The sequence below is a fragment of the Manduca sexta genome, chromosome 26 (assembly GCF_014839805.1).
Source record: "Manduca sexta isolate Smith_Timp_Sample1 chromosome 26, JHU_Msex_v1.0, whole genome shotgun sequence".
In the NCBI taxonomy this organism is placed as follows: Eukaryota; Metazoa; Arthropoda; class Insecta; order Lepidoptera; family Sphingidae; genus Manduca; species Manduca sexta.
Genome location: NC_051140.1, coordinates 14,363,406 through 14,435,494, shown reverse-complemented (window position 1 = coordinate 14,435,494; position 72,089 = coordinate 14,363,406). Strand labels below are relative to the sequence as shown.

At 33.9% G+C, this 72,089-nt stretch overlaps 2 protein-coding genes across 5 annotated transcripts; one reads left to right on the top strand and one right to left on the bottom strand.

Annotated features, from left to right (window-relative positions):
- Positions 1–16,264: 16,264 nt before the first annotated feature.
- On the top strand, positions 16,265–46,664 carry LOC115441072 (elongation of very long chain fatty acids protein). Of its 3 annotated transcripts, none has more exons than XM_030165665.2 (9): positions 16,265–16,463; positions 32,205–32,350; positions 32,551–32,658; positions 33,208–33,288; positions 35,600–35,656; positions 37,548–37,653; positions 43,114–43,250; positions 43,443–43,598; positions 43,742–46,664. In XM_030165665.2, exons 2-9 carry the CDS (start codon positions 32,210–32,212, stop codon positions 43,886–43,888), a joined length of 933 nt encoding a protein of 310 aa, XP_030021525.1. In that variant the 5' UTR covers positions 16,265–16,463; positions 32,205–32,209; the 3' UTR covers positions 43,889–46,664. The 3 variants fall into 3 exon arrangements, with proteins under 3 accessions (XP_030021525.1, XP_030021526.1, XP_030021524.1); XM_030165666.2 differs by lacking the exon at positions 16,265–16,463 and adding an exon at positions 27,967–27,984; XM_030165664.2 differs by lacking the exon at positions 16,265–16,463 and having other exon boundaries at positions 32,073–32,350.
- Positions 46,665–52,861: 6,197 nt separating this feature from the next.
- LOC115441115 (probable serine/threonine-protein kinase tsuA) lies at positions 52,862–63,030 on the bottom strand. 2 transcript variants are annotated; one of them, XM_030165729.2, is made up of 3 exons: positions 62,892–63,030; positions 56,509–56,763; positions 52,862–55,219 (listed from the first exon to the last, which is right to left on the bottom strand). In XM_030165729.2, the coding sequence occupies exons 1-3, from the start codon at positions 62,932–62,934 to the stop codon at positions 53,445–53,447; spliced, it is 2,073 nt and encodes a 690-aa protein (XP_030021589.2). In that variant the 5' UTR covers positions 62,935–63,030; the 3' UTR covers positions 52,862–53,444. The 2 variants fall into 2 exon arrangements, with proteins under 2 accessions (XP_030021589.2, XP_030021590.2); XM_030165730.2 differs by having other exon boundaries at positions 56,539–56,763.
- Positions 63,031–72,089: the final 9,059 nt, after the last annotated feature.

The window sequence follows — 72,089 nt, the reverse complement described above, 5'->3', positions numbered from 1 at the left end:
AATTTGATACAAAAAATTAGGTTATATTAATTACTGCTTATATCGCTTTAAGAAAAATGTACCGACGATAATTATTTCGTTTTTTTTTGCAGTTTAAAATACTAAACAGATTGTGGAAATTTTCTAAGTAATTTTGATACTTGTCTCTGTTATTACAACAGACATCAGTATAGTCCAAGTTGTCAATTTCTGCCACGGCGTACGTTAGGATCGCTTGATTATACTCCCAACATACACTTCGCACATAGTCAATAGTAAAGGTCATGATTTGAATATGCTGTCAGCGCGTACTTACAAGATATACGCGCAGTTTTAGTGCCCTGAGTCATAAGCTTTTTCATGGCAAAAACGCATAGTTTAGTTTTTCATGTTTTGTAATTTAGAATTACCAGTTATGCATTTACATGCAAAGAATTCTAATCGCCTTGAGGCGCAGCGTGTGCCAGTACCGAGAAGAGAATAATATATTACGTATATTTTGTATGCGTCAAACTTGATGCTGTCGAGTTGTTTTGTATTTCATAAATTTAAATGATATAATATGCAAAAATAAATAAATATATGCTCGTAATCTAGAAGTTATTATGTTTGTGATCAGCAATAATGAGAATAAGTTTAGATCTCGTTAAGTTTCCTACAAATATTTGGCTTCCGTGTCTATTAGTTTCTGATATTTGCAATGATGATGCGTATATGAATACTTATTGTTTTTTTTCTTATCATGTAAAAATCATTATTAAAACTAATTTTTAAGTGTTTAATGTCACCAAAACTGATACCCATTCGAAATTTGACGAATTTGTATGAAAGTGATGCTATGATAGGAAGACCTGCAATAGTCGTTGAAGCCATACAGTAGTGGAATATGATATCTGGAGAAGTTCCCATTGTGGATCTTCAACTGACCATCCTATAATGCAGCCTCAGCCTTACAGTAATAGCTAAATTATATCTACTATGCTTTCTCTACACTAACAATTATAATGTAAAGGGGATCAGTGTTATTTGGTTAGAGATTAGGGATGAGTTCATAATATAAGGTTACGAATTTAAGAATACAATCAGTATCTGCACGGAGCCTAAAATTGATTATGCTCGATATGGCTAAAGGCTCGCTTTTATCATGGGATGGAATAAACTTATGTATATGATGCGTTGGGATAAGAGCGTAGGCGGTGTAACGTCGTATAAATCAAATGACTTGCTATTGTGCTATAATTTTTGTTTTCTGACGACATTACCTACGAACAAATCTTGTTGTCTAGACTTTTTTGATTCACGTGAATGATTCCGACAAGTAAATTATGTTTACGGAGCTAACAAACAGAATGTCGTCGTTCCATGGAACGTTCCATTGAAGATCGGACTAATCCCTAAGAATTTGCATAATTGAGTGTTTACTATTTACAATTCATTTTCTAGCTAAATAGTTTCGTGAACCAAAAAAATCTTCAAGCTTGTTTATTTATATTTATCGAAACACGTCGATCCGATCTTTACGCATACAATTATTTGTGGTTAAAGAACGGATTAAAATCATTCGATCTTGCACTTTTAAAATATTGCAAATGTTTATTATAATATATACACGAAGACGTGGGAGTTCAGTCATTATGTCAATTTTATTGGCTCAGGTGAATAATTGATTCGGTTGTATTGTATTATATATATATTTATACTTGTACCTACTATTTTTTCGAATATTGTCAAAAATATCTACAGTGTCACTCGTGAGGGGTAAGATCAGATACATAAAAGGTATTGAAAAATATAGCTAAGTTAATGATTTATTACGATAATTTCTAAAGAATTCTTGTAAAAAAATCATTCGCGAACACTGTTTAACGTGCTGGAAAAGCGTCTTATTTTCCCACAACGCACGCTACGGTAAAAAGTGTAATAAAGAACACATACTGGCCTGCATCTCGTTAACCTTTTATAATTTCAATACAATGAAATCGATTAAAATAAAAATTACAACTAAGAAGGTTAGTTTACATATCAAAGACTTGGTAATTAATCCAATTATTATTTTAAAACGTTATTTTATTATCTGTCAGTCGTTATTTAAGTAAAGAAATGACGATAACATACTATAATGGATAGACGACCGCTCGTTATGGATATATAATTATTTATCATAAAAACAGTTCAAGCATCATTTTGACTACTGACTTATAAATATTTTGAAGACGTCAATATTATTCTATAATCTATGTACAATATTTTTTACACTTTTAGTTAATATCATTTTCTAGAATGTTATAAATGAAAATTCATCTCGAGGACCTAATTCGATTAAACCCAAATAATGAAATACATAGATGGTGAAATTAAAAAAAAACTCTTTGATACGAAATTTAAAAAAATAATATGCTTGGTTGCTTCTTGCTCGGGTGTAATTGTGGATACTAATTATCGATACTTTTCTCACCTCACTTTTTTAATCTATACTTACTTTTCACTAAATCATGTAGATGAGAACACTTATTTGAATTATATTGATTACAGCGTGTATGTGAAAAGATAAAGGTCAGGTGATATTGGCTGTTCGTAACAATGAAAATATTTCCACGAATCGAAGCTAACGCTGCAGTTGATCGACTGCAACAAATCTAAAACAAGCGAGTGGAACACGAACATGATTTTCACTGTCGAAGGATGAAAGTTGTGCTACTGCAGTCGTTGTAGGGCGACCAACTTTCAACTAGTTCGAAAACGAAACACTCTGACATCGTTATTCCATTTTATTAGAAAATAATTGTTTTCATCTATGAAACTACTAACATAGTCTTCACCCCTTTTTTTTTGCTAAATTGTGCCATAAATCATCGATGAATAACAAATATTTCCAAAAATTTCAATTTTACTCTTCCGATCTTTTTTTTATTATTTTATAGGTAAATGCTAATTTAGTGTGTGTGCGTAAGTATACTTCTGCTTCTAAGATTTCGCCGCAGCAACGAATTCTCTTAGAAACTTAGCAGTGCCATTAGAACGCGTAAAAATAAAATTATTTTTTATTAATACTCATTTTGTTAACTTACTTTTTACTTCATTGTACATCTATGGTTAAAGTAAGTTATTGTAAAGATTTATTTTCAAGAAGAAAAGTATGCGATTTCATTTAATAACGCAATGACAAATTGCCTTGTATTTATTACAGCTCACTTTAGGTAATTGCTACTGACCATGAACACCTAAAATTCTACGAAATAAAAAATATACTTATAGAGTAATAGAGGTTTATTAGTTATTTTTGCATACTTTGAAAATAATATCACTCATCCAATGAAACGCAATGTTAAAGCTGCCTGACTGACATTACTCGACGGTTTTTGTGCGACAATAATAGCACCCCGGTGGGGGTAATGACTGACGGTAATAACAATAATTTATATTCTACTCCCACAACATTTTCTTTTGCTTGGCTTTATAGTTAACAATCGGATTTATCAAAGAATCTTATTACTGTATAACATATTTTATAATTATTCACTCACCAGGATTTAGTGGCGAGGTCCTCTTAGTAGTGTTTTCTACTCACGTCAATTAACACAAATATCAAGACGTCTCAGGTTATACTGTAATATTTATTTAATAATAAAAAGAACACGTAAAAATTAAAATCTGAATTTAAATTTATTTTTGGACATATTATGTATACATATTGATCACGTATGTTAAGCGTTATTACATTTATTATGATTATACGAAATTGATCGCAGGTTATAATATACAAGGCCGATTTGTACATGAATCTTGAGTGATTGAATTTGTATAGCTGTTACATTTATATTACGTTATAAAAGTTAAACGCTTAAAATATTATGATTTGGTATTTAAAGCCTATTATATAAATAATTCAGCACTGATTTTAATATAATATTATTATATAATTTGCACGGAATAACGATCGAATGACTGAATACTAATACTGTCGTTTCAAATTATAATATTTACTCAGATGTGTGATCATGCTGACAAAGAATGTTGGCTTTAGCAATACATATATTTTATTAGTACCGTCTGTTATTTATAAACTTCCAAATAATTTGAAGAAAGACTGAGTAATTAACAGTAATGAGATTTCATTATTTAGTACCGTCTCTACTATTGGGATTCATTGATTTAAAATACACATTCCAAGAAACACGTTTAAATACGCGTAAAACCGTTGGTCCTGTGCCTGATCTCTCTCGGGTCATGTCCGGTTACCTGCTCACCGGAATGTGAGAGTGAAGGAACAGAGAATGCACCTGTGTATTGCTCACACTCTGTGCACTATAATATCTCTTTCGTACTTGGCTAACCGCCGTTAAGATTGGCCGTGGTGGCCGAAATTCGTTTAGGAAGGAATCAATTATCCCAACAAAATATTATGTTAGTGGGTAAAGTAACTCTCCATAGATTCTGAATCGGGTGACACATTTTTAGACGGTTAAGATAAGATCTACCCGGCAAACTCAACAAGTCATTACTTGTCCCGTCAATGACTTAGCTTTGTCTTATGTGGAATTCATATTTTCTTATCAGTTTTCCTTGACTTAAAAGCGATGATAACCCATATAATTTAAATAGTAGGTTGTAAGTACCTAAGTAAAGAAGAATACTATCTTTTTTATTTTACGTCGTTGTACGACGTTTGACGTCATCTCCCTACAGACGCTCAGTGCGCGGTTCGCTCCTGACTTGTTTAAGGAGTTTGTGACAGATGTTTAACACCTATACTCAGTAGTGATGTTAGTGTAGTCGTTAATGCTACAGAATGATGAGGATTCACGAAATTGTTAATCTTATTTGGTTAAAAACCGTAAATCTGACGAAGGTAGTCCTCAATTTGTTACAAAGTTGGCCCAGAAGATTGTATACTGAAAAACAGTGTGTCGGGGCCAGAGAGAGTATGTTTTACCATTTTTTTTCTAGTACCTATAACTAGGCATTTTTGCTTTTGTATGTTTTATTTCGATGTCAAGATGTTATAGAAGGGATTATGTAGGGCTTGTTTGTGGTTAGGTGTGTTCTGAATGGAGTTAATGACCATTTTGTGGCGCGTCACAATATTACCCCAAACCGGATGTCAGTTGATACTGTGCTTAAATTGTGATATAAAAAAAAACAGTTTTATTTAATATTATGCCCACCAGATACCGCTCCTGGTAACAGAGGACACGCACATGTGGTTCGTCTTCCCTTTGTGTCCAGCTGTTTCATTATTATTAATCACATTTTTAAAACTAATAACGGGAAATAATATAATAATATTTACTTATAAGGGATCAGAAGATTTATTATAGAACCAAAAATTGAATTTATTTATTTTAGGATTTTATCCCCCGCTATGAGGTGGTGAAGAAAACGATGTTAAGTATTTGAAATTTGTAGGCAATCATTAATCAGTCTATATTAGAGAGGTTAACAGATTGCCTTTTTTAAAAACCGTCATCCATAATAATACTACACTACCTTTTCAGCTATCCACAATATTATTTACTCCAGCCGCGTGAAAACTTTTTGGGATAAATATTTTCCCGGGATAATAAGCACTCGGGAGTAATGTAGCTTCTTATTAATTGAAAAAAAAAAACAAAATCTCTTTAGTAGTTCTCAAGATAGCGCGTTTAAACAAACAAACAAACTCGTCAGTTTTATATTTTAATATACATCATGCTTGTAGCACTTTTTTAACACAGTCACATAAAACTTTAATAAGAAAAGTTATTGTGGTCGAACGTCCGATAGCAACACAGAACCCTGAGAGCGCGTCGCTGAGCGGTGCGTAGAAACATGAAATCACGCGTATTTGGCGTGCCTATACAAAATATTGAAATAAGGCGGAATCTAAAATTAAGCCTCAAAATTATTCGCTAGATTTAATTAAAACGAAAACAAGTATGTGTCTAGCTAGATATATAGGCTATACGGTCATAACGTTTCAAGAGATTTCAGAGACCTAGTAAAGGTTTCAAAATATATAAATATATTTTTTTATTAAATAACATACTTTTAGACTGTGACCATTTAAGTGGTACAAGTTTCTTCAATATAGTTTTTTGAGCGGTGTTTTTATAAGAACAAGTCTAAAAAGAATTAGATATTTTTATTCAGATAGAATGATGAAGAGTTGTGTTCGGTGGTAATACCAACGATCTGTGCGATAAGTAAACTTTTAATAAGGCTCATAATGCTCCAGTACTGCACGGGTTTTTCTACTTCCTCTAATCAGAAAACAACCCTGCTTGCATACCTACTGTTCTAAGAAACAGAACCAAATAATAATGTAGTACTTAGGCGATTTGATATCGGCAATAACATAATAGGTAGAGTAATTATTAATAATATTTCAGAATATCATTGTTTTCACAGTAAAGATCGACGTAAAAGAAATAGAAAGCGGATGCCATTAAATATTCATAAAACCAGAAGCAAAATTTGAGTATCAACATTTTTCTAAGTTGTAGTGTTCAAATATACGCGATATTGTAATCGGCGGCCCTAGCCATTGCGAAAACTCGGGAGCAATAAAAAAGTCTCCGACTTCAAAAGGTTCGTAGGTAAGCTGTTTTATGCGCTAACAGGTTGGTTAACAAAAAAAGGTCCTCAACTGAGGCACCATGCGAGGTCGAGATCCCTTATGTAAGTGTAAGAAAAGCTCGCATGTATATGCGAAGACCGAGGTGGTAGTCCGGTTTGTTCCTCCTAAGGCCTCTACTGAACTTCGTTCTAAAACGAGTTTCAAGTAAACTTATCGCACTGGAGGTTTGGGGTGTTGTCCCAGAATGCTGATATATATGATTATGTTGTTTAGCTTATGTTTTATTATCGGTCAGTATATTATATTTCGTACCTTTATTGGAATTCTGATTGGCCTTGAGAGCAAACAGGCTGTAATATATTATATTGTAGAGACTCTCTTCGCTATTAAAGCTTTGAAGTTTGATAGGCGTTTGGATGTTCGTTATAAGGTAATATATAACCGGATAGATTTTGAAGATCATGCACACGGACTTAGTACTTTGAAACGCTTTGAAACTTGGGGTCTTTCAAGCGGAGCGTGAAAAAGCAATTATGTAGGCCGGCATGACTGTGCCGACCGTCCGAAGATCTTGTATCTTTTGCCGGTCGGCATTCTGGTCTTCACTTCGTTTAACATCAGGTGCAGTCAAGCCACTTTCCCGAGCCTAAATAAAAAAAACGGACAGTGCAAGTTTATTCTTTATTATAAGTTTATTTTTATTGGACACTTTTTGATCTCAAAGCTGGTTAACACCACCCTATGGGCTCTAACAAGTAAGTGTGGCGTCAATAGTGAATGAATTTATGTTAAATTACTGTCTTCTAATGTCATGATTTTTTACTATACAGCAGGTATTGAATTCGGCAACTTTTTGTAACGTTATGTAAATTGTTTGTTTGAGATCTAAGAGTTTTGTTGTGGTGATTATTCGGGATGTCATCGATCGTGGATAAAACCATTGGTACAACATATACATTTTCTTGCATCTAGATCCTTATTACTTCGTAAGTTTTTTCTTTTGCCTATTGTCGCGTTCAAGGCTAAGCATGTGTGTACCCGGTTTTAAATAGGCCGCCATAAGTATGTTGACTAGCCATGAATAATTACCTTTTTTTTTTTTTTTTTTTTTCGCGGAGAAAGTCCCTTATTACTACCGCCCAGCCTTCGTGGGGGGCGACTGAGCGGTTATGCTGGGGTAACCGTGCCTTACGGCCCGGCGTTGAGCCGCCCGGATTTGATGACGACCTTCGGGCGACCGCCGGGCCGAGTCCCTAACCCGAGTACAATTAACCTATGCACGGCCTACCAGCTAAAACTCCGCGGTGGCCCTCTTCGGCGCATTAGGGACGGCTGCGGGCTTCCTCTGACGGAAGTGTCTAAGTAATGAATAATTACCTGGATCTCGTTTAGTCGATACTAACTCTATCAGAATCGCACTCTACTTACCATCATGTGTAATGTGGTCGCTTTGTCGTCTACGAACAAAGAAAAAGTCAATTTGAACGGCGCTGAACAAAATCCATATTATTTTGTTTGAATAAAACTGTTAGCAGTAAATGAAACACGGACACTACCGCGAATAATATATTTTATTATTATCTTTAAAGTAAAAGGGATAGTTATAAATATAAACTTGGATTGCTTCAATCGCAATAACCTGTTCATTGTCATTGGATAAGGCACGCTGTGCCGGCCTAGTGCATTATATCGGATCATTTTGATTTTTGTCGTAAAATAAAAAAAAAAAAAAAAAAAAACTTAGTAAGTAATATGACTTTTACAATTCCACATTCATGTTCATGTTTCCGTTCGTGTCAGTCACAAATACTTTAGTTCCATATGATTCTGTTATCGGTGACCGTAAGGTGACATTTTTTTAAGAATTTTGTGTGACACCGGTAAGTTTATTTCATTGAAATTTGTGAAATTATTGATTATTAATTATAGAAAATCCCAAGGGCACACACCTCTGACTTTTCTAAAAAATCATGTGTGTATTCTTTGTGAATTTATCGTTCGCTTTAACGGTGAAGGAAAATATCGTGAGGAAACCTGCACATCTGAGAAGTTCTCTATAGGAATTTCGAAGGTGTGTGAGGTCTACCAATCCGCACTAGGCCAGCGTGGTGGACTAAGGCCTAATCCCTCTCAGTAGTAGAGGAGGCCCGTGCTCAGCAGTGGGCAAGTATATAATACAGGGCTGATATTATTATTATTATAATTATAGAAAAAAATATTAAAGCTAATTTGAGTACCAATAAAGCACATTTTAGAGAAATATTCAATCTTGTGCGTGTTCTCATTATGTTCACGAATGTGAGGCCGTGAATCTAATTGCGTACGTATGACGCAGTAAGGGAAGAAGTTTATTACTAAACTTACTAGACTGTAGATTAAATAATATGAGCCCTGTATTATATACTATCCCACTGTTGCACTGAGCACGGGCCTCCTCTACTACTGAGAGGGAATAGGCCTTAGTCCACCACACTGGCCTAGACCGTAGATTATTATAAAGTAATTACAATATTTTTTTTTAACTGTTTATAATATTTTTGAATAGGTTATATATTATGTTATGAATAATTTCAATTCAAGTACATAAATGTTTTTAATTTTGTCGTCATTATTTATATTTACATAATTTAGTAGAAATATACAACCTATTGTTTTTTAATAATCATAATGATTGTAACTCGTTTGCGTAGTTGTATTGCGAGCGCGGTACGATTTCTGGTCTGAAACCCATTTCCGAAACCCAAGTCGGGCAAAGTGATATTTGGCTTTTTCTGCGGTGGCCGAAAACTGTTTTATAATAGAATAAAATAGTTGACATTCCTAACTTCCTACTTTTTCTAAAAATCATTCGCAAAGTGCAAAATGCCCTAATACGAGTATAATGATATCTTATGTTTACGCGAATTTTAGACATTAAAATAAAACTATTTTGTGGATTTTATCTCGGTTTTTGTGTTATAATTTTCTCCCGACGTTTCGAAGACCGTTTGCAGCCTACGTGGTCACGGGTAATTAAAATATAATGGCAACTGCCGTTTTGATCACTCAAAACTAAAAAGCATTATAAGAATTACATTTTGCTCCTTTGCCTTAATTTTTAAATAACATCGGTGTGTAAAAAATACTGCATTTCATCAATCTAATAGCTGCAATATTTCAATGCAGCCGTTTTCAAATGAATGATTATACAATAGAAAAATTCAAATGTGAAAGCATCGTCTTTTTGTGAATGAAAACAAACTTATTCATGACAATAATTACCAAATACCTTCTTGTCATTTAGCTTTACAACAAAAAAGTCAAAGAGTTGTTCTAATAAACGAGGAAAGATTTCGGACACAATACATGAGGAACTATGGAGTCGAAAAAAAAATAGCAACCGTCTCGTCAGGTCTTTTACGACAGAAACACTAACCTGATCTAACTGTCCGTTCCTTAGACAAACTGGTTAGATCGCGCCTCTCAAACTCGTAGTCATATATGCATAGGTGTTGTTCAACCTGCAAAAATAAACTGAGTTTCTATACATAGACACAGGGGTGCGAATATTATTAGGTTCATAAATACCGTAATAACAAACTAGTTAAGAAGACGTATTACTTTGATCTTCGCCACCATGATTGCTTGCATTAATTTACATGCTACTTTTACGGGACGTTAACGATAGCCTTGGTACGATTGACGTATGAAATACTCCAACCACCAGTTTTATGTTGGTGTAATTCAGAGGTATTTGTTCCGGGTCTGGGTATAGTGAGACCCGGTAATGCGTTGTTCCTGATTTACATATAAAAATATATTAATAAAAATGTGTTCTGATATTTACACATACAATATTATTTATAATATAAAGTGGGTGCCTTGGTTGCGCCTTTACATACCCCTTCGGAAATAAATGCGTGATGTGTGTTTGTTTTATATACGATTTACCTAAACCTTTTTGTGTGACGCTCTGGGGCATTATTCGCGTTTACACTATCATACAGAATAAGGGCCCAGGGCCCTTATTCTGTATGATAGTGTAAACGCGTAACGCGGCCGTGTCATGTTATGTTCGAGAAATGTGCGTGGAATGGTATTCTGTAAGCCACATTTCTATAGTCCTAAACATGTTGCGTTGTGTTACGTGCTTGTTACGCACTGTTAAAATAACGTGCGGGATAGAGAATAAGGCCCTTGATAGCATATTGATTCTAAGTATTGATGAATAACTATACATAATATAAAAGAATGCTAAACAAAAAGTATTTGCTACACTTTTAAAACGTCTTTCTGAACAAAAGTATTTGTTTCACTTTTAAAAGGCAGTTTTGTGTGCGACATAATAATGAATGAATGTCATTTAAATTTATTTTTTTATACAACGATGTTATTAATATGCGATCCTGTTCACATAGCTGAGCTACTAGATAGTATAAAAATACCTCGTTATTCTAGTTTTTGATATCATGCGTATAAATACATATTTTTAAAAAGCAGGTTACAAGTAAATGAGAATTTTATGCAGTTATAATAAAATAATGTTTGCCTGTTTGTTCTTTGTTCGTGTTGAGATAAATACTGCTAAACAAATTTTGGTGCAGAGTTACTAGTACTTTAAGTCAAACAACATTCGAATCATATTATAAACAATACAAATCCATAAATTATGCAGATTTTTTTTTGAGTTTTTGTTAATGCAGTTAACATGTAAGAAACATTTGTTACGAGATGTCTTCGAGATGGTCAGTGAGCTATGGTGACGGAAGATGCTTAATCTTATCACCGCATTACATCAACAATAAATTTCTAACGCAATGAGTAATCTGCACTCGTCCTAGACAAAGTAATATGGAAATTATGCTGCGTGTCTGCACTAGGAAGGGTTTAGTTGTCTGCATTTAAACGAATATGAATTTAATTACGTCTACGCCGAGATTTGTATGCGGCTACGTCATGGAAATTGCTTTATTTCTTTCAATTTATTTGAAAAATGTTGCAAACACGGGGAAAAATTTGAGAACTTCCGTTGCGTGTGCTGCGTAAACGGTTAAAGTTATGCAACAATTATGTATGTATGACGGCAGTGTTTCCCTTAAAAAGATCTAAAATATATATTATAAAACAAAGTCCCCCAGCGCATCTGTCTGGCTGGCTGAAAGTGATAAACTCAAAATTACCCAACGGATGTCGATGAGATAGTTTGAAACCCTGGAAAGGACATTCGTTTCTTTTTATACCGAGAAAAGGATAGCAAGATTTTTATGACAGAAAACTCATTCACGCGGGCGAATCCGCGAGCAGACACTGGTATTATAATTAAATAGAAGCATCCGTTATGTCTGTACATTGAAAGAAAGTAAGTATCTACAACGAAAGGGGGTGACTAAAGAAGTAGCGATTTTTTTTTCACATCTTCCAAACCAGTGAACGGGATATTCATGTAGTTTTCACCGGTGTTTTATTAAAATCGGACATCGGAAAAAGTAATCGTCACTTTAAGATAGTTGCAATTTAAAAAAAAAATGATAGAATTATCCTAAGCGGACGGACTTTTACGGGTGACGCTGCAGGCAGTATGCTAATATAATGTATTTTAAAACAAAACTAAGAATTCTGTATATTATCAAGACAGAATTAAATCGTTTGTTTTACGCCGTGTTTATTATGCAAGGCATATTTTGTCATATTATTCCATTCCTATCGTGGGGCCGTTGAAGGCTACCAGGTTATTTTTTTCTTATTGAGTTCTTCTACATATTTGGAATTTTACCACTTTTACATACCTAATTTGTTCTTTTGGTACATTGGTACATTTTACCTACACATTATGTATTATTACACAATCAGTTAATATTGTAACACAAAGGTTTACCCTTTGTGCCAATTTTTGCATTTACATAACTGAATAACTTTTAAACCATTTTTTGCTTTGTTTAATGAATTTTACTTACAAAAATGTTTACGATTTCCTTATTATCTATAAAAACTTTTATATTGCACACATTTTACTATTACTCTTGTTTAAATCGTCTTACCATCTGCCTATAGTATTATAAACGTGAAACTTCGTAAAGATGTTTTGATGATTGTTAAATGTAATCATCATCATCAGCCGCAGGATGTCCACTGCTGAACATAGGCCTCCCCTAAAGATTGCTAGGTCGCCCTATTGGAAGCGGCCCGCATCCAGCGACATATGTAAAATATAAACATAAATGTGTAAAAACAAAAAAGGAATGAGTTTTTATTCATTCATGAAGAGAACAATAATGTTTGCAGAGCCACGAGCTAAACTTTGTCTAGTAACGAATGAAATAAAAAAAATATGTCACCGCACTAATATAGTAAAGTGTAGTTTTATAAAATACGATGTTGCATACGCTTGTATACTGAATAAGACATGAAAAGTGTGATATTATGGTATTAATACTCGACTTTATTTTCTTATATATTTTTTTTATTTTACATCTCCACTTAATCTTATAAGTACACGCTATAATTCACATGAATAGGTTCCTGAGTTCTGTAGTAGGGGAGACAGTGGTCACTGGTCAATTGGAACGGTGTCGGGAAAACCTGTTAGCGTGACGTCATTATTCATCATATCTGAACGAAAATGATCTCTATGTAAGGCTAGATCAGGCTATAAAACAGCAGCATTGATTTGGATTAGTCAATGCACCTAACTGCGGTTATAAGTTATTTAAAAAATGATAAAAATGCATCGTTTCGCCATACATCAGGGTCAGTAAAACCAGTATATTCAGTTGAAGTTTAGTCTTTAAGTTGTAGGTGCTAATAAAAGTGTTTAATGAGATGTTACAAATATGTTTCTTGTTAAAAAGGGTGTTTTTATGAAATTATTACTTTTATTTAAATATATCACAATATTTATTGATATTTTTATAAGCCTTTTCATTGAAATTAAACTATTTACTGAGAATGAGTCCGCCCCGTGACCGTAAAGGCTGCAAAATCTTCAAAACGTCGAAAGAAAATAATAATATAAATACCCGCGATAGAATCCGTCAATAGTTTTATTTCAATGTCTTACATTCGCGTAAACATAAGAAATCATTAAGCCCTTTCATATTCAATAGATCTCACATTCCGTAGTTCCTCAAGTTTTATAAATATATTATCTAAAACAAGAATTAGATAACTTGCGGAATTCGGAGGTAAAAACACGGGTTTCGTTTCACCCCGTTTCAGTTGTCCACACCCCACACCCTTGTTTTAGATATTTTATTAAATAATAAAAAAATATATGTTTCTAGTTGATATTTAGTTCACAATCTACTGGGATTTCCATATTAATGATAAGAATCAAATAACACGAAAAAACGATATATTTAGATCAATGCGAAACGACAACTTAGTCAAATTATTAACTTTACGTATCAAAATGCAATACGTCCTGATAAAAACGATAGAAGTATTCAGAATGGCATTTTGCTGTGGTCAACAGGTCCATACGCCTAAGATGCTCTTTTTCTCCCTTGAAACTTTAATATCACAAGCCGTTTACCAGACGTTCGAATTGTTTAAATATACCCGTGCTTTATATGACCGCTGTCTCCTCTACCCGGTTATTTAATACGTGCACGGCACTGCACCGTCTTTATTACCCCACTGCACCATCCACTGTATGTCTTTGATACTTATGTATTTGTATATGAGGCGATTCGGAAAAGAACGAGTAAGACTTAAGGCTCGACCGAGATCTCGGTCTCGGTCTCGGTCTCCGCATTCTCGGCTATATATCCAACCGAGAAACTTGTCTCCGATCTCGGCTAAAAACCGCCGAGATTCTCGGCTATGACCGAGATGTAACTTTGTACGGAACAGAAAGAGATTCAAACCAGCGCGCGGCCATTTTCGTCGCTCGGTGTGAGTGAATGAGTAGGCAGTCTGCGTTATAATTGGTTGGAGTCCCAGTTGGTGAACTGCGGCCGCCTTCGCGCCGTTCGTTCCCTGTTTATTTAGCCATTGTTGTTAAATAGAAATTAGTTTAATTTTTGTTGTTAATAAAAGTAAGTAACAAACCCACACTAGGCCAGCTTGGTGAATGCCCAAACTCTCTCAGTAGTACAGGAGAGATGTTCCCAGCATGTAGTTCTACATTTAATTAAATCGAAACCCAAAAGACCGGCTGCCACAATTCAAGACAATGTGAGCTCATTCTGGGTAGATGGGACCATCAACAGCAAAATTTTTTTAAAAGTTATATATTTGTAAAATGTAGGTAGATATTGTAACTCTGACTTTGTGGATGAACAACACCTCAGTCCCCCCCCCCCCCCCCGTGACCATGAAGGCTGCAAAGTCTTCGAAACGTCGGGAGAAAAGTAAAATATTAAAACCGCGATAAAATCCGTAAAATAATTTAATTTAAATGTCTAACATTCGCGTAAACATAAGAAATCATTATGCCGATTTTTTTTTTTATACTATATTATGTGATTTTACTTTGATTGTTAAAGCGGTTTTTTTTATAAAACAGTGCCTACAGTAGCAAACAGTTAACAACATTTTTATAGTTTATTCACGATTTGTCTATTCTCGGTCTCGGCCGAGATTTAATTTCGTTCTCGGTCTCGGCTCTCGGTCTCTCGGCCGAGATTTAATTTCATTCTCGGTCTCGGTCTCGGTCTCGGTCTCGGTCTCGGTCTCGGCTGAGATTGAAAAACCCGTCTCGGTCGAGCCTTAGTAAGACTTATTAAAACATATATTAGAAATTCAATTACCAATAAACTTTATACAAATTAAGGAAACTGTTTAAATAATAAATATATATTAGCTTGCAATATGTTTTGTGGTAATCTCGTGACGTCTAGTTTTATATCATATCCCAGTACATTATCAAGTGAATCACCTTATACATGATACATATGGCCCATGAACACATCCAGAATCACGAATAGGCTGCTAGGCGTAAAGGAATTGGGGAAATTAAAGTAAGGTGGTTACGACCTCCCGTAATCTCACGTATGTTACGTAACGCAACAAGGAGCTGTTTGTGCACGTTGCTTTTTTAGGAAGTAGTGGTTTTTGACACTGGATGAGCGAGCCTATACCGAATCTACAAAAACATGTTCACTGCGTATACTATTTTAACGCACGTTGTTTACATTTAAACAAAATATTAAAAAATTCAAGTAAAATATGTCATAAGGAAGTGTATTCATAAGTAGCGATATTTATTCTATATATAGCAAGAACAAGGGATAAAATTCGTATCTATTTTATTAAAAAGTATGACGTACTTTTCCATAAGTGCTGATGAACTACGTAGGTAAATAAATATCTATTTACATTTTTGATTTGCATTGTGTTACCTAAGAGTGGGCAATCAATCGCAAATACAGACTGTTTACACAGAAATTACTTAATAGTCGAGTTCTTTAAATATTATTCAGTATCTAAATTGTAGAGTGGCAGTAAAGTTGAATACATGCAAAATAATAAAAGACCAAAATTAACCTTCCTTTTCTATTCAAACGAGGAAAAAGTTTATCATTTTGACCAGAGAGAATATAAACATTTGATGTGACGGGCTAATCATTTGCCGAAAATTTTCATTGTGTGACTGAAATGGACAAATTTATTTAATGCTAAAATAAGAAGTACTTATCGAATTATATGATAACGAATTAAGATGAATGATTTGAGATAGAACACGTCTTATTATATGTATTGAATGGTGCGGAGCCCTTATCGTGCTGGTTGGGTGACGTCAAACGCAGCGGTGATATATACGAGAGCGTCGAGCGCGCGCGCGAACATTATTAGTGAACAAGTGACCCGCGATTTGCCCACGCGCCTTACAGTTCGCGTTGTAAGTCTTGACTGTTGCGGACGCTACTGTCTTTACACGCAGCGACAAACATAACATTTCATTGCGCCAGTGCCTTTAGTGAATTTGTGCAGGAGATAATCTTGGCCGGTAAGTTCTGATGCAATTCTGTTTAATTGAGTAACCACCGCGCTGCCAGTGGAAGCTTGAAGTACAAAAATTTAAACGATGTTGCATCAATATTAGTGCAATTTATTAATTACCTATTAAGGTAGATTGCTAACGTATTATGAGAAAAAAAAAAATAACTTGTTCAATACTTATATTTCGAGTAGACATTAATAGTTAGATACTTACATACGAATTTGAAACGGCAAATCATTTTAATAATAATTATTAAATTGGTCTATTTCTTTTCAATATCCGTTATGCTATTGATAACAAAATGATTTGAATTAATTTAGTACGTGCGTATGCGTTTGAATGTAATTGCTTCATGTTTCTTTTTAGCTTTTGTTAATGTAAAATTTTAATTATGTTAATGTAAGATTTTAAGCATTTCAATATTTTTTGATGCAACGAGATTGCTGAAATAATGTTCTCGACAGTAAATTAATTGCACATACATGTTATAATTTAAAAAAAACGTTAAGAAATTGTGATGAGACTGTGCAATCAAAAAATATTCTTAACAAAGCAAATTAAAAACTAATTCTATTGATGAACTTGACCAATAATGTAACTTTTTGCGTAATAGAAAATAGTTATTTCCTCGCATGTGTATAGCTCGTTTACGTACATTTCACAGACATGCAGATTTATATAGAAACTTATATTTTTAAATTTAGAATCATAAACAAATCAATAAACATATTTTTCCTACAATTTTGTGTTTTAAATGATGTTTTCATCACGACATGTGAACAGATTTAAATATTAATGTCTTCGTGTTGCGGAGTGCAGCGACAAATTTGATTTTATTGCGAATTTATAATTGCGTTAAGATTGAAATCTGCACAAAGTTCTTTAAATAAATATTTCGTATAACATTTATTGGTTTATACATATTCATAATAAAATTGTCGCAATCTTGCACAAAGAAGTCGTAACATATTAGTAGAAGCGAAGCACTTTGTTCCCATAAAAGCCTTGAGCTATTAAGCCACTGACCACAATGCACTTGACCATGAAATTCATGCCATGACAAATTCATAGATGTCCATGTAAAAGTATTCTTACTTGCAGCTTTAGTCACAATCCACTTTCATCAAATTACAGTGATCATCGGTTTAGGTAGGAGACGGCTCTCAGTTTACGCCGACCTTAAATATTCCTCGCGAACTCATGTCCATCGTAGAATCGTTCTGTCCTAGTGGCATTGCACCAAAGATTTACCTATTATGAATGCTAATATATTATACTATGTTAGTTTACTAATTTATGAAAAACTAGCTTTTGCTCGCGGCTTCGCCCGCGTGAAGGAGTTTTCCGGGATAAAAAACTCGCTATATATTTTCCCGGGATAGTCTTTAACGTAGCCAGGGTCTTAAAATATGTCCATACCAAATTCCATAAAAATCCGTTCTGTAGATTTCGAGAAAATCGATAACATACTGATAGAATAGGACACTTTGTTTATAATATGTATAGATTATAATAACTAAATATGTTTAGCTTTAATTGTATAAGTAGAATAGTACTATAAGTATCTCATAGTTTTTTATCTGATTAGCACACTCACTTTTATGAGATTTTTAAATATTATTTCTTTTTAATATTTTTTTTCATACAAACCTTCTCCTGATAACAGTGAACACATAAAAGAAAGATTTATCCAATTGGGTACAGTTGTTTTGAAGTTATACGCATACAAACATTTCGGCGATACATTTTTATTTATATATAAATTACTTAATTTCAATGCTTACTGTCGAATGACGTTAAATTCCGAATTTTCAACGTTTTAATTGTAAATTGTTGTGTTGTGATTTGATATAGCATTTTTTTTTAAATATAAGGCCACAGGGATTTGACTGATTACGGCATAAATATTATTTTCCTAAATAGTAAGTATAATTTATTTTTAAAATCAACATATGTTTACTTCATTTAAAAGTTTTAGACTTAACGGACATTCATATGGTAGATATACTAATTTCTTCAATAACTATGAAACTACTAGGTGTTTATATGTATTTTAGCACCTATGAAGGTACATACGTTCGTAGGCGCTATGTTCGTGCAATTTTTTTTATTCATGGCTGTGCATCAAGTTCTGCATGGCCTGGGTAATCTCCAAAACGAAGAAAATAGCTTGCTCTTAAATGTACTTATAAGTAATAATCCAATAACTAATGTGCTATTAAAAATATGCTTCTTTGTTTGCTGTCGTTACATTAATTTATAGACTTGTTTATTTGAATTAAATACTTCACTATCACAATGATTATAAGTATGCTTCCGTGTACCTTGTCTTAAATATACATCTATTATATTTTGCGCATATTATAAGGATGAAATAAATTCTGTTTTTGTATACAAATTAATGTTTATATACTACGACTAAACTAATAAAGCTAAGGTTTACATATTGGACAGTGATGTGAACTTTGCCTCCAATCATAGTTCAATGCCTCTCCGCTTCGTTCATAGTCGGATTAATAAATAGTTTAAAGAGAAAACGGATATACACGAATGGTTTCTGCATTATTTGATCAAGATTACTTCCACGATAATTTAAAAATATCGTATAATAAAATTATACATTTGAATATGTCTTTGATTATAAGGCCTCAGAGTACGTGGTCTAATTGACCTGCTTTGAACAAATCAGTGTTATTCAAGTTAATTCTGAAATAATTTGAATAAGACTAATTTACCTGCTTAAGAAATTATTATAAAATTAATTTTGTTATGAATAAATTGGTTCACAATTTAATCTTCAGAACACAAATTTCAGACATGCGAGCGTAAACTCTTCATCGTACAATCCTTGTTTGAAACGACCTTGAGACATCCCTGATATTATTCGGTTGTATGTGATTTATTAGTAAGAAACCATTAGCATAGTTTAAAATTTGTTATTTGTACTATAAAATAATTAAAAAGAAACCAACACACAAAACAACCAGACCATCTTACATAAATATTAAATTAAGAACTATTAAATTGAAGTTATTGTATCAATGATGATTATATCGAGTTAATTTATGGTAATGTCTTATTAAAAAAAGTTTAATGTTTAATATAAGTAATCTTTGCAGTTGTTAAATTAGCTTATATTATTTGTATTTGAACAATATAATTCGGTGATTTATTAAAATGCATATTCTCTGGTTTTAAATTTATAATTTTATAACTTTTATACATATAAAATTGATTCATTTAGTAAGTGAACGGGTTTAACCGGTTTAGAAAAAATAGGTATTTTATAATATTCACTACATATAGTTGATAAAACAGTAATGCATCTTATAAATATTACTTGAAATATGGCAGGCTTACCAAACACGTATACTTTAATATTTAAGGCATAATAATAAGTTCATTTAATAGCTAAAACTGTTTTAATGTAATAAGTATGTGTTTCATGACAATTAATATGATACCTTATAACAAGTTGGTTAACACCATCCGCGCGCGTTGAAGTCTTTCCCGGGAATGAAAGTCTTACAGTGCGTTTTTCCGGGATAACAATTAGGCTAATCAATTAATTCAGAACTCGTGCGTCATGTTTTCCTCAAAAGATTGCCACAATCGATTGGACCGTTAATTGTACCACCGCTGCCTACATTGTTATAATATTAAGTATCTACTATATATTTGTTATTTTTTGGTGTACAAAAAGAATGTAAATAAAATTAATAGTTAATATTTTATTACGCGATTATTAATATAACAACGTTTTAAGCTTTTAACATAATGTATTTTATATTAGATATATTTAATTCGTTCATTCCTGATTTTATTCATGCAATTTTCCTTAATCGCGTAATATTAACAGAATAATAGCAATCGTGAAGACATTGACCAAATACCTTATTCACGCGAAACATCTCTACCATTTAATGTCAATAGGCACAAGGTTGATTTTATCTTTATAAATTATTTATATTAATCAACAATATTGTATGGCTTATATGCTAAACGAAACGTTATGTGAAATATCTAGTAAATTATTCACTTATATATGTTAGAATTTCCATAAAATTGGTAATAATCAACTACAATATGTGATTTTTATAGCTCTACGTTGATACTATTTATAAGTCAATAGGTACGCAATGTAAAAATGCAATTTTCGGGAAACCAAATCAAGAAAGTGGCAAAATAATATTTATTGTACAATATACTTTGCATTGCAGCTGTGTAACTGTGAAGTATTGTTAATATTCCAGAAATTTTAAAGTAATAAATTTCAGTCTTTTGGTTAATATGTATTTTCTCTAAATAAAAATGACTTAACTTTTAGGCGGAAATGAAACGTCAATGCAAATAATAAAGGTTTATTGTTTTGTCTTTATTGTGTATATAATGATACCAATCTCAAAAAGTCTTCTGTTAGGCGAGTTTAAGTGTGTAGTAATCTTTTTTGCAATACAAGCAGAAAGTAGGTATTATCTGATTCACCTTTGCGGGAAAAGAATGCGGGCAAGCAATAGTAGCTATTTAATTCACTTGAAACTTGATACAAGCCACAAACGCTATAAATGTTTCTACATAACGTTCCGTGTGAATTGTGCATGTACCAGTGAGTAATACATATTGACATTGTTCTAAAAGTGTACATAATCTTGCTCAAATGATAAGGAAAAAATCATGTTGTGTTACAAAAAAAAATCATACTTGTTCAATTTAGTGTTTTACGTGGTCCAGGAAAATTGCTAACATGCTAAACAGTGCATCGTAGAGTATAAACATGAGAATAAATGAGCGGATCAGTGCGTACATACGTTAGAACGAGCGTAAATTACGTACATATCGTTCTCTCGGCCCCAAGATTGAACATAATGACATTACGCGCAATAATAATTAATGGAAATACTTAGGCGATTTACACACACGTCACAAGTAGACTTAAGGAAAATATTTTCTATCCTCCGAAGGTTATATTTGCATAACATTACAATTACATTGAACTTATGGTACTGAGTTACGCCACTCGCCCCATTATGTCATTAAATATGGTTATTTATATTATAAATTTTGATCTGACTGCCAATATCTCTCACTTAACGAGGCTGTGGGAATTTCCGCATCCTAATCTAAACGATTTATTACACAGGTGTTGTGTAGGTGGATAAATGTGGTAAAATCAACAAATTAGTCTTCCGGAACCAGTATCTATACTATTATATAAAGCTGAAGAGTTTGTTTGTTTGTTTGTTTGTTTGTTTGAACGCGCTAATCTCAGGAACTACCGGTCCAAACTGAAAAATTCTTTTTGCGTTGGATAGCCCTTTGTACGTGGAGTGCTATAGGCTATATATCATCACGCTATACCCAATAGGAGCGGAGCAGTAATGGCTGATCTCAGGAACTACCGGTCCAAACTGAAAAATTATTTTTGTGTTGGATAGCCCTTTGTTCGTGGAGTGCTATAGGCTATATATCATCACGCTATACCCAATAGGAGCGGAGCAGTAATGGCTAATCTCAGGAACTACCGGTCCAAACTTAAAAAATCTTTTTGTGTTGAATAGCACTTTGTTCGTGGAGTGCTCTTAGTTATATATCATCACGCTATGACCAATAGGAGCGGCAGTAATGAAACATGTTGCAAAACGGGGACAATTTATTAGTTTTGAGAGCTTCCGTTGCGTGCACTGCGTAAACGGTTAAAGTTATGCAACAATGATGTATGACGGGATTGTTCCTCTTAAAAAGTTCTAAAAAATATATTATAAAACAAAGTCCCCCGCTGCATCTGTCTGCCTGAACGTGTTGAACTCAAAAACTACCCAACGTATTAAGATAAAATTTGGTATGGAGACAGTTTGAGACCCCGGGAAGAACATAGGGTCCCGGGAACCTACTACTTTCATAACGGAAAACTTTAGCCTGAAAAACTTTATAACGCGGGCGGAGCCGCGGGAAAAGCTAGTGTTTTTATATAAAGACAGGAGTTTACTCGAAGGATAAGTGTTTGCGCATACGTCCGGCTCGGGTCACGGTCATGTTGTGGGCGGATAGTAGGTGTGGCATTGACACCGTGGAGTTCTGGACAAACCGGTGGAATGCCAGCTCAGCCAAATCAAGTGTCGCAGAGCTGGGTGTCGCAACTGGCAGCTAGTCCTGATGTCGTGCAATCGCTGAATTGCTATTAATGTTGCAACTGAACCGTTCGCACCTGTCACTCAATTATATTGTTCTGAATCGTGTGCACGTCGATTTTCATCTGTGACTCATGTTATAGTCATTATTTTTGCAAAGGCTGTGGGGAATTCCATAATTATGTCTAGCGGAAGAAACGAGCCAGTACAATTAACTGTAAAGTAATGGACAGTCCAAGTCATCGTCCTTGTAATGCTTAGCTTAACCTCTGGTATTGTTGACTTAGAATGCCTCTCGTCTTTCCTTAATTCTTAAAGCCGACGCCTAAATGATTTTAAAACTAATTCCACTTTTAAGCTTTGTAGTAGTAGGTTTGATATAACTGTTCCTGCAAACTTAAGTTATATGCTCTATTATGGCTATTCATTCACTGAGTGATAGTAGAGCATTATCTCCAGAAATTCGAAGGGCTCAATAATCATCAAAAATTTCAGAGTTCCGAACGACTACACGTATTAGCTTCAGTAATAATTTTTAAATCACATATAAATAAAATCGCTAACTAAAATAGTTCTTTTGCTGCTATGTTAAGAAAAAATAATATTATGACGCATTTTCCATTATCACGCAATACTATATCACTAGATGTCAATTCCTGTTTGATAAATTAGCATTTAGTACTTTTCCTACTTGGATGAATAAGATGGGAAAATTGCAGCAGACACAACATTAATTTACATAAATGGAGCTTTGTGTAAAGAACTGTAGTCGTCTATTTCATATTTAACATCTTTTAAATACAACCAAATATTTGTGAATATTTTAAAGACTTAAAGATTTTTGTCCTATCAAAATTAGTATAAGCATTACTTGTATATAATATGAAACAAAATAATTTCTTAATGCTTTATGTTTACGCAAAAGTTAGATATTTTATAAAATTCTCCCAACATTTTGAAAACCTCAGCCATCATGGTCACGGAGCGGACTGAGATCAATAGGTCATCCAAAAAATCAACGTTACTATTTACGTACATTTTATAAATAAACAATAAAAATATATAGGTATTTGCTAATGACGCGACAGCCTGATTTACATAGAATGACCTCACAGAATAAGTTATTTGACGTAGTTTCTGCAGGCACCTAATTGATTTTTAAAACTAATAATTCCATTTTATAAATATTAAAAACAAATTCGTTGTTACTTGTAATCAAAATAGCACAGCTATTACATGAGAGTGGGATTATCATATAATTATAAGCAATTTGTTTTTGCAACTATGTATATTTTAATTAGTTAAATGAAACATAGATACCGGATATATGTTTTTACTTCTACCTTATATATAATTAAGGTCTCACATTAAACATTCAACGCAGAATGTGCTTTGATGTTATTTACTTTTTGTTATTTCCGTAACCAACAATTAGCAGTCGTTACCTACATTAGAAGCAAAAAGTAAAAATAGAATCAAGATATTCTTTTTTTATTTGTTGAATATGAAATATCGAAGCCAATCGCTTACTGGAAAGCGTAAAACTTAACTTACTTTATGATGAGCAATTTAAAAAACCCAAAAAATATAATCAGTATCAGCCTTATCACTTTCTTTTTTACGGTAAACACTTTGAGAAGCAAAAAGAGAAAAACCTGATTAGCTTAAGCTCTGATTAAAGGCTCGAAATTGCGCTCTTTAAATGTGTTTGTATCTCATTTGTTCAACATACAATAACAAAGCCGCATCAAATATATGCGACGCGTGTTCTTTAAGCTGCCATAAAATCCCGACGAGCTATAATGCCTTCTTTGATTTCGGCCGCTCCACAACTCTTGAATTCATACTTACAGTTCAAGTGTACCATTCTATTTGCAAGAGTTTGAAAGTGATATAAACAAGGCTAATTCGCAAACGTTGAAACTATTTGTGTTTTTTTTTTTATTGTTCGTAACACAAAAGTAAAATTCTTATTATTGTACGTAACATATGTAAAATCTTCATTACATCTTTATTTACTCGCGTGATCTACAAGTTAATCGTGGATGTACGTTAATGATATTCATAGTATTGTAGTAGCAACGCGCCGTGATACTAATACATCAAGACCACCCACTTTACGCCACGGTCTATCAAACTTATAGAAGCGGCAAATTTATTATTGACTAACAAGGATAACCAATTGACTTCCAAATACGTCCTTAATTAACTGTATACTAGATATAAAACTCTGAGAAATAAAAAAAAATTAAATTACGTCTACGAACTCACTGGAAAACACCAGCAAATAATAACAAAGCAAATTATCTTTTACCACGAACACAGAGCTCGATAAAGTAATAAATGCAGGAATGAATGCAATGTCTCGTACGCTTGGCTAGAATCAGCATACAGTTAGTTATAATTGATGTGCAATTAAAAAAAAATGGACATCAATGACGCAAATGCACCTTATTAAGGCGACCGTCTGTTTAGATAAATACTGTAGTTATTCACGAGCACATATTACTGGTATAGGTTGGAAGCTTGTACATGCTACAAGGATGTAATGAATGGTAGATATCTTACTAATTATTCTGCGATGATTATAAATCCCAGGTTGCCGTTATTGTTTCGTAGTCTTTTGTTTTGTCATCGATGCAATTAGTCTGTGACGTGGCATGTCGACGGAAACAATAGTGATTTTCCTTGCTAACAGTGGAAATTACGATCATTTTTACGAGTGATAGTGAGTAATGTCACGGCCAGTACCACAATCAGAGCGCGGGGAGGCGAGCGGAGAGCCGCGCTCACGGTCGGACACAGGGCCGACTGCTGTGGGGTTGGCTACTAATCCAACGTGGTTTATAATTACTATAGTTTTCTAAATTTACGTTTGTTACGCCATTGTATCCAGTATACATTTTGCCATATACACTCAATACAATGGCGACTTTGATTTAATTTCATATTGAATGTTTTAATCTGATGAGAATTTTATTTCGTCGGTCACAATGTTGTGGAATCTCAACATTGTTTGGATTGTTGCGTACACAACACGTTGTATTTCATTGTACTGAGCTCATGCACCGTTAACATGCCAAAATGTATTTGAGAATTTTTAATTAATTTCGTGCGAATGGCGTTGCGTGTTAAATTTTGATATTCCATTCGTAGTGCGACCCCATACCAAGGTTTAGTATATCTGACAGCCCTAGTAAAACTAAAGCGGTAACGGCTCGTCAACGAAGTCGTGTGTATGCGGCGCTCGCATGGACGTTCTTGTCAATGCGCAATAAACTCGGTGCGTACCGGGGCCGATGGCGGCGTGTGCCGAACCGCGCTGGCGCTATTAGCCATTACCGACACCTACGTGCCACTCCGTGCTAACAAATCAACAGAGAACCTGCCAGACACTCTGACAGAATTAAAATTATGCCACCTCGCGAATGATGACAACGTCGTATAAATTTTATGAACAAAACAAACTGCGAATTAGGGCTGCTTTAGCAAAACTTGTAAGGCAAAACACGTTGAATAGACCTAAACAGTCGATCACAGTCTATCTGAAGGTTGCTATATTTTACATGTAGTAGAAGGACAGTGCAGTAAACGTATGGACGAATCGATCAATATGGATTGAAAAACATCGACATTGTGTAGTTAATATTGGAAAATTGAAGGTTTTGTTGAAACTTGGTATTTGGCTGCCCGGCTACAAAACTCCATTCTAGTATCAATTTAATGCAAGATCTGGTTTACAAGTAACAAAACATTGGAAAAAAAGACTTACATATTTATACGAGCAAAACTAAAAATAATATTATGTCTAATATTGTAGTACTTCAGTCAGAATGGTATTTAAAATTCCCATTCCAATCACTTTAGGCTTATATTTATAAAAAAAGTTTATGTTTACTACGCAATAAAAACAGTCGATTATTTAGTACCTACAATTTTGTAGGTAGTACTTACTACAAACTACGGGTTTTCGTAGACTTATAGCTACGAAAATGGTATGTAGCAAAAACTTTGTCCAAATAGTATGTTAATAAATGCATTGATCCTTATTGTATTTCAATATTATTGGTGTGTGCTTCTAAAATGAGCACTCGATTTAATGGTTATAAGAATCTAAAATTAAAATTCCTTTTAAGTTCTGTTAATGTATAGTATGTAGAGTATGTATATGTAGAGTATATGTAGAGTATTGAACGGTTCGTGTAGTTTTTTACACGTGCAATACGAGATTTGTATGTGAGTGCGGGCTCAGCTCTCACGATTATGTTATAATGCTTGAAATATCGGTATATTCATAATTTTCACTATTTATAAATATAAGGACGCTAACGTATGAATTGTTAAGCCGTGGAGACGATTTAAATAAATTTTGACGCAAAGTTGTAATATGATACGAGCTAATGGTTAGCCGTTTTAAAACTACCGATGACACCCAAGGACAAGCCCAGGTTGGTGCAGAACTTGTCGGGATGTATTCGTATTTGAACATTTTTATCGCATAAAATATATATGGTTAGACGAGTCGCACAGATGTGACATCGGTGTCTATCCGCCTTATTTTATCGTTTAATAATAATAATAATAATAATATCAGCCCTGTATTATATACTTGCCCACTGCTGAGCACGGGCCTCCTCTACTACTAAGAGGGATTAGGCTTTAGTCCACCACGCTGGCCTAGTGCGGATTGGTAGACTTCACACACCTTCGAAATTCCTATAGAGAACTTCTCAGATGTGCAGGTTTCCTCACGATGTTTTCCTTCACCGTTAAAGCGAACGATAAATTCACAAAGAATTCACACATGATTTTTTTAGAAAAGTCAGAGGTGTGTGCCCTTGGGATTTGAACCTGCGGACATTCGTCTCGGCAGTCCGTTCCACACCCAACTAAGCTATCGCCGCTTACGTACGATAAAATAAAATATTTTTTTAATTAAAAAAGTTTTTTTTTAATTAAAAATAAAATTTAAGGTCCGTATTTCTAAAGATTTATACTGCAATATAACAATATAATAAGTTTGTCAAGATAATCTACCAAAATAAATTTTACATACATTAGTCCGCAATATATTTACAAAATTTATAAAAGACTGCAACACAATATCTAAAGTGTGACTTCATTAAATAATGGTCGCCAACAAAGATTAAGCGCAGTTGAGTGGCCGGACTATAATTATTTAGTAACACACTAGTTATACCATAGACTTTATACCTACATAATGCGTTCAAAGTATTGCGCACTTGGATAACAACTGCATTTTAATTTAAAATAGCGTTATTGACGTCTATTCCTCTTTCGATGACAACGCGACTTCTCAAAATACCCGTTTAGTTATGTTGGTAGGCACTAACAAAGTGGTTGTTTACATTGCAATTGAAAATCTCAGCGAAACTCAGGTGAAACCTTTTCAGTTATTTATTTATTTAAATGCAGGGTTTTGGACACTTCTATACTACATGAATCGTTGTATACAGTGTACATGAGGACATGACAGGCGTTCAGAAAATTGATGAAAGTAATTTAAATTTATTAATACATTTTAAAAGGCGTGTTATTGTGATAAAAATTATAATAAGTATATATTGTAATAAAAGTATAGTAGTTGTTTTTAGACTTGCTAAAGATTTAGTCAGACATATAAGCATCGTAAATATTATAATGTGATAAGAACTTCGAAACGCAAATCTCCACATTAACGTATTTAAAGCTTATTTAAATTCAGTTAACAGACAAATTGTATATTTCTCGTTGTTGTTTGATTACGGAAATTTTCCTACCTAAAACTGCGCTGATATTACTATAATCACGCTATATGATCATGCAAAACACAGTTACGTCCGCGATGAGAATATTTATAACAGGATATTCGCCGAATTTTTAAGTAGATTGAAAATCTATAGCCACAGCTGTGTGTTATTAATCTATGTCTATTTTTTTTAGTTCACAAGTTCAATGTACGCCTTTAACTGTGTATATCATTTATCACAACAAAATAAGTAGAATACCTTCGCTTTGGGATCATAATTTCGACCTTTGGGGTTGGTTCCTAATTGATATTTTTAAATGAGATCTATTATAATTTACCAATGCGCGTGAAGGGTCACTGTAACGTTGCTTTAATATATGCGAATTACGTACTCGTCTTTAACTAAACTAACATTGTACCAAAAAATCACCCATGATTAACGATTATTTTCACCAGAAATCCTAATTTTACTTTTCTGATCTTTTTTACACTTTGTAATTTACAGCGAATATGACATGCGTGTGAGTGTATTTCTGACTGAGAGCGTTATGTTGCCGCTGGAACGAATTCTCTTATAGTAGTAATAGTCGTATTAAGGCATGTTAAATTAAAATAACTTATTATTTATATTTATTTTGTTCAAACTTACACCTACGGTCCAAGTAACGTATTGTAAAATGTTGTTTACAAAAATATAAGTATGTGGTTTCATTTAGTAACATAATGTCACAACGACCCCGTATAAAATACGTACAACTAATTATATATTACTATTTATCTGGTTTCTGTGACCAGTTATTTGATTTTTTACTTTTGTTATTGTGAACTGGTTGATTTTATACTCTGATGCGTAGATGTAAGTGCCATTTATAAATGAACGTGCTGTTAGGTATCTTCCATATAATATTTTTCATAGATTTGATTTCTAAACGACCTGTTTGAGATTCGATCTAATTATAATAATTTTAAAAGTACCCGAGTCCCCGCATTGGTGTAAAATAAAAGCATACAAAACATAAAAAGATACCGCTCGCCTAAATGTACCAGTATTTCTACTCATAAAATTTGATTGATGCCCGCACAAAAAAATTGGTTAGTAAGTTCGAGACACAAAAAAACATCCCATAGGCCTTATATTTTAATTAATGTTATAACATTACCCGCGCAATATGTATAATTATAATATGATTATAGATAATAAAAATATCAATCAATCACAAACTTCACTTATGTTTTTATCTTGTTTGTTAGGTGTTGAGAATACGAAAGGTTTTCAATCCAAAATGTCCAGATCTGAAACCAGTATTTACTTTATTAAACTAATTGTTCGTGTTCATTTAATAAAGTATTCTGAAACTGTCGGTAGCTTAATAAATTAGTATCGCAATATACTGTACTGTTATAAAACCATCAACTATATAATGCCCGAATGACAACAGGCCCGAATGATGTGACTGGAATAGTGTTGACTGTCGAAGGGTAATCATTTCTTGTTAGTCGACACTCTATTAGACCCCAAACCACTCATCATACCCAGTGCCTTACCTGCATCCAGTGGAATCACTTTACTTTGCCTATACAAAAAAAAAATATAGCAAATATTATAATAGTTTTTTGAAAGCAAAATATTGACAGATCGTTTCCGCTATATTGGTCACGGCATACGAACATTGGTTCCCTTTTTAAAATGGAAAATGACTATTGTTTATCGTAGTAGAAGCATACGCGAATTAATGGCATATTGTATAAAATCTCACGTACTAGCAATTAGCCTTGGATTGGATTGTGTGAACGGATTTTAAGATAAATCTATAATCTATTCTTTGTACATGAATTGCATCAGGTTTAGAAAATATGCGTTAATATTTATTTCGATACTTTTTACTAATGTGGAGGTCGGCCGACGACATTATTGTGGTCTACATTCCGCAATTTACGTTTATGTGAGCGCCGCGAAAGGAATGTAGGTATAAAGTTAATTGTATGTCTTGCGTGTAACTTCCTGAGTCGGAATTTTGTTGTTTATTGTTGTCGAGTCGCCAAAGCTTATCCACGATGTAGCTAGAAACTATATAAAATAATAGGACGAATTTAATAACGTGGACTTGGCAGATTTTGGAACGTAGACTACATTCAGTAATATTCGACTTAATATTTCAACATGTGTTTTGTAATAAGGTAACGGAACCATTGGAGGCCTGTTTAATTTTTAAAAATCTTCATATAATCTTTTAATGAAAAATATAAATGAAATCCCCTGACTACATTGCAATATATCACTAAACTAGCTGTAGTGTGCAGCTCAGCCCGCGCATAAAATATTTTTTGGAATAAATATTTTCTCGGGCTAAAAAGGATCTTACAGTATCCAATAGCAATGTAGTTGCCTATTATTTAAAAAAATCTATATCAGTTTAGTAGTTTCTGACATTAGCGCGACTAAACAAACAAACTCTTCAGCTTTATTATTTATAGTTATTACAAAATGTAATAATAATAGTGCTAACAAAACATTCTAATATGTTGCACCACAAAAAAACATCAATAATTTAGATGATGACCTTTGTTAGAAACGGATCTTTTTCGATCGCATATCCTTATAAATGATGATGATAATCCTTATAAAAAATGGATTTTTCCCAATATTTAGATTGAAATTATTTTGATTGCCTTGCCTTTAATTTAATGTTTATCAAAAATCTACACAAAGATACGTATTTCATAAAAAAAATACAGATTAAATAATCCGTATATTTTTCCTAATTTTTATGTTACTTGCGAATTGTATATGACAGGTATACATAATTATTCCAAGTTTTAATTCTATTTATATCTTTACGAACACATGTAAACTAGAAGTGACGACTTTCGTTGCGTCGCGGAGCGTACACAGGGAAGTATCGTTGGTGGCTTGCAATCCAACTGGATCGCCTTGATTTTTGGTATTGGCACGTAATTAACTGGTCGCTGATGAAAGGTATCAATTTGACGAAATGTTTGCCGATTTGGAGAATGCTGCCACACACACATATATTCGCACACACGTCAACCTAAACCAATTTATGAGAATATTCCAACGAATTTACATAGACGCATTCAATAACGTCAGATAATTGGCTAACCCGCGGTAATTTCACAAAGCGTGTTGGGAAATTAACCGAGACAACCATTTCACAACATTAAAAAGGCCGTGTAAAGTTTTCTCGTATATATGAAGGATACGTGGAACAGGGTGGAGATTCGCCGACGCGCGCTATAAACTATTGCAAAATTGTTAATATGTCCGCACCTAAAACGGCGATCGTGAACTCGCCATTCATCAATAGTATTGTAAAATGTGTAACTAACACGGGGTCATGTTATCTTATATTTTTAATTGATATTTATAATTGCCAAACGTAAATACGTAGGCAGGTATGTCGTGACACGAATTGACGGTAACAATTAATTTTCAATTAATAACAATCACATTGTCACAAAAATAAAGAATCTCCTAGATCATAGAATTGCGTATTGGGTCATTTATGGCCCCTAATGACGACTTTGGTTTAAAATGAAATGTTAATTAGGCTAATTATTATCATAATGTAATTTGTTTCGTTTTCGTACTAGTGCTCGTCGTGATCCATTCTTAAATGTAGAGTGGACGAGTCGACTATCGAATTGCAATTGCAGCCGGCTCACCCTGACATTCACGTTACCTGACGTGAGTGTGAGAGTTTAAAGTTACCGTACTCGAGAGCGGTCATTCGAACGCATTTGGTTCGTGCAATGCAGTGTGTTCACACATCCCAATTGATACATTCGTGGCAAGTCGTGCTAGAATATAGTGGACATGTCGCTTTAACGTAATTATAATGATTGTTGCAGTGAAAATGGAGGTGCTCAATAGGGTAGTGGCGGCGTACAACGACCTGATGGACAACAAGAGTGATCAAAGGGTCAAAGACTGGTTCCTCATGTCTTCACCCTTACCGACGCTTGCGATTTGTCTCACATATGTGTTCATAGTCAAAGTGAGTAATTCCTTAAGTTACTATTCTTTAAACAATAATGAATCTCATTTGAGTCACACATTAAACATGCAAATAATGTTTTCTCTAGGAAGTTGCCTATGCGTGAATTACTGATTTTTATTATCTTATTTAAATGTGTCTAGTTTGTAATCAAGATCAATAATATATTTTTTATGACACGGTAACTGGTATTTCCACAGGTGGCAGGACCGAAGTTTATGGAAAATAGGAAACCGTACGAATTAAAGTCTGTCCTTATCTGGTACAACCTCTTCCAAGTTATATTCAGCTGTTGGTTGTTTAATGAGGTGAGTTATATGAATGAAGAATGTGTGTTGATTACTTGTAGTATATCAAAATGTATTAACAAAAAAGAAATCTTTGACGAGCCTCTCTGGTCGTACTATCCGTTCTAGCTTGTTTTTTTTTTATATGAAATGCTTTAACGCATTTAATTCATGAAGTATTGAAATTGCCTATCTTTCACCTTTCCAAAATTATCCTGAAACACTATTTCTTCTTGAACATTTTACGAAATGGATTATAAAATGTTATCTATATGTCCGATCCTAATTACGGCATGTATTTCATTTTGAGCACTTTCATTTGCGATTTGGCCCGCTTAAATTTCTGATATGCAAGGAAGCTAGGTTGGAACATTCAACTTGACTTTCTATATGCGTTAACCTTCAGCTTTATATGTACATATATACTCGTTTATGTCAACACAATGCTGTAATTATTAAAAATATCAATTTAAATACTTTAGATAGTTGTCTTTTTTTAAGTTTGTTATCTAGTATCGGCTGTTAATGATGTGCTATTTTTTAAATTTATATGTTGTTTTATTTTTTTAGAGTATAGTAAGCGGTTGGTTCCATTCATACAGCTTCAGATGCCAGCCCGTTGACTACTCCGACAATCCTCTAGCATTGCGGGTAAGATTTAATACTGTAGTTTTATTTAGTTTAAAAGATTATAACTCTCCAATTTTAAAGAATAAAGAGCAAATGCAAGTCCTGAGTTTTAAAAGTGCAGACACTCACGTAAACGTAAAAAAAACTGCTAAATGCTTAAAATTATGGATTTACGAGATATTATTATTTTATTATATTTTGAGTCTGAAATTGTTGATGTTATCATGGGCTTACGAGTGACGATTCATAAGGTGTGAGACATAACAAAATTATATAATATGTCGTATGGACCTTCGGGCATATATCCCGAAAAAATTAACTGAGTGCAACAACAGTCATTACGAAACAAATTACCGTAAGATCGGGAACTTTATTTTTATTACTGAATATTGTCGTTTTGCAAATTTATAAACTAAAAATAATCTACGTAAGGCATAGTCCCTAAAATATATAAAAATGTGTTTAGTGTTTATGTGGTGGCGTCAATAAAATACTTTCATTCCGTGCAAATCAATGGTGTTATTCGAATCTAAAAAATAACATTGAATTGTCCAAAGTGAGAATCACGCTTGTGATTGAGGTAATACATTGGAGAGTTTTTCCAACATGAATTCCCTGACTCACATACCTAAAGCAGGTTGGCAGGCATCCGGTTCATAAAAACTAGGTGTAGTTTTTACAGTGGGTTTGAAATGTGTACCTACGATAATATCGCACCGTAACTCATTGGAGTAGAATCCAGACAAGCGGAAGATAACATATTATTATTATTAGAAAATATTACAATCTTCAACATTTTATTGCTGGTTTTTTTTAGATGATGCTATAACGTAATATATGTGGAGATATTTAAATTATTCATGTATTAAATTAATGAGCTGTGGGCGGAACCTGTCAATGTCAGTATCCACATCGGGCACAATAAAACGAGATTCTTTTGTTATAATTTTATTAGGAGCTAAGTATCCTATTATCCTTCATTTTATTTGGCAAATATACCACGTGCATGTCCTTATTAACGTATTTAGCCTCGTCTGAAAATAGTTCTTGATTATATATTTTTCGTGTACGTGATATGCGTAAGTATATTATTATTTTTTCCTTTCCGCTTTAATGCCGTTTTCAAACAATTAGTTACATTTTAAAGATTATATTATCCTCATGTTATTAGAATCGGTTCTATCATACTTTATAGTTAAATTTTCTAAAATAATAATAAACGCTAAATTTATAGCCTTAATTATATAAAAGTAGTGCTATTTCATTAGAATATGAAACAACTATTAATTTATTGGTAAATAATATTACAATGTATCTAATGCAGCACATGGTTGGGTTGTTTGCCTTCAAGTTCATTCGCATCGCCACGTAATTGCCTTATATATCTTATCTATTATGCGATCGTTTAATCCATGATTTTTATTGATTGCGCCTCTTTGGTGTAATGGAATAATAAATCGGATACGGACGGTGAGGTCCCACAAACGAATACTAGGCTAAAACTTTGTGTGGATTTTTTCTACCCCATATTGCTCGGTACTTGATCCTCCAGAGGACGGTGTTATTAGGTACATGGTTTATTGTAAAAACAACCAAATCCACTGTAAAATAAGCTTGAAAATTCTGCAAAGATAATATTACAATAAAATGCGGATAACATCTTTATAATGAAACCTATTGTTTGAAAACGTCACTGACGGAAAACGAAATGAAATAAATATGATACTTACCTGGGTACATAGATCATCATATAGACCAAAAAAATAATCAACAACTATTTTAACCAAGTCTAAATACGTGAATGTGCATCAATGAGTGCAATTTGTGTCTTATCTTAATTAAGTAAATTAGATCTAATGTTAGATTTAACCTTGCTTAGCGACCGGGAAAATATAAAAAATACAACCCAAAACAATTCGCAATAATGCTCAATTACTATTAATACTTTGAAAAATATCATACTAGTATGTTTAAAAATTTGTTAATTAAGAGTTGTTTGTGATTTACGTACAAAAATCTTACATCGCAGATTAAATCAAATATGTGGTTATAATTACTAAAAATATATCGGTGTGCTAGATGTTGTACAGTAATAATGTCTATATTTCATAAGAATACGATCAAAGGTGACGTAATATTGTCATTAGTGTGTGAAGTTCCCACACGTGTAACCCCGGTATCACACAGTAATATGCAAAAGTCTATCACAGGCAATGTTATGATATCTCGTAATCACATAATTATTGGCAGGTAGTAGTTTTCCGTGTCGGTGGTCGACACGTCGAGTCCGCTTGACCACTGCAACATTCTGACCTTTGTTTTTGCTTCGCAGACTGCACGAGGATGTTGGTGGTATTATTTCTCGAAGTTTACAGAGTTCTTCGACACGGTGAGCATCTTTTTTTTTTGCAATACATAACGCAATTGTTTTAATTGGATGTGTATATTAAAACAACGCAGTATTGAGTCATACTCATACTCAAGGGCTATATTTATTTAAGCGTATACAAAAAATACAGACACGGAACTATATGACGAAATATACTTATTTGAATAATATTATTTTTAAAACATAATTTTGGCGTCATTAGATTTTATACACGAGGTTTCAAACGAATAAGTGGGGCAAAATCGGAAATTTATCGGACAACGGAATTACACAAAATACACGTGCCTGCTCCACTAAGGCCTTGTCCACCATAGCAGTTTTTTTCTTAAGTTATTCCTGCTTACTATTCATTGAACAAACACCCTAAACGCGGGGTAATACAACATTATGAATAAATGTAAATTACAAAATGCTTTGTCACATAATTAAATTTTTAAACGATAACGAATAAATGCTTTACCAAAATAATTTTGGTTATGTAACCCAAATTAAAAATGGAAATGTAACAAGGCTGAAATCATAACGAGTACTTACTGCACTTGAACCATGCAATTACGTGAGGCAAACATTTTTATTGGCGTTTTTAATAGGAACATACACATTACGTTCTAATGAGGTTATGATTAAGTGTTATAATAAAGCAACGTTGTTGGTTTTGGTTAAGTTGTTTATTCGCCGGTACTGGCACTTAACGTTGTGGTCTGCCTTCGCCCATTTGATGTGTTCGTGCTTTAACGCCAAGTATAAGTTTTCGCCTATTTACTCATGATCACTGTCAAGGCGACCGGCACTGAAGCCTGTTAGAGTCCTTATTATTTCCGTACAGAACATGGTCAACACGCTCTATTTGCATACATCCAAGTAATCTAATATAATTGTTTACTTCCTCGTTATAATGACCTACTACCATAAAAATATATCAATATTATAGAATGTTGTTTATGAATTTAAAAGAAACAAACAAATAATAACTTTGTCTTTTACATATATTTTTGTAGTAATAATACAGATTATAATATTAATAAGCCTCGAAGATCTTGCTCAAATATCATTTCAAAACAGAAAATAATTTGATTGTAAATTGTTTTAACATGTTTTTACGTGTTTAAGATTGCATTCTTAAATTGACTTCTTTCTTGAGAATATTGGATTGTTAGTTTAGAATTGCTATAGTGAAAAATAGGGGACATGACTTCGCTTAGGCAGTCATTTATAGATAACAAATAACAAGGACAGTAGGAAGTAAACATGATTACTTACTTTTGTTCGATATCGAGAAGAGAACTACTTTCTTACTCTCTGACTCTTGTAGTTCATATTGAAAATGTCTTATAAAGAAAGTAGAACAAATATTATAAGTCTTCTAATTTAAGGGATCGAGTGCCTAAAGCATTCACCCGAAAGTCCGGTGTGTTTGTAAAAGCCGGCCCTGCCAGGCTAACAAACGTATTGCCATTTCCAAAAAAAAAATTTAAAAAAAAATCTTATCTAGTCTCTATAATGTTGTTTGAAACTAATACTGTTGGTTTTATAATAAAAATTAAATTTTATATTCACTAATTTTATACTTTTCATAAAAATAGTTAAAAAAAAATCGTAAATATGGATGTCTTCAATAAAAATAAATCTCAATGTGCTTTAAAAAAACAATGCTGTATTCTTATTTAATATAGTAAAAGAACGTACAAAATTATTTTAAGGGGAACTTAAATGTTAAATTTCGCAAGTCTTGAGTCAGATATGGAAGTTATCAAACAATAATTCCAGACATTGCGTAAAACCAAAATATAACTTCATTAGAATTCATATTTTAGACATATTGATAAAATAAATTTTGAAAATAATTTTCATCTACACTTATTATGATTTTAATTAAGCTTATTGTTTCCAGTTCTTCTTCGTGTTACGCAAGAAGTTTGATCACGTGTCGAAACTGCACGTCATCCACCACGGCATCATGCCCATGTCCGTGTGGTTCGGAGTCAAGTTCACACCAGGTCAGTTGTTACACCATTTAATTGTATGTTTTGTATAGTGTTTACATTCGCTGTATTTATCCCGCGTATGCAGAATTTTTATTTCTTTACACGCGGCTATACCTTTTGTACATAGAAGATAAATGCGGCAAAAACAACCAGTGTGTACACGCGCTTACATTCCTATATTTAGAATGGTATGTTAAAACAAAACAATAATACGCCTTAAATATCATAATAAGATGTTTAAAAATAGTCCATCAGTTTGGAAAAATACAAATGGGTTTCTTTTATGCTAATTGTGTTCAATACCAGTTTTATATTCCTAATACGAAATTATTTTATCCCTTTATCATCGCAGGCAGGTGCGCAAATACCTTTGTTTGGACAACACTGTTAAATCATATGCAAAGTTGTGCAAAGGTTATGTTTATATCAATGATTCACGCGTAAACTCGAAGTTAGTCTAGTAAAAACGTTTTGCCTTTGTATGCATGAGTTTTTTATTTATATTTGTACATCTCAATGCTAGTTTATAAAGCGTTATGAGTGAGGACTGAGGACGCAAGTCAGCCATAGCAATTTAATGCCCGGTACACCTTCACAATTCAATATAACTAATCGGTATAAAGTGGTGACGATGCGTTTAGATACATATTTTACATAATAGAGAGGTATAAGTGTAAAGTATTTTCCTTATAGTCAAGTTGTAATGAAATATAAGGTTATTGAAATTGTATGCATTTTAATCCTTCTATCTAGCGTGATTCGTAGTATATTAACGAGATGAACAAATTCATCATATATTAATTAGTTTAAAAACAATGAATGGCATAGATACAGTTTTCCGATAATAAGATACGGTATAATAAAATCATTTTTTTTTAGTTGAAACCATAATGAGTATTGCGGTATAAAGCTATTGTTTTGGATAATAAACTTTAATTATACAAATAAAAGATCTATATTAATTAGAATAATATTCATAGCCTGGTAGCTTACGTGTATGCCGTGAAATCGACAATTTGGATTGGAACAAAAACCCAAGTTGAGTTTGCTTTTGTTTCGAAAACTTGCTCAAATGTTAGGGATCAGCTATATTTATTGGAAAAGTTATAAGTTCGATGACCAGTCAAAACCAGCATTGCACTTTACCTGCCTCCTTTTATATATATTACCTGTCTGCGACTGCGCTCGCGTGAATTTGTTCCAAATAAATAAATAAACAAAACAGATTTATTTATCGTGATTTTATAGTCGTTTTGAAACCGTAAATTTTAAATTCTGTATTGATAATAGAATTTAAAAAAAATACTAATGTAATAAAATAAAAAATATTTTTTATAAATATTAAAATGAATATTTAGGAATAATATTGAGAACTCGTGGTAATGGAATTAAATCTCACGTACTATTACGATCACTACGATCGGTGCCATTCATAACTATGCATTAATTGTCGCGACGTTACTATGATTATCAAACTCGAACGAGTAAAAAATACTATCAAAAATATATTCTTTTTTAATTATCTACGGTACTATAATTTTTTTTTGTCCTACAAATTGTTCATCAATCATTTTAGTTTCAAAACGAATATCAAAATCACGGTGTATATTATTATAGAGAAGACGAGTGTAAAAAATATTAAAAGATTAATAAAAAGATTTAATTTACTTTACGACGGTATGAGAATTACTTACAATTTGAAATATTGTAAGGAATTCTCATGCCATCATAGCCATAAAATTCGACTAACTAGATATTAACGTGGCAAAGATTGCATATTTGTGAATAGTTTTAACAATTCTTAAAGACGTAATATAAATAATTTGTTATTATTGTAAATTGGTGTCAACTTTGTAACATTGTGCGCCATGTCGTGACCTCTGCATATCTAGTGGTAGCGGGCATCCAACAAAAATACGTTATTATAGATGTCAATAGCCCCTATACTGCATTTTGCATTTAAATTGTAAAATCAGAGGTCGTGAGTTCGATGTCCCTATCATTATACCGGATCTATTATAAAGAACAGAGATATGTTTCTCGCCAGTCGCCAGAATTATGCCGGCCTATCGTATGGAATGTATAACCCGATTCGTATTATGTTCTTTGTAGTTACAGTTGTATAGGATAAAAACGAAGTTTATATTTAAAAATGATAATACTGGTATCAAAGTTCAAACAGGTCGCTCGTAAAAACTGACCACAAATCTTTATTGCGATCTGCATAAAGCGTTATATGCTAACCCTGGATACATGCAATAACAAGAGAATAAATAGGTATAAATAAATATAATATAGAAACACTAGCTTTTCTCGCGGCTTCGCGTACGTGAAATAGATTTCCCGGGATAAAAGTCCATCTACTTAATTTTCGTGATAAAAATTAGCCTATATCTTTTTTTTATTCAAGCTTAGTTCAATGTAAATTTCATCAATATTAATTCAGTGGTTTGGTCGCGAAAACGTTACAGAAAGACAGAGTTATTTTCGCATTAATATAATTATGTATATTCATACGGATTCTTATCTATGTAATACCGTCTCTGTATAACATATTGTCCCACTGCTAGTCATAGTACCTTCAAGCCTTTTACTGGGAAGATATTAATCTACTTCATTCGTTAAGTAAATATCTTAAGCTTCTGATTAAATTTGAGACTATTCGAAGATAAATAATGTGTCATACTTGATTTTATTTATTCTCATGAACGATAATCTACGCAGATAAAAGATATTAATGTCTTTATAGAATACAACGTTTATTTTTATTATGTTTGCATTTTAATAGTAAATTATGATTTGACGTAACTGTTTTGGATTTGATGGTGAATACAGTTCATTCCGAAGAATTATTATAATGATAGATATGTGTAACCTCTATATTCACCAAGATATTTTTTATTGCTTTGAATACGAAACGCGCTTGCCGTTCGTCTGATGATAAGCGATACGACCGCCTATAAACAATAGAAACACCATCCAAAACCTTGAATTAAAAAGTATTGTTTGGTATTCCACTGCGCTCGCCATCCTAAGATATGAGATGTTAAGTCTTATTATGTCCAGTAGTTACACTGGCTACACTAATGGTCATTTGACTGAAATATAACGATTAATTTTGAGGAACTCGCGTGGTTATAAAAAAAGTCGTGAATTGGAATTTACGCGGGAAAAACTTTGGGACACACTGATGTCCACGTGCGCGAAGCCGTGGCCACAACTATTAATATGATAAATATTAAGTACCTATTACCCACTAATAATATAATTGATAATATATATTCCACATTATCTCACGGATATTAATAACCTCCCTTATCCGTGAATTTATAAATTATAATAGTGGTGCGGGTCAAATTGTGCAATAAAGATATCAAATCACTTGACCGTTTTATTAGTGGGAAAATGCGGGGAAATACGCTGCAACTCATGTTTTGATAAATAAATAGGAGTAAGCACTAGGCAATTAATCGAGACATAGATTATACATTTCTGAAAAATACCCATAACGTTAGTACTTTAAACAGCAAGGAAAATATATTCCAAAAATATTAATAAATTATAGCATTTAAATATCCAAAATCGTTATATTAATATTATCTATCTCAGATTTAAGTCGTGTCATGGTTTCGAGATCATCACTTCAACTAAAAATTTATTTCTTTATTTCTGTGCCAGCGTGTCATAATTGATTACTTCTCATATTAATATTAAGACTACATTTTATGACCAACACTGTGACGATGACCATAACATACTCGACAGTGAGCTAAACACTGAGACAGATGTTCGAGCACAATTCACGACCCATTAAAGGTTGAACAGGCCTTTAACCTGGTACCTACCCTTTTACTGCCCTACTTGTTTTGCACAATTATTACCAGGCATCTCCAAGATAAATCATAAAGTGAAATTTTATAATACTCTACCATGACTGAATAATTATATGTAATACAAATATCGTGTTTGCCTTTACCATTCCAATACACGTAAACTGTGCATAGCTTTTAGAATATCTGCCTTATTAGGTTATGCGTGTAAATTGTTCTCGATCTACTTAAAAGATCTGATTCAATATTATAGTACGCAAATTGCGACGTTCGTGTATTTAATTTAATAAGTCAACAAGAAAACCAATGCTAAAATACATATTTGTTGATAGTAAGACGATGTGAATTATTTACGTACGTGTACAATGGTAATGTGCGAACATAATTTTCTTTCAAAAGGGCCTGTAATGTAACACCTACGTAATACAGTATAATATGATTATATTTCGTTGAATACTATCTCGGTTTTTCATATCACATACTACCAAAAATTCCTTTATAAAAATTTAGGAAAAGCTATCTAAAAAGCTGAGAAAATGGCGTCTCTACGTGCAATCATCGGTTTGGTCGCCTGACGTAATACACAACTGGCATAAAGAGAAATAAGCATTTGTGTAACTAATGTCTCATAGAGGGTCATCAACTTGCTTCCCAAAAACATGTCCATAATGCGTATTTGTGTATTTGCTTGAATAATAAATAGCCCGGCACCGCAATCAGAAATGTAGCTGTGCGCAAACACGTCAAGTACACGGCATTACTTAACATTTTTTTTGTGAGTAAACTCTTAGGCGTACTTGAAAATAACGAGGAATCTTAAAAACATAACCTACACTACACTCGATCATATGTAGAATTTTCTAGATGCATTACAACTGACGCTAGAACATTACTTGAAACAACACCGACTAACGTCAAATTAAGTTTGCTTTAGTCCGCGCGGCGCAAGTCCATCTCTTGAACAAACTGATTATTTAAACAATAAATCTACGTGTCATCTTCACTTGAATCGATTAGTATGAAACGGGAAATACGTTTAATAAACGAACTACTTGAGTGAACATACTTACAACTCGGAAATAGAGATGGTCATCTCTGCTTTATGTATAAATAATATGCTCGGCCTTCGGTAAATTTTTCGATTAATTGCATAGTTAGTAGTTACTTAGTTTCCGCTTTGTTTACTGTACTTCTTCCTTTTATATATAATTTATCAACGCGGAAGGTTGTGAACAATAAAATGCACTTAAGATTGCTTTTATATATGTACATCGTAGAGTCACCTGTTTTATATTCAAAGACTCGAAAAATGGACTTTAAAATTTAGACGCCTCCGGTATGATAAATTAATATTTGCTGTTAGATCATAGTTAGAATTAGAACATTTCAAAGCTGCATGATATTACACTTTTTGTCAGTATCCAAGATTATAATTAGAGCAATCTAACATTCTTGTAAAAGATTATGATGTTTGTTTATTAACGGCCACAAAAAGTAAAACTAACAGATTAGGTGAAAACTATTAGAATGGCCAATACACAAATGTCGCTAAAGTAAAAGGCCTAAGAGTTAACACAACACACACGTATTATAATAATATTGAACTAAAGAAAAGTATAACTAACAAATGACTTTGTTCCAGGCGGTCACTCTACGTTCTTTGGCATGCTAAACACTTTCGTCCACATTATAATGTACGCGTACTACATGCTCGCAGCCCTCGGCCCGCAAGTGCAGAAATTCCTTTGGTGGAAGAAATACCTCACTGCTCTGCAAATGGTATCTACTATTCGTATTTTATTTTATTGGCCAAATAATCTATTTAATAAGCACATTTCAGCACCCATTATGCGAAATTAAAAATATAAGATAACACGTTTGTCTTAACTCTTATGTACATGTTACTATACTGATTGTTTTTTTAAAGATAATTGCTATGTTCATTTGAATGATAGGCATTTTCTTTTTCAGATTCAATTCGTGTTGGTATTCTTACACGCGTTCCAGCTGCTATTCGTTGACTGTGACTACCCACGCGCGTTCGTTTGGTGGATCGGCATGCACGCCGTCCTCTTCTACTATCTCTTCTCTGACTTCTACAAACAGGCATACATTAAGAAATCAAAGGCAAGTCCATTGTGTTAACTGTTAAATAATAAGATACTTTGTCTCACATCATATTTTAGTAGTTACTGCGGATAGAAATAGAAATTTTTGATATTTTTAGTACTATTCAAAATTGACATTCACCCTAGCATATTCATTTACAGAAAGAGAAAGCCAAAGTGAAGGTGGAAGCTGATGGTATCAAAGCAGAAACAAAGGAAACGAAATTGTCACTGCTGAACGGGTTCAGCAACGGTTCGGCACTGAGCGACGTACGGCAAAGGATGGCGGGGGCGGTGGCCTCCCAGTGATCCCTCTTGCGACATAGTGAATTCGTAAGAATAGTGGACATCTAGTGACACTGTGTGTACCTAAGAGCATTCAATGACATCTCATAGAGTAAAGTACAAAACGGATAGCTCCGAGCTAGCGCCAGATCACATCCGCAGTTTTCAAGGAAACAAAGCTCAATTATGTTTAAGTAATTTAGTGAGGCACTTATTGATGCTTGTTGTAATTTATTGAATCATTGTGCCTTTTAGGTTTTTGTACCGGTTGATTTATATTTATGGTGGATATGGTAAGGCTATGGTTGAGCCGATGGTGGCCATCCATAAATGTAATAAGCTAATTTAGTCGATGAAAAAGCATAGGTATTTATGGTGTTTTTTTTCCAGTCCCACTTAAGTAGTAGGACGTAAGAAGAATTTAGTTTTAAGTTAGTTAATACATTGTGTTTGTGTGCGAATGTAAGTGTCATGAAATCGTAGTTTATATATTATAAACATAGCACATACACTACCTCATTAATCGGACGATTCAAAAATAATTAAAATCGTCTGTTATGATTGTCACAAACTTGCCCACCACAGTCGAAACAGGTTAAACATAATTCATAAAGACAAATAGTAACCAAAAACATGACATTGTTTTGTTAGAACGAATGAGTAATAATGCGCGCGTTAACAATATATTTTATAGCAGCGCAATATAGCGAACACTTAAAAGTGATCATAATCACATCTCGATATACTGATATTTATGATTAATATATCTCGAAGTATTTCATTTTGTTATTGAAATTGATATTAACTAAACCAACTTGATCTTTATTCCTTCGAATTGGATTATTTTATAGTTTTATTGCTTAGCCAGTCGTAATTATCAAGGACGAACTATAGCTTTATTTGTTGTACCTATCTCAAAACTTAATAATATACGCATACATTTGTAATATTATGTTTTTTGTAAGTAAGATGTTGATATTAAAGACGTCTATAATAACTCATGTGTCAAAGAAGTTTTTGAGCTCCTCGCACCAGAAATTATATAATTATAAATAAAGAATTCAACTGCATACTGTATTATGTCGGTCATGCAGACAAATCACTGAGGGGGGCTCTTAATACTAATGGTAATAAAATGCAAGATATTTAAATAAGAAATGAAATTAATGTATGGCAGAGTTCATGGAAGAGTGTTTATGTTACATAACGTCAATTATTTTTAGAAATATGTATTTGTGGCTAGGTATTTACAAATAAGTCTATAGCTCTACTTCGTGTTCGCCATCTTGAGAGTTGCAAACATCGTCCCGTCAATTCCAGATATAACGATTAGTAAGCATATTACCGCGCATCATATATATTTTGGGTAAGTTTTGAATAATATGACTAGACGAAATATATGGATGAAGTATTTTCAAAACATATTTATTATAAATTGTTGTGGTTTTAAATAGCTGTACAAAATATTTTGCATATATAGGGCCTTACTAATAACCGCCATATTAGTCTGTCTTGCTTCCTCTTACGGCTATTGTAATTCAAGTTAGCAAGACAAATGCTATTCAATATAATTATTACCGATTTGGAACAACGTTTATTAGTAAGGCGGTAAATGACTGAATAAATAAAATTTCTGCAACAATCCGTTATTTCTTTAAATCGCTTAATTACTTGCATGAGAAGTAAATAATACTCATGGAATAATAGCGAGTATACCCATCAACCTTTGTTTATTCGAACTATTTAGCAACATCATAATTATTTATTTTCATAATTTTTACACAATACAAATGTAGTACGGTTGGTTTTTTATGAGTTCATTCAGTTTTAGTTGCATAATACATATTACGTATGTTCTTTGTTGCCGGCCTTATTAAAATATTTGGTATGCAGCGAAAAACTTGTAATTCTTGTATTTTTATTGCACTCCATTTTAATATGACCACAATAATTATATATTGGTATCAATATTTACCGGCTATAATTATTACAACATAAGCAAATGAGTTCAAAATTTAGTAATTTGACCGGTCTCTATTCAAATTTCGCGATAAATGTATGTATACCAGAATAATGATAAATACTAAAATATTTCTATGGCGTGTAACATTATATAGAATTAGTATTAATAAATGGCTCCGATATAAATTTCCGGATTCGTGGAATATTCGATTAGCAAAATATTAAGGGTATAAGAAAATTGTTTCCTCGTCATATTTCTATATACTAGAAATTTGTGCCGTCATAAACTTATTTATAAAGAATGTAATCAACATTAAAACCCACATAATTATTTCAACACATTTTGTTTATTTAGTGCATTAAATCTGTATTTACTACTTAATAACCGAGAAGTAGTACTTACTTATAATTATTAAATAAATTATCTATTTTATTATCTTAAATGATGCAATTAGGTAATTATTATTAATAGCCGGTAAAACAATGTTATCTTGATATTTATAACCTACTCTGACCTTTGGAAGCAAGAAATATCTTTTTGGTACTGTATTTATATACATTGACTGTAATATATATATATATTAGCGCACTTATTCTCTAACTATTTTGGTTGATTTCGCATTGTAGCGATTTCAATGAACGTCGCCTAGTACCTAAATGAGTTCTAAGAAATAACATGTAGTGAGGTATTACGGTTAAGATCTACTTAAAAATGTCGCATTATGTGTTTGTGTGTTGTGTCCAATTTTTTATTTGTAAATATAACGACATAGGAATGTAATACGACATCCACATGATATTTTGTGATACTTATCTTAATAAAAAATATATAATTAGACTAATTCGTTTATTTTACCACTAACGCAAAAAATACTGTTACATAACAGTACACATTTACTAATATACAACCCTTTAATGTACCTTTCGTTAGCAGTTTATTACCTTTGCGTTGGACATGAGAGGAATTTTCGTTCGTCTACAGTTCTGATTTTGTTCACTCTTCCTTCGCTATCCAATCTATCCTTCTTTGGAACGCACTCCCGCTCGAAATCAGGTCGTCCCCAACACGGCTGGCTTTTAATATGAGGGTTCGTCGATTGTTCCTGGCAGAAGTAGCAGATTCCTCTCATTGACTTATTAGTATATTTATATATTTATTTATTTTTATATATGTGTATATATTTATATACGCCAGTATGTTGTTATTACATTTGTTTATTATTACTCTTTTTTTTTATACACCTGCCTCCGTCCTCTCTGCACCGCCCCAAGGTTGACTGGGAGAGAATCCCCATGGCATTAAGTCCGCCTCTATACCGTGTACAGAGTGTAAAATAAATAAAATAAGTGATTTACTTAGTAGAAAGGTTTTAATGACACCACATTATTCGCCATAGTGGCCTACCTAAGCGTGTCGCGTTCCGGGATCAGCCTGTGTAGGTATACCCGATATTCCAACAGGCCGGCATAAATAGATCGACTGGCGAGGGATAATGATCTCTCGTATCAAATCAAAATATTTGAAAAACCGTGCCTCGACGAGCCCATGCACCGGAGTTGTTAAGGGTAGGTGGAAGCAAGAAATAATCCAAATATCACGCACTTCAAAAACGATATTATTTACGTTCTTCTAACAATCACTTGTTAAATGGAGAGCTTATATACTTACATTTTGGAGAAGGTGTATACAACATTAAAACCCAGAAATGTAAGAGTTATTTAAGACCTGCTATCGCTCAGCCAGTCTGCATTATCGTATTCAGGTATAACTAGAAAACGTTTTTAGAAAAAGCATTGGCTCATAAAAATGCCTATCAGTGAATAAATTATTATGTTTACGCGAATGTAATTGACATTGAAATCAAACTATTTCAAATGCTCTGGGGCGACTTCCCCCATGTCCATGAGGGCTGCAGTCTTCGAAATGTCGAGAGAAAATTATAATATAAAACACTGCGATAAAATCTGGAAATTGTTTTTTTCTATTCCTGTCAGCTCTTAGACATAGCATACAATTCTAAATGGCAAATAAATGCACAAGAATGTAAAATGATTCGATTAATTTTACCTTACCTTATTATTCGATTAATTAGTCTTATATAATAGCTGCTGAATGTTGAAATTAATAAAATGTGGTCTACGAATTTTATGCCCAACGTATAAATTTGATGAACCAGATAATAATGAGATGCGCATACGCAGTTTTTCAACTTCCTAGTGAATTAAAATAACACGATGCAACAAGAAACCCGCCTGGTATTCAAACTTATAGGCCTGACATTTGAACACGTGGTATTCCATATTGAAGATCCAACAAGAATGTTCAATGTTCATGTAATGTATTCAAATATGTACTTTAAAAATAGTTATATCATTGGAGAGATCCAACGCGAGATCCAGTGAGACCTGAATCGCATGGATTGGCAAAATTATAAACCAAGTTTAGAGATAAATTTGATTTTTCGAAATTATATTATATAAAGCTTTTTATAAATACCTGTATTTTAATGTAAGCACTCTATATACACATTATAATATACTACCAGAATTTGACCTCGACTCAAGTCATTCACCTCTTGCCGAAATTCGTAGGTCCTAGACGCTGGGATAAACCTGCCACGAAGTTGAATTTAAATATTTTATTGTACCATAATCGTAATAATTTATGATTGTGAAAATTAAGAAACTTTTAGATTTGATGAAATATAGCTTCTTACTAGGTATTGCTTGTGACCCCGACCGCGCGAAAAACTTTTCCTTTAATACATCTCCTACTTAACACTTTTGGAGGATGGAAGTAAATAGCTCATAATTTAATCAAGGGTTTGGTACATTCATCAAAACAATCAGTCAATCGTGTTTATGATCGTAATTATATTTGTTCACAGAAATATAATGTGGTTGCACACTGCTGTCGAAAAAATTAGGAAGGTGATAATATTACACTCTCGATACTAATTTGTATTTAAAAAATGAAAGTATTGGGTAGTAGATATTATTAAAACGCTCTTTTTACAGTAAACATTATAATATTAGAAAAATAATTACAGAATACAAATTTAGACATTTTTTGACTACGTCCTACCAAAAAGAATAATAGAATAGTCGCCGCGTGACATGTCTTCTCTTCTGCCAGCCTGCGCGCGCAGCCGAATACTTCCGGAAACGCCCGATGTCATCGGCTAGGATAGCGGCGCGTAACAATATCTTGATTTTTTTTTTAATTGCCTTAGTAGGCAAATGAGCGAGCGGTCCGCCTACTATTAAGCAGCATCCGCCGCCTATGGACTAAAGCAATGTCAGACGCACATGCTTACTGGTACACTTGATATTTGGGCTGGCCTCGAAACGAGAATGTCCTGTATCTAATTTTCCCACGTCTCTCGTGTAAAAAAATTATCGTATACCTAATACAGATATTTAATCGTTCCCGCACCACCATAAAGCGAGCTTAGTATGTATGATTGTGAAAAATTTTACGTTATTAGGTACCCACATATGCATGAACTACGACTAGCACAAATCCTATTGAGGTGTAATTAAAGACAACAATTATATCAATTATTAAGATCTTTAAGATTTATGTAGGTACATATCGTACTATGCTGAGAGAAGCCCAGGGAAGTGGGGTAACTGAGGTCAATTGGAACGATTTTGAGAAAACCATCTGGTTTGATGTCAATATACATCCTATCTAACCGGTAATAGTCTCTAATTAAATCAAGTTATATCACGTCACTAGGAAATAACAGCACTAAATTACACTATTTAGTGCACATTACTTCGATATGAGCCATTAAAAAACATTCGGAAATTGTGTCATTAACTCTGCTTCCGACTCAATCGCAACATTATCCATGGTTAGCTAAAACATGGTCCTCTTCAAGTCGTAGGTATTGATGACACGTTTTACCTGATAATAATTATTTTCATCCATAAGTGGACATTATAGTGATAGCGGTTCCGTGTTAATTTTAATATATTATTATTAGTTAAGTCGTATTCACCGCACCGTATCTTGTAAAGTAACGCAGCACTGGATTATTGCTTCGTTACCCGTTCCACGTTATGCGTCTAGTAGGTAATTGTATTTATATAATTATTACCCTTGAGTCACGAGCGAATTATTAAACGATAGCAAAACATAAAAATAATATTGAACTATATAGTTAAAAGCGGCGATAGCCTAGTTGGGTGTGGAACGGACCGCCAAGTCGAATGTCCGCAGGTTCAAATACCAAGGGCACACACCTCTGACTTTTCTAAAATCATGTGTGTATTCTTTGTGAATTTATCGTTCGCTTTAACAGTAAAGGAAAACTTCGTGAGGAAACCTGCACATATAAGAAGATCTCTATAGGAATTTCGAAGGTGTGTGAAGTCTACCAATCCGCACTAGGCCCGCGTGGTGGACTAAGGCCTAATCCCTCTCAGTAGTAGAGGAGACCCGTGCTCGGCAGTGGGCAAGTATATAATACAGGGCTGCTATTATATATATGTAATAATAATAATAATATATATGTAAGTGTTTTAAAAAATATATCGTACAATTATTTATACGTAGAGGCCATAGCGACATCTGTGGTGCACTAGTATAACGAAAACCTTATTAGCTATTTAAATATACACAATTAAATAAATGGTGGATACTATAGTACACTTATTTTTTTTAATATAGTCAAATAATTCGATTTATTCCTTATATCTTTTTGCAATTAATCAAAAACGTAATAATAATATTATAGCCAGTAAAACAGTTATTCTACTCGCCGAAAGATGGCAGTGTACTTAAGGATCATGTTATTTACTTTTTTATATCAGTGTTTTATCACTTAACAATAAGGGTTATTAATTTATTTTTATCAAATCAATAAAGTAAGTACTTAACACAAAGTCTGTTAATGATGAGTGGCAACATTTTTTTTCTGTAACCAGGATAGCCCACGGCATGATGAACAAATATGGTTCTTAGATTTATTTCGTAAGTGCCTTTCATTTAGTTAATGAAGACTTCACATGACTGATATCATAAATATAATAGCAGTCTATAGTGTACCATTAATTCTTCATTATGGGAAAGCTGATTCGTCGCTTACTATTACTTTAATTATTTTTAATAAAATAGTGAATTGCGTCCAAGATATTTGTTTTATTTAGGCGATTTTCTATCTTTGTAGATATTAACAACAGCACTACGTATCAGGTCCAAGACTCAATTTATTTTAAACAGGATCCAATCAAAATATTACACTAAAAATGTTGCGGAGTTTTTAGATGTGTAACATCTAAAAATCCGCCATATCCGTCGAGACCGTCTCAACTGATGCACCATCACAGTGGCGGCCCTAAACTACGCGAGGCCCCGGGTGGAGCAAAAAGTTTCCCGGTTTTAACAATCTCGTCGGTAAGATTTTCAAAAGTTTATTATAAACTGTTGTATGTAACCGTCAGTCATACATACATACATAACATCACGCATTTATCCCCGAAGGGGTATGCAGAGGCGCAACTAGGGCACCCACTTTTCGCCAAGTATGTTCCGTCCCATGATGTGATAGGGGGCGAGCCTATCGCCATATCGGGCACAAATTTCAGACTCCGGGCTGATACTGAGCAGAAAAACCCAAATATCACTTTGCCCGACCCGAGATTCGAACCCAGTAACCGTCAGTCCTCTTGAGAAATTAAATCTCTAATACAGTACCTGTCTCACAATGTCTTGTAATAACACTGTACTCCCTAAATCCTTTAAATAGTGGAGTGACTCGGTAAAAGTATTAAAAAAAAAAATCAATAAAGACCCCAATAATATATTGCAAGCAGGTGTAGCATGTATTTTGAGTTTATATAGTGCTCCGTCTAAAACCTATGATTTAAATACATTAAGGTTCAATTCTTTCATAAAAGCAACAGCCAAAACTACGAGCGTTCTTTTGTCATCACTGCCTCCAACAACTGATGCAGCGTTTGAGCACCTTAAAAGAGTGTACCTACAAAATTTAGATATGGCTAGGAAATGAGGTAGTTATTGAAAATTGGGGATGGAAGTATTCCAATAACATGTACATCCCAATAACAATGAATCAATTACCTGCTCCGGATAATTTATTGCAAATGTTATTTTGTAATTGCAAAAAGAGATGTGGAGCTGCGTGTGGATGCAGAAAAGTGGTTTATACTGCAGTGTAGCATGTTTACAGTGCAGCGGAAATAGTTGTTCAATACTTCACCTATTATACAGATAGATGAAGTAGAAGAAAATATTTGATGTAGACAACAATGTAATATATTTAAATAAACAGATTTTGTACTAATTTTTTTCTTTTCATTAGTCGTAATTAATTACCTTATTTTTTAAATGTACACAATAGAGTACGTTTCATTTATAATTAAACTGGCCGAGAAATTCCATTGTACATAGCAGCTGTCGCTCCGCTCTCCCCTCCGCGTTTTTCTACCTGTTCGAGATCCCTACTGCTATTCACTAAATATCAATACTATACCGCTTGGGTAAGACTATACCATCATCAATCCACTAAACTAATTTATCGTAAAATGTAATTATGTACCAAGCCGAGGGAATTTGTCTCTTAAATGCCAGCTATTGCATGAAACGTTTCACAACGTTAAGTATTTGTAGAATCCGTTGATCGTGCAAAAATGTCCCGCACGGATATCTTGGCAATCTGCGTCGCGTGTGACTTTAATGAATGAAACGTCGGCAGCAAAGGTTACAATGTCTTCGCAATGGCAGAAGCTATTTTAATAAGCCCCGACGTTTTATGCAGATAGAATCAAAATTTTGTTTCAAATTATTCGTCATGACTTTAAACCGCGCCAATGCGTAACTAAAGGAGTGCTAAACAGTGCGGACGTTTGACATTGGATAATCATATTATCTAGTTGAATTATCACTATTGCATAGTGTTGAGAGTTTCTTTTGTCCGTTTGTTTACGCGCAGTGACTAACATCTAAACACGAACACCGTTGACTAGTTCTCACGAGCTTTGAGAATTGACACAAATTGCACAAGCTATTGTTTTTAAGACAACTTTATTTACAATGAAATATTTTACAATCTATCGTCATAACTTACTTTATATTGTACATAGATAAAACGTAAAACTATAATCTAATCCATTACAAGCCATCACTAGCAAAAGTAAATTTATTTTCATAGCTTCAGGGTTTTTTCAACATTCATTAACCGCTGCATCGAGTCTTAATATTAATATATTATGAATGCTGATTTGTATAGGTTGGTCACTACTGGTACCAATAGTAATATCAATAATAAAATTATTATCACAAATAATTTAGGGTAACTACAGGTAAGCCTCTCCAGATAGGAGTATGTTGGTTTTGTACAAACAGTAGATCATATCGATAATTTTACATTGAAGCGAATTTACAAGGCATACCAATTTTAAATAGCTTTAGGAAGTCATTTTGAAAAAAAATGATCAAAAAACTAGATCACAATGTGTACAATTTAATGTACTCTATAAGCAATTTCCGTATAGTTAAATATAGTGATAAATAAGTGAAATGCCATAATGTATTTACTATCCAAAGAGGCAACTAATATAATGGCAATGAAACAGCACGTAAAAGCACCTATGCTCTCTTCTTAGTTCTTCCGAATTCTTCTATGTGGTCGTATTCAGAGAATCCGGGATCAGAGTCGTAATACGCGTAGTCGTAGCTCGTGTCTTCTTTGTTGTTCGATGGCTTGGCGAAGTGCGGCGGGTGGGATGGGGGTAGAGGCGCGAACGTTGGAGTTTGCGTCGGTGGCGGCCGGTTATGCGGCCGAGTCGGTCGGCTCTCAGGAATTCTAGGTGCGGAAGTTGTCGACCTCGCCAGTGCATTGTTAGCTACAGGGATATTATTTCCTGGATTTTCGCTTGGTCTAGACGTTGTTGTGTAAGTTTGGAAGTAATCGAACGTGCGCTGCGTGTTGATTGTTTGCGGCACCTGCGTCGTTGTGTATATCGTCTCGGGCACTCGAGTTGTTTGTGCGGGTGTCACTGTAGGCGTCGGTGCTGGGCGGAACGGACGCGGGACAGCCGTCTGAGATTTACCTTTAGACTGAGATTTTGAATAGGTTTTCTTATCCTCTTGCAGTCTGTTGCCACTAGCAGCTATATTAAGCGAATGAGCTCCAGAGAGAAGTTCCCTTTCATATAGCTCTGGTCTATATTGGCCATCGTCTTCGCCTTGCGGGGGACGATATTGTCCATCATCTTCATCACTTTCAGCGAAATTATTTGATTGCGCCTGGAATCCGATGTTGGTGTTGTATGCAACTGTGTTCAAATTTGCAGGAGGCTCCGGGCGTTGAGTTGTATATACCGTTGTTGTGGTTGTAGGTACAGTGGTAGGATTATTTACATAATTGTTCTTGGCAAACGGAGCAAAATTATTCTTCTCAGATTCGTATGAGACGCTGTTAAAGTTTTTATAAGATGGTGTGCTACTTCCGCCACTTCGAGACACAGCATTATAATCAACTGTCGTTGTAGAGGAGACCCTATTATAATTGTTGTTGTTATAGTTATTGTTGTTGTTAAAATTATTATTATTTAGTTTTTTATTGCGCGCAAAGTCTTGTTCTAGTGGAACATCTTGCACATTAAAACCATTTCGCACTTTATATGGTCGATTTTCGTTTTGAACGGTAAGGCCTGGAGTCGATTGTGCTTCGTAATTGTACAATTCTACCAGACCTTCCTTCTTGTTGAAATTAGGAGCTTGGGTCGATTGGGCGAAAGGTGTCGCAGTCGGACTGTTACCAAAGAATCGGTTTTGTTTTGGCGTGACCCTGCTTACTTCAACGTACTCGTCTTTGAATTCTCTGAATTGAATCGGTACATTTGGCGTCGTATAGCTCGGCCTATTTTGTGGCGGTTGTCGGCGATTGAAATTTTGTTGTTCTTCCTGATAAGGTTGTTGCGATTGAGTATTAGGTGCGAACGTTTGCGGCACTGGTGTTGAAGGATAAATCGGACGTTTTCTGATGAATTTACGTTTAGATGTTTCGAATTGAGGAGGGTTGGACTGTTGAGGCGGGATTGACGACGGTGTTGTATATTGCGTAGTAGAAGGAGTTGTGTAAGGTGTCGTAGCTCTTCTGAAGGACTGTCGTGGGGCAGGGGGCGGAGCGTGGGACGCAACAGGCGCAGAGGGTGCAGATGATGCGGCATCATCGCGGCCACGGTCGCGCTGCCCGGTAAAGAAGTCTGACGAGTGAGCGGCACGGAGATCAGAAGCAGGTCCATTAGAAGCGCCATTGCTTTGTGAAAGTCGGCGATCGCCTGTCTCGGCGCGCTGTAGCCCAAATTCTGGTTCTTCTTCACGATATGATGGAGACGATATTTTTCTTGTGTCAAATCCTGTGCCAAAAGTAAAAAGTTACCCGAACGCAATATATAAAAGCATATAAATAATTATGTAGCGCAATGCTTTCTAAGTAATTAGTACTGCTGTTTCTAACAAAATAAATAGCTCATGTCAATGAATCGAATACTATGAAAGTAAATTTATGGCACCTATTAAAAGCAGTACATAAAGCAAAATGATTGCCAGTCGAAGCAGATTTTAGCGTCTCCCTGATTTTTTATATTATTACTTAAGCCGCTGTTAAAACTTAAAGCTTTCCATATTATAGCGTATTATTAAAATGCAAATGTATTGTGATATTTCTTATTAAATAAGTCTCCCTTTTATCTTAGATTTAATAATTTTATCTAATAGCTGCTAAATGAATATTGGCTATTGCAATGAATTACTTTTAATGTGCTTTCCAATTTTATTAATTATAGTTTCTGCAGTATGCTAAATAGAAAAAATATTTGTAAAATTGGTACCGCCATACTGTGGTCAGTATTTCCTACAGCATCAATAGATTAACTCCGTGGATGTGGTGCTACTGTCTCAAAAAATGGTCATGAAATAGTAGTGAGACTGTAACAGACCGAAAAACATCTGCACGAACAATCACTAATCCTTTTCCTTAAAATGGGCAATGTGTTTAATATTCTTCTCTCTTTGTGGATGTTCAATGGACTCAGGTGATCACCTAACATTAGGTTGCCCAAAAACTCGTTTTCTACCCTTTTGCTATAAACATAAAGATAATTACAATAATTCATAATTAATTAATTAATAATTTTGCGCCAAAAAGTAATTTACAAGTAATTTATTGCCATCAAAATTATTTAAATATCTTTTCATGAACACTCGCGCACTCACGGGTTTTATCCTAGAAGGGATAGGCAGTAGCGCAAGTGGTGTACTCACTTTTCACCGTATGTATTCAGTCCCATGATGTGATAGGAGCCGAGCCTATCGCCATATCGGCCACAAATTTCAGATTCTAGGCTGGTACTGAGTACCAACACCTAATATAATTTTTTTCCGATCCGGGGATCGAACCCGAAACCTCAGCACTGCAGTTGTACTGTAATACTACTACACCGCAGAGTCAGTCTCGTCATGTGATATTATAAATATCTACGAGTTATAACTATACTACGAGAACATTCTGCTTCGATAAACACAAATACACTAAACTCTTATGAGTAAAAACAAGTAAAGCAATATTTATTCATGATTTATGAGCAACAAACTAAACGAAATTAGATGTGATTGATGAGTGTTGTTAGTTGCAAAGCCGGCTCACCAGATCCTATCCTGTAGAGATCAAACTGACCGTCGTAGATGTCTGCGGGGCAGGCCAGGGGGTCGTCATCACCCCAGTCGGTGCACGTCTGAGCCTCTTGGTGGAACAGCGTGCCGGGAGGGCAGAAGAACCTGAAGTCCCTGATGCCGCCGCCCGCGACCCTCACGCATACGTGGAACGCCTTGCACCCAGACTTGGCGTCTGCGTAGTACGCGCCGAGTATTCTACCTTTACAGTTGAACCTCTCTGCTGCCCCTGTACAATTTAAAACATTATTGTCTTAAAGAAGTTACGTGAAACGTTTTAAACCGAATTGTATCTAAATTATCTATACAATTTAAAACATTATTAAAGAAGTTACGTGAAACGTTTTAAAGCGAATCTAAACTAAATTGTATCTAAACTATTTTTAATATTCTAAAGTGTTTTCTTTAACGTTGTTATTTTACGAAGTACAGTTATACAAAACTTCTTATACACGTACATAGTTCAAGCAATAACACTTGGCGTTATTGTTAGGTAAATACATAAAGTCAGTTTACACACAATTGTTATTAAGAGAAAATAAAGAAAATGGTTATACGTAGTACATATATGATACTATACATCCTATATTATATTATTATTTTTTTTTTATTTACTGTTGTATAATAAGCGATTTATGCCCAGTAAAAAGACTCGCCTCTTATTGCACGGACCTAACATAGCTGGCGAAATTCGGTTGTTATAAACTTCTGTTAACCCTTGGAAAGGGAAAAGGCGTGATGTTACGTATGTAATATCTATAGAATTGCATGATATCAGAAAGTAGTACATAACACGGAAACGATTAATGAATTGTGTTCAAAATACTACGAGAAACCTGTTTCTTAAGAATGTTTGGCCCCTAGCAATGGTTATTTAGTATTATATCTTTAAACTACATTGCATAAGATTCGAATGTAGCCATTTGAGCAACAAATAAATACATTAAAGTTTTGTTGGTAGTTAACCATAGCGCCGTTAGTTTGAATAGTAAAGAACCAAAAGACATAAATATGTATTGACAGTTCAATGGTTATTTCATGGTAAAGTTTGTAAGAAGAGTCCTATGGCGTCTAATACAATTACTATTTTCATTTTGTTATAAATCACTATTAAAAATAATCAATGATAGATACAAACATCTATACATAAATTGACGACCGTATGTATCCCTGAAAGGTAGTCAAAGTCATCAACCACGGTTTACTAGACAGATTAATAGACGTACCTCCGTTCCATGATGTGTTAAGGAGCGAATAAATTCGAATCCCGGACAAGTAACAAACTTGTCTTTAAATTAAAAAATATATATATTATAGTTGTCGTGCTTAAACTTTGATCGATTTGAAATCGATATTGTAAATGATCGTTAGCTCGGGTCCCGGAACTGGGGCCCGGAATTCGAAACGGTAATCCATATACATATAACGTTCATTTACATTTCGTTGTTTGCCTTAACTTCAACACGGGTGATCGACCAAGTGTAATTGAGCCAAAAGTGTTACTGAACCAAACAGGCACTGCTTTTATAATTTATCATATTACAAGCTACTTTATATTTGGTGTAATATAATTATTTGAATGTAGGCCTGGCCTTAAAGCATGGCCGAATCCATATTTCATATTGTACGTACTACATTAGAACAAGCTAGTAAACACATAGTTAGTTATTGTACAATAAACGATATTTTGAGATACAGCTAAAAGTCAAAATACATGTAATGCAAGACGTCAAAGAGTCAATTATAGTCAGTTATAGAAGGACATCAGGACTAAATAATTTGTGATCCAAAATTAATTACCAGTTGGTCACAAGCCGTTGTATTATTTAAAATTTAGGTTTGACATGATGTCAGTTTAGACACTGATACAAAAATAACATTTTTACAGAAAATATACTAATATGTGCATTAAAAAGGTCCAAACACGATATGGAAAAAATATATTATTTTACATTGGTATTTTGCTATTTCACGGTAGATCGAGTAACAATCGTTGAGCACAAAATGTTTGCATTACAATCTTCCCAATGTCTAATCTATATAATCTTTTATGTCATGTAACCCCCTTATTCATAGACGTTATTTATCTAAGGACGGAGCATTGCTGTGATAACAAGTCTGTTTCTCAGCTTTGTTTATCTGACAGCCAACTAGATTAAAATTGTATCTAAATATTAGCCAATCACAACGGCCCTATGTCTACGCACTGCGAGGGCTGCCGTGCCGTCAGTACTGAGAAACAGACTTGTTATCACAGCAATGTTCCGTCTTTAGATTAATAACGTCTATGAATAAGGGGGTAAGTCTATAATACTAACACAGTACTAAACACTTTATTTAGAGTATAGGTAAATTGCATCATAGTGTAAGGTTCAGTCCGACCGAATGTAGCAAATGACATACACGAGTGTACACGGCGTTTATCGCCGCGTCACGAGTGCATACTGCAACCAAAATGGTATCGTGATGAATGCATTTCACTGCCTGCGACCTGACCCGACCTCGGATCAGGTTGATTGTCGGGTAGTGTCAGTCACATAACCATAATGGTGGTGTATTGGAGAATGATTTTAGATTTAGATCTGATATTGACGCAGTTTCAGGATATTGTGCATACAATTTGTGTATGCCTACTTCTAAAAATATCTATAGTTCGAAATACTGCGCCAATATTAGTAATCGACCATATAGGTATATATTATAAAAAATATGTGTAAATAACATTTGCTGTTTCGTGTGGTGGTTAGTAAAATTGTCGAAGGTGGAAAATGGATACAAATTCTCAACCCTTTCCAAGGTCAGTTACAAACCTATAATTCTTTTGATGTTATGATAGACAGTCATAGGCAGTGATGATCACTTATCATTGGTTGACCCGCTTGCCCTCTTGCTGACGTTTTAGATATAATATCTTTATATATTTAGATTGTGCGATGGAAGAATCTACCATCGAGACGAAAATCCTTTATTTACATATGCATAAAATCAAATGCCGAACGTATATGATGCATATAGTTTTGATATATCAGTATACTATTACGCGTATAATTATTAGCGTGTATAGTAATATTTGTAATATCATAGCATCCGCTCCACTATATTCCAAACATGCACTGAGGAAACAGACACAAAATAGTGAAGATAGCGGAACCGGAAATTTATTACTAATGCGAATATATTTGTGTGCGGATGTTCGTTAAACTAAGGGACGGTGCACACTACGATGTTGTTGGATTTTTTAATTGTTTATTTGTTGATGGTGTCGCTTTTGTACGCCTATTTATATGAAATTTATTGGGGTCGGTGTACTATCAAATTGTTCCCGGGAAGTACTACTTTAGAGTTATACAATTGACAGTTTAACAACTGCAGCAGCGACCATATCCATACTTGCCAACAGGATAACAGCGTCTGCGCGGTGCCTTATAATAACATCGTCACGTATTAGGACAGTACTAAATATTTAAGGTTATTTCAAACGATGTTAACAATTTTAAAGTTCTCAATGGATCAGATCAGTAAAAACAAGAAATAATTTCAAAATGACCGCGATATGATCAAAGGAAGGCAGTAAGCATAATACGGCTGCGGTTAGAGGTTCCCAAGCCGGAGTGTGGCCGAGTGGTAGGGGCCGCACCGCGCCGCACCGTCGCGATAGCATCGCTTGCGCAACGCTCGCCCGCAAGGTGCCGCGCATCCTCCGCGAAAGGTCACCACTATCTGCACTACCATCTACCTTATGTAAGGAGATATAATGTGCTTTACGTGTGATATATTTTGTTTCGGACGTCGCTAAATGATTTCAAACTAAAGAAAGTAGGGTAATAGATGTATTTGTGTAATCATGCGCAAATTACCCTAGAGCCGACTCGCAAATAACGAGTACTCTGTTAGCTTAGATATTACAAAATGGAATAAAATATACCGTATGAATAATATTTAATTGTATACTCGTTATTTTATTTACCGTGAAATAGTTAAAATGGTGCAATATTACGTGTAAAAAATCTTCACGCTTGTGGAGTTGTTGCGGGTGTATCACTAATTCAGCGAAAAAACTGCAAATGTCAATACTTTTTACGACAGCGGTGTTATCTTTTAGAGTGTGCAACATTTAGCGGCTTTCACAATGAAAACTTGATGGTGCGAATTCAATGCGTAAATTTATTTAGACTCTACGTGTTTATACCAGGTGTTTAACATCTTAAATAATGTCACGGTGATTTAAATTTTCAAGGACAAAAGTAAACAAATGTTTTAAATTGACCAAAATTTAACTCGACTAATAAGTAAATCTCTAAATTATAACAACGCGACATATATAATTATCAATATAATATTAATATTATAACAATATTTAAGAAACCACAAATTAGAACGTATAACTTTAATTTACTAATATTGTAAAAGCTATATAAGCGAATCGCTTAGCTCTGCAGTTCATTGAATCTTGCTAATGTATGCAATGACGTAACAATGTTTTGATGAATCAGTCAAAAGTCATAATACGTCAATTAATCTTAGATCGTGAATCAATAAACATGTACGCGTCGTGTCGATAAATGGTTGGACTAGGTCATAAGAATAACTTTCGCTTTTCATTCACGTTTGCGTGCAATATTTTTCTCACGCTTATGACGCGGTAAAGCGACAATGTTTAGAGTTCTATTCTCGCAGTTATCTGTTGGAAAAGAGCTGTTACGGAATGGGTAAAATTATACAGATATCATTTTAGAAGTGCATAAACTTTCAGCTTGAAAACAAAAGAAAGCTTGAATAAAAAGTAACTTTGAAATGCGGCACCTGTCAAACCGGTTTGAGATCGATAAAAAAAGCCAAAACAAAACTATAATTGTAGTGAAAGTGAGAACAATGGCTGCATATTTGAGTGTTTGTAAATATTAATAGGAGTCGGGTAAACGTCTCGGCGAACCTTGAGTTACCCATCCGTTCTCCAGCAATCGTCATGCCGGCCCAGTTCGGAGAGCGGACCGTGGGAAAATCACTTATGCAAATCCGGGGAACCGATTATCACTGAGATGCGCCGCGCGAGCGCCACAATATATTTGATACGCCCTTGGCTTCGATTCAGTCACGACAAAAATATAATGAGCTTGTACTGCATAATATGTAGATTGCTGAATATATTTTACATATTATATGGACTCTCGAACTCTTCAAATTACATATGTGTGGACCGTATGTGATTTTCATAAATGTTATGCAGAAACTAAGTATAAATAATAAACAATTAAGTCATTGTCACAACATCCGAGTGCCTGTCTGAAAGATTAATGATTAAATAGTGAAACATTTCATTAGATCTTCTTATTAATCAAAAGAACAATAGTGCAGATAATATCGTACCATATAATAAAAAATATGCGATACAATATTAATTTCTTTAAAATCTATTTGGGTTAGCGAAAATCTTAACAATTAAATAAATCCCTGAATAATGAAGTGTAGTGAACAATTATGGTAACATAGTGCATTGCTATTTATAAAGAACACGGGAACAATATGCCTTCCCCTTAATAGAGACAATAAAATGTTATTGGACATATTCTTAGTCATAGTCTTTTTAGATATTTAGGTTAAATTCAAATAACTTATAAGTCATTAGGGCTCAATTGTTATTAAAATGATGCGTACAGTACACCATACAAAAAACAATAATTTTAATATGCCAGTAACAAAATTAATGTTTAATAAGCCATTTATTATGAGTGAAAAACAGTACAAGAAATATCATGAAAGACCATCCGAAGAAGGGTAATACTTGGAAAATATATGGGGGTCCGCTCTCCCTAGTTAAGGTACGAACTCTAGGCAAATGGAAAGTGCATCTTTGGTTACGCAAGAGCGGCTGCCGGTGCGGGATCGCGGCATACTGAGATGTGTAGGTAATGGTTCACAGCATTCCGAGTGCATCTACGGGTCTTATGGTTAATGACGTTCGTCTAGGAATAACGAATGTTACTTAAATCTGTAACAATGAAGATAATTCATCCCGTGAATCTGTTGTAAACAATGACATATACTTTAAATACAATCTGATTATATGTTACTGTTAAAAAATGTAGTTATGTATTTTACATTACATGTTAGGATAAATGTTAGAAATTAATAAAAATATTAGAAGTTATAGAGAGAGATCAAATAAATTAAGTAAAAAGCGAATTTCCCACACACAAACAGACACACACGAAAACCAATTCTCATGTAAACGCAATTCATAAAAACAACGTTACGTTTACAGCACGAACAAATCACAAATTCCTGATCACTTCCGAAGTTACGTCACGGCTCACGGAGCGGTACGCGCAGGTCAGCGGTCACGGAGTATGCACTTACCCAGCACGGGGAGCAGCGTTAGTAAGATCCACAAGGAGGACATGGTGTCGCGAGGTGCGTCGCGAAGGGACTGGCGGCGAGTGCGCACCCACCGCCCGCCTCACGCCTGGAGGGGAGAACTGAAAGCTTGCCGCCCGCCCCTAACACTGTGAACATGATGTTGCAGTTGTCATTCACGGTTATAGTTTGAAGGTTTCGATGGGTTTCTTTGTTGTGTTGTAATTGTAAAGTTTAAGGGCTTTTACTTCTTTCCGATTTGATCAATTAAGGCCTTACCCAATAAACGTTTTAATCATTGGTTGAACTGGATATTATTTTTGAACTTTTTATAATCGAAGTATTACTTAATGTAAGAAAGATTTAAATCATTAATTAGGTAAAATACTCATTAACAACATTTATTAGAGTGGGAGTTTAGAGTTTGGCGATACACTATTGAGACAACGATCAATCATGTTCATCATTATCTCACACTGTCTTCTTGAAGGGGTATAGAAGATACCACAAATCTAAATCTAGTCATTATTCGCCGAACCCTTGTTCGTGCTATGATGTGATATAAGGCTTACCTTTAAAAGTGGATCATGAATCAAAGCAAAAACTATCAGAAACATACGACATTTTTAGCTCTTTATTACCCAAAACAAAACTAAGAATCAATTAATTCGATTTCATATAAATTACTAAATCTACATAATCCAATTTTTGTTTCGATTGCACTTAGTTCGAGAACGGAATACAATGGCGGCTTCGACAAGAAGCAAGTGTTGTTTGTCTCTAACTAATCTATTGTCTCAGCGTTTCATTACTCATTTGGTTACCTCATACATTGAAATTACATTATCATGTTCATTTGTCTTGCATTCTGTAACTTATGGACCATTATTATTACGATTTTATCTAAAATAGAAAAAAAATATTGTGAACGGCAATATCAACTATCATGTAGAGTTATCATCTTTAAAAACATTTAAATCAAAACAATAGTTTCGTACAGTCTATGTGAACTATAATTTGACATTTTATTTAACCATATTCCAATTATTAAAATATAGTAGAAAATGGCATAAAGTACACAATACAATTTGTAAAGTAATTTCAGTAATGCATAGGTAAAGGAGAAAAGAGAAGAATAAGGAATGGTTTTCAACTATAACATTTTGTTGAAGAATTGAACTGGTGAATAATTCAATTAATTGTTTTACGTTACACAAAAAGTGGTTCCAACAGAATCCAACAAACAATTCCTTTATTAACGCCAACTATAGTCCATAATTTTGCAAAAATCATAATAATTTATTATGTATTATGTTTTTATATTATTATAAGTACATAAAAATTATGTAATGTAAATTAACCTACATTCAAAGGTACAGATAGACTTAGCCATTAGAGCTTCACTTGCCGGCGCAGTAAAGAAAGACATTCACTGATCACGTAACAACATTATGCAAAGTACGAGCAGTAAAATAAAAATGCCTTCATACGAGTGCTCGTAATTGTTAGTATTCTTATTACAGAAAAAATGCAAGCTATACGGACGATCTGTGATGCCATATTGAGTAATAACGGATATTGACATAGAGATTAAACTTATGAAAGGGTAAATAAGTTATGGGCCGTGAATGCGATTAATGTGTATAAAAATGGGATTGCGACATCTGCAAATATTAACTTCTATAGTAATTTTTGCTGTTGGTAGGGTATATTTTATATCCGCCCGGATAGCGACCACCGTACGCAAGGTGTCGAACGCGCTATAGTGGTCCAAGTATCCGGTTCCAACAGGTCGACTGTTGAGTAGTAATCATCTCTCGTCAGTCAATATTCTATTCGACCACACTCCACTTTAGTCGTGGACGTATAATAAAAATACGAATTAGCAAATATCCAGAATAAAGGTAGTATTTCCGAAGTAAGTACATACATTGTATAAATAATTTTAAAAACAAACGTTTCATCACATGCGATCCTAAATAAAATTTCTTAATTCGTCGGAAAATGGAAACTCTAATGTTATGGAACGTCCATTTAACTTGACTAAAGATTCGCGGATCTTAAATGAAGAACGTTTAACATGTTTAATTTGACTCATATATTTTTGAAAATCCATCACTCATTAAGGGTTGAATATTAGTATACCACGCAAGATGTATGTAATGCAGTATAACGATCGCTTACGTTTCCACTATTCTCAGAATATATGCATAACATTATGTCAATATCTAATTACTTATTAAATGCATATGCATTACTTGCAAAATCACGTCTACAATTTAGTTTTTAGGTAAATTTGCATGTAGGTGGTTTATGCGCACATGTATATTATATTCTGAAAGGAACTTTATTGGAACCGCCAGTAAAATATATTTATAGGTAATTATGACTAACTATGTGTACCTCTGAAAACCTTTCCTAACATAAAAAACAATGTACTTCAGACTCCTATAGAATAAAAACCAACATATATTGTTCAGAATAACGTCTATGTATGCCGAATTTCATTCAAGTCCGTAAAGCGCTTTATGCTTTAACTTTGGATCTCCAAACGTCTTCACAAACTCGCATGTATATTATATTTATTATCGCATGTAAGATAATAAGTAATTGTTGCTCTCCCACGTTCGATTGTAACAATCAATTAATAAGTTATCTGTGTATAATAAATTACAACTGTCATTTACAGATATGTTTACATGTAATAATAATTTACATAATGATTCTATCATTGTTAACGGTAAAGGACATGGACTGTAAGCTGTTAGATATAGCTTGATATTTCAGTTTGTTAGTCCCTTTTGTGTGCATGTTTCGAAATCAGGATGTATCTTGGCTTACTTCTATGAGGATGCGTGAGATGATATTATAGTACATGTAAAATATTAATTTTGTTAGAAGTCCACCAGTGAAAGGCGATTTCTCAATTAAATGAGATCCTAGTGGTTGGAATAATAAGAAAATGGAAAAGTATACCTTTTAAATGTGAATCCAGGTTCACTTCGAAAGCCTGAGTTAAAGCGACATTTACAAGAATTTTGACCCACGGAGTCTGGTACATCACGGAGTGACACGAAGAGGCGAGAGCGTGTCGTGACGTCGTCTGTCACGTTTTACACAAAATTCCTAATTACCCAATGAAGGAGTGGAAAGTAAAAGCTAGTTTTGCATTTGCATGTCATTTGTGCCTTTCTAGATATTTATCTTGTTTTATGACTTCATTGTGGAATAACTTCCAACTTTGAAATTTTCATTTCATTCAGCCTTTTTCATTTAAACTTACGGTTTAAATATACCCATTACTTAGTTTAAAAAAAAGGCACGAGTGATCGTATGTTTTTAGCTTCATAATTGTTCGTCAGTGAATACTGTCATCAGTATTGAAAGAATTATAATTTTAATAAGTATATTATAATTTTATTAAGTGGGTGCACCAGTTGCGCCTCTGCCACCCCTTTGGTGATAAAAGGCGTGGGTGTATTTGTTCAAATAAATCATAACAATTACCAACCAATAAGCTCTGAACTTCTAACACTTAATTTTAGCTGACAATTGTATTTCTTTTTATTACAACTTTAAAACTCACTGATATTTTTTTTAAACAGAAAAAGGATTGTAACGCTAATAGCACACAGTCACCATTTGGTTAGTCTAACACAATGCCCAACAAAGGTCAACTTTCGAACCTAAGACCGTGGTATTGTCGTGGTTCGTCGCACATTAATCACATTGCTTTGTTCTCATAAGCGGCATGTGCAATGTTTTGACCACATACGCGTAGGGGAGCGCCGCGGCGGAGTGGTAACGCAGCATTAGTGGGTAGCGTTTTTCCAGCCAACGCAACAAGATTGTCGCTGGCGGAAAACTAATAAAAATAATGCTCAAACTTCGAATAGTTTACAATATTAACTTAATCAAGGTTGTTTATTTAGTGCAAGAAATCGCAGGCATGTCGTTCATGGATAAACTTTATCCGTGGACGTAAGGACAATGCAGTCATTCAACACTTACTACTAGGATGGAGCTTTGAGCAGCGCTATATTTTTATTAACAATGACTGACAATTCAAATCACCGACAGGTACTGAACCTCAGTGACAATCTCATTCATAAATAACGAATGTAATGTCTTATTTGTTCTTGAATTCGCAACATTCCAGTATCGTGAGCTTGCACACTGCAGTGTGATCGAAGCTTTACATGATGAACTTTATGTCATCACATTAGCACTCGTTCAAGTGACCTCTCAATCGCTTGAGAAATATCGGCACTCATGGTTTTGCGGTCACTACAAATGATAGTGGGCGCAGGTACTTGTATTCTACTTAGCACTATTATAAAGATTGTAAAAAACTTATCGATCATTATTTTTATAAACAAATAACGCGCAATAACTTATTTGAGCACATTATACATGTCATTAAATATCAATTCATCAATGAAAATGTCGGTTTCCTTTGACATGCATCAATATAAAGTAATTAATTATAGATCTTATTTATAGATTATACGAAAGTACTATTATTCATTTTAATGGTAAATATATTCATTTACATAATAAATCATCTTATGTTTCTCAAAATCACGTAAAAGTTGGTTCACACGCTTCGAATATAATTATAATAACCACCAGTTATTTTTCCAAACCAAATTAGAACACGTAATACGGAGACTAGACACATGTGAGAAAACCGATAAGTAGCGAGTAGAAAGGGGCAAAACCACACGAACCGTTGAGAAACTGCGACCTGGATAAATCGATATTGCGATGCAATATTCAATTGCTCATCAATTACTGATTACGATGGACATAAATATGTATGTCTCTGCGTGATCTTAACGCTGTGTTTTGAGTAGCTATTAACAAGAGACGTAACAACTCAAACCTGAATATGACAAAAGAGTTTGGCAATGTGTAACTTTAAATTCAATTACAATTTCTCAAAGCATCTAAACAAGTTGCGCGTACAAACGATCGACCGTCAATTAAAAAAAAATAAACGTTTAAAATCCATACACGTAATGATACATTCTTATACCATATTTAAATTGCCCCTACAATATGTTCAGGAACATATTAGTTCATGTAAGTTTTGATTATGCTTTAGTCATATAAACATTTTAGGGACGAAAATTGTAACCTTACGTGTGTTAATGCTGGTAAACCGAATATTAAATGTTAAAAAGTTCGACGAATGGTGCGATAATTTGAATCTCTGCTCACGTACATATTTGAAAAGGCCAGCATTAAGTACGATTTGTAAATAAAATAAAATAAAGAATACTTGGAACTGACTTGCGTTGCTTTGTTTCTAGATAGCTAGGAGTATAAATAGAATAAGAAACTAACTCAAAATTACTTACACGTTTGCGCACATATGTGTATACTTACATATTATAAATAATGATGTAACATGTTTCTTTAGTATCCTAGAAACCACTGCACCTATCATGTTATTATTATGCCAGCTGCATCCTTATTAGAATGGTATTGGAAAGGCTTATATTAAAATGTAAAGGTCCAATCTAAGCTAAGGAGGCTGGCTCAAATACGCTCTTGTGTTATATAACTCGCATTTTAAGTAAATCTGTTCACGTAAAGTGTATGTTACTTGAACTATTGCTACACGATTGGCACTGATTTTCCAAAGCAAGTAATTCACAAAAGGAAGTAGAATACAGGTTGATATAGGAAAGAAACATTTTTATAAATAAATCTATAAGTATTGGTTTAATTTATGAGTTCTTTTGTATCTATGAGTATTGTTTTGTTTTATTAGATATCATTAACATACTGATGAAATAAAGCGGTCAATATCTTTTTAGAGTATACTGGTCTATTGCCTGCTTGTGTTTGCAAGGGAATAAAGTACGGATTCCTTCTTAAGTCAGATGTCGCTATATACTTGCCTACTTATACTTATAGCAGTAATCGTCAAAAAATATGTAGATCATAACTACTCGAGCAAAACGGGTGTATTATTTTTACCTTTTCTAAATTTCTAACAAAATATCCAAATTTGTGCGTACTGCGAGGTTTGTTACTACGTTTTAAGATTCATGGTGAGATTTGTTGATTGGTTTTAAATCATTTTTATAAATTGGTTGTAATTGTAATGGAAATCGATGTTTATTCGTAAGCTTTACGACACAAGATCCGAACGATTATCATCGAATTATCTACAATTATAATGAATTTTATTTGCATTAGAATTTATGCTGTGAAAAATATTAGAAAATATTACGTAACTATGCTGATATATAACAATAAAAAATACTATTAAGCAATACCATCATTACATATAAATAAAATATACTTTACCTCGCCAGTTCTAACTTTGTAAAACAAGTTTAGTAACTGATAATTATTTAAGGGTGTAATAACTCGTCGGTCGCCAGCAGATTCATCAAACAGGTATATCATCCCGGTATGCTTGCACTATTATATGTAAACAAACTACTTTCATACATTACGAGTCAAAGGCGAACCAAACCATGTTAGGACATGCTTCATTTGGTTAAATAAACAAAGCGTAAGACAGGACAAACAAAACGAACTTATGCGTTAAAGATTTCGCACTTACGTTTTTGTAGAGCCCACTAAGAGCACTACACCTTTTGTCTATAAAATTATAAGTGATGTCTCGGTCTCATAGAAAATCAATATACACTCCTTTTCTCCTGAATTAGTTCCATTATTGGATTGTGCGAAATCATAATGCAACAAAGCTTAATTAATTTTATAGATATATATGAAAGTATTTTTTATAGATATATTGCATACCTACCTAATATCATTTTCATCGAGCTATCAGATTGATAACTAAAGCAATACATTATGTACATAAAAAAAATCTCACGATTATGCTTAGATTTTAAACACTGTATCGCGTTGAAGTCTTTTGACTTCTCAATCGTAGTACTGTTCGTGGGTACTGTGTATGCTTCTTGATCAATTAAATATTACTTATTTATAAACGTTTTTAATAAACGATTCCCATCTTCATTTTCAAACCGAATCGGAGAATAAAATACTTTAATACAAATACAATAAAATACCGATCGCTAACGCTTTCCATCTTCTTATTGACTAAGAAATTAATTGTACAATTTACGATTCAAAAGGAGCATTGCTTTGATTGGAGTGAATAATATAGAGTGGTTTTCTTTCGTATATACCTATAAACAATAAGATACTGTTTACTCATGGCATGTATGGAATTACTTAGACTTTCATGCCATTGACAAAACTATTAAATGTGAACCAGTCATTGGTATATATCTCAAGTCCCATGAGGCAAGAGCATTGTAGTTTTTTTGTGCGCCATTCAAACGTCGCCGGCGTTACTTAAATGCTTGTCGACTTTCCGCATAATCTCAGTGACAACACACATTGCATTATATCGGTAACAAGGTGCGCTACTATTAATATTTTACAACTACAATTATCATTACTTCAGAGTTCACACATTATTATAATTATTGGAGTAATATGTATGACTTGCTTGCAATATTACTTTTAAAGTACACTATCGACACGATTACGATTTCCTTAGTTCTAAATATTGGACATTCATCTCTTTCATGTTCCTTTCCTTAAGGCCTGCAGGGCATTCATTATTCTTCTGGTGCTACGAACCTTCGTGACTGATGTACATATTACTTCAATCAATCAATCAACCAATCAATCACATATCACTTAACATCAGGTGACCCACCCGCTCTCTTTCGGGGCACTATCTTATAAAAGAACAGATATCGGGCCCTATTATACATTTGACTACAATTACACTCTATGAAGTATCCCGAAATGTAATAGCATTCTGTTCAGGAAAACAGTTTTACGCTACAATGTTAAACTACCAGAGTACTTACATTGTTTATCATTATGTATTGTATCTTTTGTAATGTAGCGTGGGCAGCTTCCGTCGCAAACAGATGGTTAAAGAGACAATTAAAACTCAGGGTTTTAGTACGTGGTTCCAGCTTTATTAATGCACCCCCGCATTACACTCGGTACTGTTTTCTGGTCGTATGCTAACAAGAGACACTGGCCTATTGAAGACTCTGAACCAGGCGAATGGCACGACGCTGATGCACGTGTCTGTTTCCGGCGGCAGGTCACCGGGGAAGATAGACGGCCACGTGGTTTAGGCAGCGGTGAGCTGGTGGCCGGACTCAGCACTCCCGACAGCAATGGATGGGAGCAGCATGAGGCAGCTCGTCCGTACAGTCAGTTTTAATTATGTAAAACATAATATTATACCTACGATACTATTTTAAACTAAAACCTGTTCCATAGTTATGGCGTGATTAACTAACAAACATCCGTTAAAGCGAACTTTCGCATTTTATAATCTTATTGGCACGGTACATCTATCTACAAAAAACACGCACCAATAAATCTTGATAGGAGAAAATTGATTAGTTTCATAAAAAGTCTAATATGTGAATCTGTTAAACATTATTTTTCGACACACATAGAAGTTGAATCAAGGACACTCACGTATTTATCTGAAAATTGAAACGAAAAAAATTCTAATACCTGGTACCTATCTTGTACTTTGTTGCTATGTTTAAATTTACTTACAATAATAGGTATATACTATTAGGTATACCTATGTACAGAATATGTTCTAATGAAAATCAAGTGATTTACCTAATTGCCCTAAGTTCCTCAGGCACTATGGTATTAATTCAGTCCAAGCTCCAACGCACAGCAGAGGAACCTTATCTGTAACGGGATCTGCATTTAAATACCTCATTTTCTACATAAGAGTAATTTTCCGCTGTTTTACTCAATCCATTCCTGGCCATTCTAACAGTGACAGAACTCTGTGACCACAGCGACAAATAGGAGTAAGACCGTAACCTGTCTTCCATATCCCATGAAGCTATTGTCTTTTTAAAACTAGCAGTCTGATTAATGGAATTAAAATACGTTTAGAGACGAAATTATGAAATCTCTCCGTGTTCACGTACATTGTTAAAGAACTCTTGTTCCAATGATATGGCATGCATCAAGAGTTACCGCAATAATTTCCGCATCGTCTGTCAGTCAGTTTGACCTCTAATTATATTGAATCGATTATTTCTTTTCAAAATGTGTGAACCAATCTGCGCTTGACTGTGCGTAGGGAGCCTACGTGTAGTGAAGTAGGACAAGTAGTTAGGCGGCGATGTTGAAACATGTGTAGAATAG

Coding starts and splice junctions, on each gene's coding strand:
- LOC115441115 (XM_030165729.2), bottom strand. CDS start 62,934: ATGTCCTCCTTGTGGATCTTACTAACGCTGCTCCCCGTGCTGG. Junction 56,764..62,891: donor AACGCTGCTCCCCGTGCTGG/GTAAGTGCATAC, acceptor TAAATTGTACAG/GGGCAGCAGAGAGGTTCAAC. Junction 55,220..56,508: donor TCTCTACAGGATAGGATCTG/GTGAGCCGGCTT, acceptor CTTTTGGCACAG/GATTTGACACAAGAAAAATA.
- LOC115441072 (XM_030165664.2), top strand. CDS start 32,192: ATGATTGTTGCAGTGAAAATGGAGGTGCTCAATAGGGTAGTGGCGGCG. Junction 32,351..32,550: donor CATATGTGTTCATAGTCAAA/GTGAGTAATTCC, acceptor GTATTTCCACAG/GTGGCAGGACCGAAGTTTAT. Junction 35,657..37,547: donor TTACAGAGTTCTTCGACACG/GTGAGCATCTTT, acceptor TATTGTTTCCAG/TTCTTCTTCGTGTTACGCAA.